Below are 72,089 nucleotides of genomic sequence, written 5' to 3'. Positions count from 1 at the left end.
ATAAGCATAATGTGAACTCATTCATAAGATATCAATTTTTATTTTTCAATTAAAGACACCTAGAATACAAAACAAAATGCAACAAATAATGTCTGACATGATGAACTAAATGAATAATATTTACAGACGGAAGATCGTGTGCCACTAACTTAATTTGGTTTTACTTGAGGCTAATAGAAATAATGCAAGAAAGGGATGAAAGGGCAGATTGTGCTTTCCTAGATCTACAAAAAGCATTTGATAAAGTATCACACAAAAAAACTACTAAGAAAAAATTAATCTAAAGGTAGTGTTCAAGGAAAGTTATCAAAATGGATGGAAGATTTCTTGACCGGGAAAAAAATGAGGGTGGTCACGGACAAATACTCGACCTGGGAAGTAATGATAAGTGGAGTCCCAAAAGATTGTGTATTGGCTCTGATAATGTTTGCCATATATATATAAATGACATGGATGAAGGTGTGGAATGTTATATGAACTTTGCAGATGATGCAAAACTACTAAAGAGAATAAGTACAGAGGAAGACTGTGAATCACTACAGAAAGACCTGGATAAAGTCTGTGAATGGAGTCAAAAGTGGGAAGTGATCTTCAACATAAAAAGATGTATTATAATGGAGTGGAACTATACAGGCACTCCTCCAGTCCTCTGGCACTCTACCCTCTCTCCAACAAACATTAAATAACCTCACCAGCCAGTCCATCATCACTGTACCTCCTTTTTTTTTTTAGACATTCTGCATGACATTCATCCAGACCAGGTGCCTTACCTGCTTTCATCATCTTAACAACTGTCTTCACTTCATCCTTCCTTATTTCTCCTTCATTTTCCTCACTCATCACAGTCATTTTCTTAGCACTTCTCACTGCATCTACCTTTCCCTCCCTATCCTCCTTCACATTTAGTAACTCCCTAAAATACTCTGCCCATCTTCCTCTTACTGCCTTCTCTGCCATTATCATCTCTCCATCTGCACCTTTTACCTTTTCTTCTCTACTTGATTCGTCTCCTCATCTTCTCTTAATTTCTTTCCAAAACATCTTTTTATTACTTTCAACATTTTCTGTCATAGTCTTACCTCATTTCACATCTGCTCTCCTCTTTGCCTCCTTTACCTTGTGCTTTACTTCTCTTTTCTTTTCTTTGTACCTCTGATATGACTCCCTCATCCTATTTTGTAACCAATCTGTGAAAGCTCGCTTCTTCTCTTCTACAACCTTCTTTGTTTCCTTATCCCACCACTCACTTCCCTTCCTTCTATTTCCTCCCATCCTTCTTGTTCCACACACCATCTTTGCACACATTGTGACTCCCTCCTTGAACTATCCTCATTCCTCCTCCACTCCTAGTTCTACTCTATCCTTCACTCCCTCCCACTCCTCTCTCAGCTTCTTCTTATACTCTTACTCTCCCTTCTCTTTTAAAGAGTTCACTCTAATCACCTCCCTACCTTTTGTCCTTTTCCTCTTTCTCCATCTATCCTCCACTCTCAACTTACCTTCCATCAAAAAATGATCTGATATTCCCCCACTCTCTCCCCTTAGAACATGTACATCCTTAACTCTTCCTATTATACTCCTATCTACCACTACATAGTCCATTAATGCTCTACCACTCTTCCATCCACCACCCTCTCCCATGTGTACTTATGCTTGACTTTCTTCTGAAACACTGTATTTGCTATCATCAACTCTCTAGACACATATCCAATCAACTCTCCACTACGATTCTTTCCTGGAACTCCACATTTCCCAACCACTCTGTCTATTGGTTCATTTCCTACACTAGCATTAAGGTCTCCTAATACTACTACATTGACATTCCTTCCTAATCCCTCCATGCACTTATTTAAATCTATCCAAAAAGCCTCCCTTTCTTCTATATTCTTCTCACTGCCAGGCCCATATGCACTTACAAAAACACACATCTCCTTTCCCAGTTTCACCTTCATCCACATTAACCTTGAAGAAACCTTCCTCCACTCCACTACACGTTCATCTATCTCTTCACTTACTAGTATAGCCACCCCTTCTCTCCCTCGCCCTCTCTTCACTCCTGATAACCTTCCAATTACACTCCCAAACTCACACTCCCTTTCCTCTCAACTTAGTTTCACTGAAAGCCAACACATCCATCTTTCTCCTCACAAACGTACTACCTATCTCTTCCCTTTTACTCTCATCTGTACCACATCCACGCACATTAAAAGACCCAAACCTTGGGGTGCTGGTTAGAAAACTCCTAGACCCTCTTATGCCTTTACTCTTTTTTAGGAATGTCCCCTGTGGGGCTACAGGGAGAAGGATGCCTGTTCCCAATCCCCGTCCCGTTTTTCTCCCCTCTTATGATTCAACTGAGAATGTCCTGGCGGCATTCTTTTCCCCCACTACAGGGTAGGCGAAACAAGGCAATGAAATTTATAGAAATTGTAGAGGACAGCAACAAGGGGTTGGGGGACAGCATAACGGATGGACAGTGGTAGTATAATAAAAGTTTAATAATTTCTTTGTGAGCAGAGTCCTCCTCTATCACAGACAAAATGATGTGTGACTCTTGTCCATAGGGACGCCCCATATAGACCCTAAAGTATCAATTACATGCTACTTTGCCATAACATTGATTTGTAACACCGTTGAATGGTGTGTGTAGTGGTCCTATGCAAAAATTTGTCAAAGATTAGTTATTTCCAACTGTGCTGATGTATGCTATGATATACACCAATCTCTTTTCTTCATGTCCTCTGCAGTATTTATTCAACCTTACTTTTGCCGTATTATGTTCCGATTAATATGTAATGATTCAATCTCTGTTTCTTTTTTCTGTGAGACTCCATCATTTTTAACCCCTTCCATACGGTGCCGCACACGTAGGCGTCATGGACTTAGATCTCGGTGGCAGCAACCAATGCCAGCCGTACGACGTGTCGTAATAATACTCGCATCATAAAATATAGTCACCGCTTATATCGATCGTTCTCTCTTCACCCGTGAATTTTGATAACCATAGAAAATGCGATTACAAAAGAATTAGAAAGAATGTCATTATGGAGGGGCGACTACAATAAATATAATCAAGACGCCGATATGGCAGCCTCGCGAATACACTCGCTCCCCATGACGCCTACGTGTGCGGCACCGTATGGAAGGGGTTAATGCTTGTTCAACCTCTTCTTCCTTTAAGCTATGTAATATGAGTTGGTTGTTCCCATCCCAACTACATTTTGGTTAATGCCCCACTATATTTGTATACGCTCGTGTCGTGTTACTCTTATTACATGTTCTTAACAAGTTAAATGTCAAAGTTATATTTTTTCTTTCAGAACGAGGGTAAATACCTACATTTCCTTGAGAAAAGTATCCGAAGATCCCGTATATTCTTCATACATTAAAGAAAATCTGGTGTGACCTGTGTGACTCAGCTTTCTCAGGAAAGAGTGCTCTTAAGTATCACGTGATGACCCTCACTGGAGAATAGCGTTTCAAGTGTAACATGTGCCATGCAGCTTACTCAACAAAGTAACACATGATGGCCAACACTGGAGAGAAGCCTTTCAATTGTGACGTATGCGATGTGGCTTTCTCACAAAAGAGTATTCTCAAACAACACATGATGACCCACACTGAAGAGAAACCTTTCAAGTGTGACCTGTGTTATGCAACTTACTCATCTAAGAATAATCTCAAATATCACATGATGACCCACACTGGAGAGAAGCCCTTCAAATGTAACCTATGTAATGCAGCTTTCATAACAAAGAGTGCTCTCAAATATCACATGATGACCCACACTGGAGAGAAGCCTTTCAAATGTAACCTATGTAATGCAGCTTTCATAGTAAATGGTGATCTCAAACGACACCTGATCACCCACACTGGAGAGAAGCCTTTCAAGTGTGGCCTGTGTGATGCGGCTTTTTCACATAACAGTGCTCTCAAATGTCACGTGATGACCCACACTGGAGAGAAGCCCATCAAATGTGACCTATGCAATGCAGCTTTCATAAATAAGGGTCACCTCAAGCAACACATGATCACCCACACTGGAGAAAGAGCTTTTAATTGTGACATTTGTGATACAGCTTTTCTAGCAAAGGGTGATCTCAAGCGACACATGATGACCCACACTGGAGAAAAACCCTTCAGTTGTGACCTGTGCGATGCAGCTTTTATAGCAACGGGGGATCTGAAACGACACATGCTGACCCACACTGGAGAGAAGCCTTTCAAATGTGATCTATGCGATGCTGCTTTTTCACGAAAGAGTGTTCTCAAATATCACAGTATGACCCACACTGGAGAGAAGCCCTTTAAGTGTGACCTATGCAATAAAGCTTTCATAAATAAGGGTAATCTGAAACAACATAAGGTGATCCACACTGGAGTAAGAGAAAAGTCGTTCAATTGTGACATATGTGATAAAGCTTTTCTAAGAAAGGGCTATCTTAAGCGACACGTGATGATCCACACTGGAGAAAAGCCCTTCAATTGTGACCTATGCGATGCAGCTTTCTCACAAATAGGTGCTCTCAAACAACACGTGATGACCCACACTGGAGAGAAGCCTTTCAAGTGTGACCTGTGTGATGCGGCTTTTTCACAAAAGAGGTCTCTCAAATATCACGTGATGACCCATACTGGAGAGAAGCCCTTTCAGTGTGACCTATGCAATGCAGCTTTCAGAGTAAAGGGTGATCTCAACCGACACGTGAAGACCCATGCTGGAGAAGGAGAATAGCCTTTTATTTGAAACCTATGTGATGCATCTTTTTCAGGTTGGTGTTCCCAAATATCACATGATGACCCACACTGGAGAAAAACCCTTCAAATGTGACCTATGGGATGCAGCTTTCATAGGAAAGGGTGTTCTCGAGAGACACGTGATGACCCACACAGGAGAAAAGCCTTTGATTTGTGACCTGTGTGATTCAGCTTTCTCTGGAAATAATGCTCTTAAATATCACGTCATGACCCACACTGGAGAAAAGCCTTTCAAGTGTGACCTGTGCGATGCATCTTTCCCAGGAAAGACTTACCAAAATGTCACATGATGACCCACACTGGAGAAAAGTCTTTCGAGTGTGATATGTGCGATGCTGCTTTCTCACGAAAGATTTGTCTAAAATGACACATGACCCACACTGGAGAGAAGCCTTTCAAGTGTGGCCTGTACTATGCAGCTTTCTCGGGAAAGAGTGATCTCAGACATCATGTAGTGACCCACACCGGAGAGAAAACTTTCCAATGTGACATGTGTAATGCAGCTTTCTACCGAATCCTCTCAGATATCACATGATGACCCACACTGGAGAGAATCCTTTCAAGTATCACATATACTGTATCTCAGGAAAGAATCATCTTAAACGACACGGGGGACCTATACTAAAGAGGTTTTTTATTTTTTTACCTGTGTTATTTAACTTTTCCACGAGTCACCGAAGATGCTGTGTGATGACTCACACTGGAGAGAAATATTTCAAGCGTGACATGTGTGATACAGCTATTTTAGATAAAGAGATATTTTATTGATTTATCATTTCTCTATGATGTTACAATTAGCTATTGAGTATTGGTCCACTGTTATAGATCTGTTTGGTTGATGAGTCGTCACATTGTCAGTTGTAAATGTTAGTTGGTTTACTCTCATTTGTGCAGTTATATGAGTGACCTTTTATTAGCCTATTGTATAATTACATTTTTGCTTGTTCCTAATTAAAGATTTTTGAGTGTTCCATCAAGTGCACAAATGTTTTTGTAATTGTGTAAAACTATTGAGAATGTGAGAGACTGGCTGGTAGATATAGATATCTGCACATCATGACGTGCAAAGGTTCTGTTGACCTTAGCATCATTTAAGGTTGTTTGGAGTATATGCCATTGTTACTTGTAATTTGTGTTCCTGTAAATATATGTCTGGTAATACGTTCACAAGTGTTTATTTTGTCTTTTAAGGCACAACTCAAATATCACATAACCCACATTGGAAAGAAGCCTTTCTGGTGTCAAATGTGTGTGGTACAGCTTTCTCTGGTTATTTTTTTTTTTTTTTTTTTTTTTTTTTTTTTTGAGCTGCACTATTCCCCTTTCTCACAAAAGGGTAATCTCAGATATGCGACGACCCACACTGGAGATAAATCTTTCCAGTTTGACATGTGTGATACAGCTTTTCTCAGAAAAGAAACGTTTTGACATAACGTGGTGACCCATGCACCAAAGGAGCCTTTCAGCTTTCTCACAAAGGATTTGTCTCATCCTCACAAAAGGTGGATCTCGGGCATTGCGCGTTGTGTAACCGTATATGTTAGTTTATGCGTAATATAATAGGGCAGTTTATAATAAAGGATTTTAATAGGTTAGTCTGGTGACATTGGGTATCTATATCTTGTTTGTCTTAAAACGTGCTGCGTTAGATGTATGTTGTGGGAAATGCAAGGTAAGCAAGAAGGGGGAGTCTCGCTATGTTGCAAGCATGTGGATCACGTGCGTGGTGGGTGATGGTTACATTGGTTACAGTTGAACCTCGCCGGTTAGAGGCCATCTCCAGTGTGACCTTGGTGATTCACCTCTTCTGTATGGTGGTACTTTTAGCTATTAAGTTTTGACCTGTTATAGACCTGTTTGGTTGATGAGTCATCACACACGTATACTGTCAGTTGCAAATGCTGGTTAGCTCTCAGTTGTGCAGTTATGTGTGATCGTACATAAGAACATAGGAATGAAGGAGACTGCAAGAGACCATAAGGCCTACACTAAGCAGCTCCGTATCCATCACCTGTCATTCCCATCCATAATGTTGTCTAATAGTTTCTTAAAACAACTGATAGTTTATGCGCTTACTACATGGTTACTAAGTCTATTCCATTCGTCGACCACCCTATCAGTAAACCATTTCTTGCCTATTTTATTTTCTTAAATCTAAATTTATCCAGTTTAAATCCATTACTGCGAGTCCTGCCCTGTTTAATATGGTGACCTTGTTTGCATCACCCTTGTTAAAGCCTTTGATCCACTTGAACACCTCTATTAGATCACCCCGCACTCTGCATCTTTCCAGAGACTGTAAGTTAAGGTGCCTAAGCCTCTCTTCGTAAGGCAAATTTCTGAGTCCATTTATCATTTTGGTCATTCTTCGCTGTGCTGATTCTAGTGAATTGATGTCCATTCTGTAGGACGGAGACCAAAATTGTACCGCATAGATGGGTCTAACTATCGCTAGATAGAGTTTGATGATTACCTCTTCACTTCTATTCGTTACCGTCCTAGCAATGAAATCTAATGCTCTGTTAGCTTTATTCCTGGGTCTAATACACTGTTTCTTGGTTTTAAGGTCCGGACTCACTAGAACTCCCAAGTCTTTCTCGCACTCAGTTTGCTCTAAGCAGTATCTATTTTCGGGATTGTGTAGCCCTACGTTTAACACGCTACACTTAGAGATATTGAAGTTCATTTGCCATTTCATCGACCACGTGAACAATTTGTTAAGATCATCCTGCAGAATCTCTGCATCGTCTCCTGACCTAATTAGGCGTCCTATTTTAGTGTCGTCCGCAAACTTACTAACATCACTATTCCATTGTCTAAGTCGTTTATGTACATAATGAACAAGGTACCCAAAACTGAGCCCTGGGGGACCCCACTAGTAACATTGCCCCACCTAGGTTTTACTCCATTTATGGTGACCCTTTTTTTTTCTGTTAGTAATCCAAGCTCTAATACATTCTAACACTTTCCCTCCTATGCCATGGGCTTTGATTTTATTTAGTAGTCTCTGGTGTGGCACCTTGTCGAACGTTTTGCTAAAGTCAAGGTAAATAATATCGTAATTATCATTGTTATCTGACGCCTTATATATTTTAGTGTAAAAGGATAGAAGATTAGTCACACATGACTTACCCTTGGATAAACCATGCTGTGTATCACGAATTGAATTATGTCTTTCGATGTGTTCTCGGAGTTTACTATTACTGATTCAAGTATTTTTCCTATAACCGATGTCAAACTGATTGCCCTGTAGTTGCATATAGACGACCTATCTCCTTTCTCAAAAACAGGAACAACGTTTGCCTGCCTCCAAGCAGTAGGCACAAAACCAGTGTCTACAGATTTATTGAATATTTTAGTTAACTGGTCGCAGATTTCAAATTTACACTTCTTAAGCATTCTTAGAAGATTTTCGTTTGGACCCGGAGATTTTGTAGCTTTAAGTCTTTCAATCTACTTGATTACTTCTTTACTAATGCTGATATTAGATAGACTACTTTTTCCATCCCCACTGAAAATCGGATCGCAGTCAGGTACTTTATCTAACCTCTCATTAGTAAACACCGAGTGGAAATATTTGTTAAACTCCTCACTCATATTTCCCTCCGATTCTATCATGACATTTTCATCGTTTTTAATTGGTCCTATTCTTTCTTTATTTTTTGTTCTATAGAGGTGAAAGAAACCCTTTGGGTTGGGTCTTGCTTGACTGGCAACATTAATTTCACAATTACGTTTCGCTGTACGTGTATTCTTTTTAACCAACTTTGCCATACGTTATATCTTGATCTAAGGTGTGTTTCCCCATTTTTAATTTTTATGTAAAGTCCTCTTTTCATTCCGATCTCATGTTTCAATCTATCCGTCATCCATTTGGGAGTATTTCTATTTTTCCGTATTGACTTCAGGGGGATAAATGTATTTTGTGTATTAATAATTAAATCAGTTCGATTGCTATACATTTCATCCAAATCTCTGACCTGTCTGTTAAGCCCTCACCCCCAAATGACCTGACCCAAGGTATGTATATTACCCTCCGTGACCCGACCTCTAGTCATGACCTGACCCCCGGTCACGAACCGAGACGTCCGCATGACATTTCATATTCAATTTCCAATAGGTTTTTATATTGTCAAAGTTTGCTCTCCTGAAGTCTGGTACTTGGACGTTATTCGTACTTTTCAATTCTTCCCAAATAATATTAAATATTATTTCTTGATCTCTAGAGCCTAGACAATCTCTTACTTTTACATTAGTCATTAGGTGCTCATTATTAGTTAAAACTAAGTCCAGAGTATTTTCCCCCTTGTAGGATCGGTAATAATGTGTTTTAGGAAATTATCCTGCACCACATCTAAGTGCCTGTATAGTTCCACTTTACAAGGGAGAAGGGGACAAGTGTAAGTGTAGTAGTTTCAGAAGGATTAGCTTGTTAAGTGTAGTTGGAAAGGCTTATGGGAGGATCTTGATTGAGAAGATTAGGGGAGGAACAGAGGGAGTAATTGGTGAGGAACAGTGTGGATTTAGGACCAGTAGAGGTTGTGTAGATCAGATTTTTGTGGTAAGACAGATATGTGAGAAAACTATAGGAAAGGGGATGTTTTTGGGGCTTTTGTGGATCTGGAAAAAGCTTATGACAGGGTAGACAGGAGGGCATTGTGGGAGGTTTAGCGGGTATACGGGATAGGAGGAAAGCTTTTGGGAGATGTCAAGAGTTTTACGAGAGTAATAGAGCATGTGTCAGGATTAGAAATGGAGAGAGTGAGTGGTTTGAGGTAAAGGTGGGACTTCGTCAAGGATGCGTTATGTCTCCCTGGCTGTTCAACTTATACATGGATGGGGTGGTGCGAGAGGTAAATGCAAGGGTGGTGGGTCAGGGATTGGAGATGGTTAAAGAAAATGGAGAAAAGTTGGAGGTGAACCAGCTGTTTGCGGATGGCACTGCGCTTGTGGCAGGATCGGAGGAGGGATTGAGGAAGTTGGTGACAGAGTTCGGGAGAGTGTGTTAAAGAAGAAAGCTGAAGATAAATGTGGGTAAAAGTAAGGTGATGAGATGTACAAGGGGTGAAAGTGGCAGCAGACTGGAAGTGAGCATTAAGGGAGAGCGACTGGAGGAAGTGGATAGTTTTAGATACTTGGGTGCAAATGTGGCAGGAATCGGTGGAGGTAGAATGTAGATTGAGAGAAGCGAGTAAATGCCTTGGTGGATTAAAAAGTGTAATGAGGAATAGACATTTGGGAATGGATGCTAAGAGGAGTGATTGTGCCAACAGCACTGTATGGGGCACAAACATGGAACATAAGAGAGGAAGAGAGAAGGAGTTTGAATGTGTTTGAGATGAGGTGTCTGAGAAGTATGATAGGGGTTACTAGGCTGGATAGAGTGAGAAATAAGGAGGTGAGGGGTAGAACGGGGGTGGAAAGGGAGCTGGGAGATAGGGTGGATGAAATAGTATTAGCATGGTTTGGACATATGGAAAGAATGAATGAAGAAAGACTAGTAAAAAAGGTATGGAAGGCAGATGTGGAGGGAGTGAACATTAGGGGACGTCCTAGGATGAGATGGATGGGGTGAAGGGGGCTTTGGAGAAGAGGGGAATGTCTGTTGAGGAAGGACGGGAGAGGACAGAAGACAGGGGTGAATGGAGAATGGTTGTATATGGATGATGTTGTGATGCATGAGGTGGAATGGGTGGGGGGATTGGGGGTGAGGAAATATGTGTGAGCAAAATTTGACGGAACCCGAAGGGATTTCTCCCCGTCTTCTCCTTTTCTGCATGGGGGACGGAGAGTGGGGGTCGCCGTTTTAATGAAGTGGCCTTGCTGTGGATGTGCTGTGTCCTGCGACACTGCCTCTGACCCAGGGCAGTGGACAGGGTGCAGAGATGACCCGTCATCCAGGAGGTGCTAAGAGGGAGGGTGGAGGGGAGTGGAGTGTATTTAGGGATGGAATGGTTGGGAATTATTTAATGCCTTTTTCTTTTTAGCTACCTCCCTTGTAAGGGGGAAAAACCTTGGTATATGTATGTATCTACATCTAAGAATTGTTTCGCTTCCTGATCTACTAAAGTTTCCCAGTTCATATTTGTATAATTAAAATCTCCCATGATCAAATCGAGTTGTTGATAATACAGTTTATTGTATTTATAACGAAAAGCGCTACTCCTCCCCCACTCCTGCCAACCTTACCCTTGTGAAAAAAAATATATCCTTCTATTTCGATTTCCGGAATGAAATGTTTATCAGCCATGCTGATCCAGGATTCAGTAATAGCTATATCAAAATTCTCTACGCATGCTTTACCTCGCAGCAAATAAATTTGATTAATTATGCTTCTCCTATTTGTATAGTAAACTTTATCTTCCCTCCACCTGCTTTGATGATTCTTTTCACAGTCACTCTCTAGGTTGTTACTATTTCCTAAACTATATTCCGATACTTCCTGACTCTCACGTAATCTACCCGAAAAAAATGTAGGATGCCTACTCGCTCAAGGGATTCAGCAAGGAACGGAAATCCTCTGGGCGACAAGTGCACCCGTCCCTTGTATATAGATGATTCTTACCGTAAAAGCGATCCCGGTTGTCGACAAATGCCCACCCATTGACCTTACAATGTTTTGCCAGCCTGCAATTCATTGCAATAGCCCTGGAATGCCACATGCCTCCAACACTACGCTTCGTAAGGATTCCACATACAACAGGAACACCTCCCATATTCCTAATCTTGTCTAGCGCATCCCGGAACCGCGCAAACAATTCCTCACTCCCTAAATTACCTATATCGTTGCCCCCAGCACATAAGCAAACGACAGGGTCCTTACCTTCCCCTACTAAATACTCTTCAATCCTATCTCTAACATCTCCTATCCCCGCGCCGGGGAAACACACCTGCGTTTTATGTTTCCCATCTTTATCAAAGAAAGCCCTGTCTAAGTACCTCACTTGACTGTCTCCTACCACCAAAAATTTTTCTGTGGGCAGGGATCCAGCATCTAGCGTTGTTTACCATAGCGTCGTGTAAATTTGTTTGGAGTATACACCATTTTTACTTGTAATTTTGTTATATATATATATATATATATGTATATATATATATATAAATATATATATATATGTGTGTGTGTGTGTGTGTCATTTCACATTTTGGAAATAGACTCATCTGCTGGGATTCGAACCCTTGCCTACGCGGCTTGCGTCTTGTAAGACAAAGAACTTACCGATCACGCAATCTCGACCCTACAAAACGAAACGACTTTGTTCACGGCCCAGTCGTTCCACCGAGGGCACTCGGACAGAACGTGATACGTAATGTATTTCATCAAATCCTTTATGCAGGCTAGTCTTCCGACAAGTGTTTGTGTCATTTGACATTTTGGAAATAGACTCATCTGCTGATGAATCTATTTCCAAAATGTCAAATGACAAATGACAAATGACACAAACACTTGTCGGAAGACTAGCCTGCATAAAGGATTTGATGAAATACATTACGTATCACGTTCTGTCCGAGTGCCCTCGGCGGAACGACTGGGCCGTGAACTAAGTCGTTTCGTTTTGTAGGGTCGAGATAGCGTGATCGGTAAGGTCTTTGTCTTACAAGACGCAAGCCGCGTAGGCAAGGGTTCGAATCCCAGCAGATGAGTCTATTTCCAATATATATATATATATATATATATATATATATATATATATATATGTGTGTGTGTGTGTGTGTGTGTGTGTGTGTGTGTGTGTGTGTGTGTGTGTGTGTGTGTGTGTGTGTGTGTGTGTGTCCGGTGATATATTCAGCAGTGTTTATCTTATCCTTTGAGACACAAATCTAAAGTTTTAGTGAAATCTGTCCAAGATTAAAAACAGAATTCGTACGATGAATTGCTCATTATTGATAAAGAATAAATACATTTTGTTTGTTGAACGGTTTTCTTTTGTTATTATTTGTGCCAAGAAGAGATTGTTCTGCATGCGCATGTACTTCTCTCATAAATCCTGAGAAAGAACCTCCTTCTTAGGAGTTGTGGTATTTTCTCGTGTTGTGTTGAATTTTATGTTTTCGCGAAGTTTATGAGAGAAGAAACAGTCCGTCAGAAAATTAAAGGTCACCCCTTAATAAAAAATTAATCTGGGTTTTCTATATTAAATTGTACATTTGTGTTTGTCCTGCCAAGAAAACACCTTCAGCCCTTGTTTGAAAGACTTATGTAAGGACTTGCAAGATTTTTTGTGGTCCCCTGGGACATATATGGTATCTAGAAGTATCATCGAATTTCGAAGTACAGTTAAGTCTTGCAGGTAATAAGCAAGCGTTATCATAACCAACGGTCAAGGGTGAACATGTAATTCATTGCTTCGTTTTTTTCCGGTTTTATCCCATTCACACGTGAAAAATGTGTGTTTTAAGTACTTTTTCCGTGTAATTCCTTTTCAATGCAATATCATCGAAGATAAGTAATAACGGCGCTCTATAATTAAAAAATATATATATTTATATATACAGCACTTGTACGTCTAAGTTCACATTCTTCAACATTATCGATGCGTTTATATATATATATATATATATATATATATATATATATATATATATATAGATAGATAGATAGATAGATAGATAGATAGATAGATACTTTCCCTGTACGGAAATTTGACTAAGATTTCTTATTACCATTTATATGTGCTATTACAAACCTACATACAGGCTTTTTTTTCGTTTACAATGGAGGTAGCCATAACACAAAGGCATAAAATGCACTCCCACCCATTCCCTCCCCACATACTCCATTCACCCACCCCGCTTCCCTCCCTTTTATCTTGGTTCCTCCTGAATGACGGGTCATCCCTGCATCTCGCCCACTACCGTAGGTCAGAAACGATGAAACAATACACAACACATCCATAGCAAGGCCGATTTAGTTCATCGGTGGTCCCCCTTCTCCATTCCCTCATGCAGAAAAAGAGAAGGGGGAGAAACCCCTTCGGGCTATTACATCAATCATATATATATATATATATATATATATAATATATATATATATATATATATATATATATATACACACATATGCATGGGGGAGGGCTTCTTTCTCTTTGTAATGTTTATTCATTAACTCCTGTGGCTTCTCATTCCTCTTATTACTTTTTATCCTACCGGTCTCTTTTGTTTCCAGTTTCCGTTCTTCTTCTTCGATTTTATATTTGTTCAATCCTTTCTTTTTCTTCCTTTATGCTTCTTTGGTGTTATTATACCTTGCTGGTTAGTGTCGGATTCGCATATTTTCTGACACTTTTAAAATATTATCAAATAATGTACTTTATATCAGAATGTTCTAGAAATCGCGTCATTCGTCATAAGAAATTATGTTGATATACGAATAAGACTGCTACAGATCATAAATATTCAAATAATTTAATTATAGTTCATTAGAAGTTGTCGTTTTCACTAAATAGATATAAATCAACGAGTTTTCCAGCCGTGAGGTTTGTTTTAGTATTTGAAATGGGGGGGGGGGTAATCTAACCTAACCTTGGTGTATGTCGGTACAGGTATGATAGATTGACTAAAGATAATTTACTTCTCACACGAGGATGTGATAAATCAACCTTTTTATATTTTTGTTTATACGGTTTTGGTGGTATTTGTGCGAAATGTTACCTTTTTCTATCAATCTCCCAAGTTAGGGGGTGTCACCGAAAAATGGAAGCGATTTGCTGTAAAAATATTTATGAGAGCCTTGATTGGTGTGTTTGTAGTTGTCCTCTGCGAAAAAAAAACTCAAAGATTACTTATTTCCAATTATGCTACTATATCCTACATTATACACCGATCTCTTTTCCTCTTGCATTATGTGTCTGCAGTATTAATTCAATCATTCTTTTGCTTTAAGATTTTTTCAACAATGCTATTTTGTCCTACATCATATACACATATATCCTCTTCTAGTTTCTTCATGTCTTTGCAGTATATATTCAACCGCTGTTTTTGCTTTAATTAATTTATACTGGTCCAGTCTTTTTTCAGTTTCCCAACAACTTATTTTTTATCAGTCTTCCATTTCTTTCCTTAAAATTTAATCTTCTTCTTTGATACGTGTTGTTCGTTCCCTTACCATACTGCATTTTGCTTAATGCGCCACTATATTTATTCTTTCAGGTCGAGAGTAAATATCAAAACTTCTTTGGAATAGAAACCCAAAGATTTTGTATTGTGGTCATATAATAGAAAGTGGTGTGGCGTGTGCGGCACACCTATCTCACGAGTCGTCTTAATATCACGTGATGACCCACACTGGAGAGAAGCCTTTCCAGTGTGACCTGTGTGATGTAGTTTTTTCACGAAAGTATAATCTCCAACGACACTTGATGACCCACACCGGAGAGAAACCTTTCCAATGCGACCTATGTGATGCAGCTTTTTCACGAAATAATCACCTCAAGCTACATTTGACGACCCACACTGGAGAGAAGCCTTTCCAATGTGATTTGTGTGATGCAGTTTTCTCACGGAAGAGTAATCTCAAACAACACGTAGTGACCCACACTGGAGAAAAGAGTTTCCAATGTAACTTCTGCAACGGAGCTTTCTCAGAAAAGAGTCATCTCAAACGACACATGCTGACCCACAGTGGTAAGAAGCCTTTCCAATGTGACCTGTGTGTTGCAGCTTTCTCGCAAAAGAGTCATCTCAAACGACATGTGGTGACCCACAGTGGCGAGAAGCCTTTCCAATGTGACCTGTGTGATGCGGCTTTTTCACGAAAGAATGATCTCAAACAACACATAACGACCCACAATGGAGAGGAGCCTTACAAGTTTGACCTGTGTGATGCGGCAATTTCACCAAAGAATGATTTCAAACAAAACATGAGGACCCACAATGGAGAGAAGCCATTCGTGTAAACATTGACGTTATGTGGTGACCCACACAGGAAAGAAGAAGTTTCAGCTTTCTCACGAAGGGTTTATTTCAAATGTCACGTAGTGACTTACTTCCTCACGAAAGTTTGATCTCATGCTGAGATGCCTCTTCAGTGTGGCCCGAGTGAATTGAATTTTCTGCACGCTTGTATTTTCAGATATTAAGTATTGACCCACTGTTGTAGACCTGTTTGGTAGATAAGTTGTCACACACGCATACTATCGGTTGTAAATGTTAATATATTTACTCTCAGTTGTGAAATTTTCTGATGTCTTTCGTTGGCCTTTTACGCAAATGCATTTTTGTTTGTTTGCAATTAAAGGTTTTAAAAAGTTTCTAATAAGTGCACGAATGTTTTTGTTATTACGAAAAACTATCGAAAATATCATAGGATGGTTGGTAGATATATATCTGTACGTCATGATATTCAGATTTTCTTATTAACTTCGTGTAAAGTTGTTTGGAGTATACGCCATTGTTACTTATAATTTGTGTAAATATATCTACGGTAATATAATTAGCAGTGTTTATTTTATCCTTTAATATATAACTGTCACATTTCAATGAGGTCTGTGAATGTTATAAGATTAATTGTTTATTGTTGACGAAGAATAAATCCAATTTGGTTGCTGAACGGTTTTGTTTTGTTTTCATGTGTGATGGATGATAACAGCTTATGATTAATGTATATACGGCATTTTGTGGAGGGCAATCATTTTTACCTGATTACTTAACTGAGTCATGAAAACTTTAGTGTCATATCATTTCTAACATATGACGATTAGTATTGTCTGTCATGTATTAAATGTAGTTGTTTGATGTTTCTGCATCTAGCATATTTTTCAAGTGAGTCTCTGGGCAATATACATTGGAGCATCCTCGACAGAGGTCTCTGAGTGTGTAGTAACTGTTTTGGAGATTGTGTATGACGACTGGTCCTGGCCAACATCTGTTGATATTAGTTGTTTATCATTTTCTCTACCAAAGCAAAAATTTGTCACGTCGTTGAATATGACATCCGCGGAAAATAACAATAATAATGGTAATAACAATATTGATGATAATAGTAATGATAAAAATCACTCGAGTAAATTTTCTGGAATAAGCTTGTGTTTAAAAGGACGGCCTCCTGCCAACCAAAACTTGTACAGCTTCAACCGCCCCCGCAGCAGCAACTCGCCTTTTCCTCCAGACCTCCTCTCTACTAGCATCGTCCGAGGACCTCCAGCCCTCCACACGCCCACACATGCTCCAGATATCGTCCAACACCGGCCCAGCAGAGGTCAGATGTCGCCCTTCGCCCCAGCTCTCTCAACCAACACCCACCAATCTTAGCCGGCCGATCGCGGCGGAGATTTTTCTCTCCTATGCTGATGACCGGTCCGGCACACGCCTGACCTCTTCGTTGACGCTGGCAAGCGGGCTTACACTTTAGACAAACACACACGTTTCCAAAGTCACGTAATTCTCTGCTTTCAGGGTTGTGCTCGGAAGAAAAGAGACTCGCACAAATCTACACTCGCTGGCTCAGCAGAGGTTGGACGTCGAGTTTCACTCCAGCTCTCTCAACTAATGCCCATTAATCTTCACCGGCCGGTGGTGTCGGAGGAGATTTATTTTGGGTTTTAGTCTCCTCTGGTGCCGACCGGTCCGGCACACGCCTGACCTCTTCGTTGACGCTGGCAAGTGGGTTTACACGTTAGACAGATGCACACGTTTCTCGAGTCACGCAATTCTATGCTTTCAGAGTTGTGCTTGGAAGAAAAGCAACCCACACAAATTAACTCTTACCCGCACTGCCATCGGATCCACTCTTTCGTCTACGCTCCAGATATTGTCCATTGCCTCGCTTGAGACCAAAGGCCCATTACCTCGCTTGGGGTTAGTCAGCAACGCGTATCACCTCGCATGGGGTTAATCAGCAACGCCAATCAATTTCCTCCGTTAGGGACAGGTTACTTTCGGGGGCCACACGCGGAGTGTGAACCCTACTCACTTCTCGTAAGATACACACACACCTCTCACGAACATAACCACGCCCCACGCACAAACACCTACACGTACCTTTTCTTAGCCTAAAATTCGCTTCCTTTCTAACTTTGATACATTTTTGTATTTCAGTTTACCTCCCACTAAAGATTTTTCCATTTTTCAACCTTTCTCTACTACTATGCCTCGAACCCTTTTCTCAGCTTTTGGTGATTCTAAATGCAGGTGTCGGCGCTGCCGTCCAAGTTCCCTGCCCGTTCCTCCTGAGCCACCACCATCAATCACCCATGAGAAAAAGCGCTTATTGGCAATAGCCCTCTTTTACACACTACTATCTTTTCATTTTCTTACAGACATTCTTCCCCTCACACACAAATCGATCCCACGCGAGCGGGTGGTCTGCCCTAGGTAGCCCATATTACAGCTTCAACCTCCTCCACAGCAACAACTCGCCTTCACCTCCAGACCTTCCCTCTCCTAGCATCGACCGGTGACCTCCAGCCCATGACTTCCTCTCTCCCACCAATGATCGGGGACCTCCAGCTCCAGACTTCCTGTATCCCTGCCACGACCAAGGCCTCCCAGGCTCACCACATACTTCTTTCTGTACTCACCTTACACTGATTGGTAGATAGAGTATACTGTGTAGTCGGAATTTGATTTCTTCCTTGGTTGCTCCGCACTGAACATTACCCGCAGAACAAAGGATTTCAAAGTAGGAGCATACCGACAGGATGCCTCTTGGTCCATAAATAGGTCGGATGCTAAAAATATATATATGTAATAATGATAAATACATAAATAAGAATTTCAATATAATAATAAATCAAATAAATGCATAGGTATAGCTAAATAATGATAAATTGACAGATAAATAATAAATGAAAATCAAGTAAATGGTAATCAACAAACTGGCAAATAACAAATAAACATAATAAAAAAAAATGGTAGGAATTATAGCATCTTGCTTAGGTATTTATCTAAAGGAATCTTAAAGCTTCGAACTGAACTATTTTGCACTGCCTCTGCATGAGGTTTATTACATTCATTAAATACACAGTTGGCGAAGTTGTTTCTACTCATTTCCAAGTTAATCTATTTCCGGACAGTTTGAGACCATTGTTTCTTGTCGGATTCACTTTTGATGTTGTAAATTCCTTTTAGAACCTTTAAGACCTGTACCAAGTCACCTCTTAAACTACGCTATCTGCCAATATCTTTAATGAGATTCGGTGACCATATGGATACAGCATATTCCAAATATGGACGAACTAACGATTTATATAGCTTCTTAATGAGAGCTGTAAAAGATCGCGCAATCTCATTTGCTTTCTCTGAGGCGGAAATACACTGCTTAGATGATTGGAGATCATTACTGATAATTACGCCGAGATCCTTTTCACTGTTCACTTTTGTTAATAAATTTCCAAATAACTTGCAATCGTACTTATTGTTATTTCTACCTATGCGCATAACCTTACATTTACTTGAGTTAGATTTAAGTAGCCACTTTTCAGACCATTGTTGTAGTTTATCTAAATATACTTAAACATCTAGATGGTTTAAGTATTCATTTGCCATTCCGCACAGTTTTGTATCATCAGCAAATTTGGAGATAATGTATTTTAATCAGTGTTCTATATAATTTATATATAGTATGAATAGAAGTGGCCCAAGAACGGAACCCTGAGAAACTCCACTCGTAGCATTTTTCCACCTAGAAGTTTTGCCATTTAGAACAACTCCCTGTTCTCGATCATTCAACCAATTACTAGCACGGGTTAATAGGCTACCACTTATTCCGTGTGAAGCTAATGTTGTAAGTAGTCTTTCGTGGGGGAACGGTATCAAAAGCTTTTGCAAAGCCTAGATATATTAAATCTATATTGTTTCTTTTGTCATAACTTGCGATGACTGTGTTGTAGAATTCAAGTTAGTCACGCAAGAACGTCTCCGACTGAATCCATGCTGGCTATCATTTACCAAACTTTCTAAATAATATTCGATGGCATCTCTGGTGATAGTTTCCATCATTTCCCTACGGTTGAATTCAAGCTTATAGGCCTGTATTTATTTGGTTTATTTATGTCCCCTTTTTTGAATATGGGAGTAACGTTAGCCAGCTTCCATTCTCTTGGGACACCTCCGGATATGAGGGATTTCTTGAAAATAACTTCCAATGGAACAACACTCTCTTTTTGTAGTATCTAAGGGAAAACTGTCGCCCATCATGGAGTTGTGGCAACATTTGACACTTGCCATATCGGTGAGAAGAATCTTTCCTACAATGTAGGTCATCCAACGCCGCTCAAATGTTACAATCAATCTTCTTTATCCTCCTTTTGAATAAGGAACCGCCCCTCTCCACTACTATCTGTACACCTCTGGGAAATAATCCAGATATAAAATCAAATGCCGTCTTTAATAAACCATGAATATAATTTTTCTATATAAAGTTGTACATTTGGGTTTGTCTGGCCAGGATTAAACACTGTGAAGCCGTATTTGAAAGATTTGTGTAGGGACTTGCAAGAATTTTTGTAGTTCCTGGGAAAACCAATGGTCAAGCATGTAGCCTACGCGTATTCATTGTGTGTGTGTGTGTGTGTGTGTGTGTGTGTGTGTGTGTGTGTGTGTGTGTGTGTGTGTGTGTGTGTGTGTGTGTGTGTGCGTGTGTGTGTGTGTGAGTGTGTGTGTGTCTGTGTGTGTGTGTGTGTGTGTGTGTGTGTGTGTGTGTGTGTGTGTGTGTGTGTGTGTGTGTGTGTGTGTGTGTGTGTGTTTGTGTATGTGTGTGTGTGTGTGTGTGTGTGTGTGTGTGTGTGTGTGTGTGTGTGTGTGTGTGTGTGTGTGTGTGTGTGTGTGTGTGTGTGTTCACCTTGGTCTTTTTGGATCACGTGTTGGACTCGTGATCGACAGCTATTTCCCTCCCAGAAGAGAGCTCAGAGCTCGTATGACCGATCTATGGGTAATGCTATGACCTGACACGCAAACACCCCCAACTCCCCGCCCACGAGAGTTGGAGTAACGACTCGAAGCGCAGCGATACTGAAATAATTTCAGCCCTGGGCAGGATTCGAACCAGGTACCGCCGTCATCCCCGTGCTGACAGTCTGAGACTCTACCAACCGTGCCACCAAGTCGTATGTGTGTATTTACCTAGTTATATTTTACGGGAAGGGGAGCTATGCTCGTGGCGTTCCGTCTTCATATCTCATTTTATCTAAACTGTGTGTGTGTGTGTGTGTGTGTGTGTGTGTGTGTGTGTGTGTGTGTGTGTGTGTGTGTGTGTGTGTGTGTGTGTGTGTGTGTGTGTGTGTGTGTGTGTGTGTGTGTGTGTGTGTTTACCTAGTTGTACCTAGTTGTATTATACGGGAAGGGAGATATGCTCGTGTAGACCGGTCTTTGTCTTTTTCAGCATCAAGTTTTTTTTCTTAAAATCTTGAATAGTGTTTGCGCACACTATTTCTTTATCTAAATTACTCCAGGTATCCAGTACTCTGTGTGGGAAGCTATTTTTTCAGACCTCTTCTGTAGTTATCCTTTTTGGGTTTCTTTTCGTGTCCTCTTGTTTTACCATTGTCCAATTTTAGTAATTCATTCCTATCTACGATTCCCATTCCTTTCATGATTATAGATAGTCAGCAGATCCTCTCTTTCTCTTCTTTGTTTCAGATTTGGTAATTCCAATTTGGACAATCTTTGTTCGTATGTTAATTTGGAAAGTGTGTGTATGTGTTTTAAGTATTTGTTTTTCCTATGTAATTCCATGTCAGTGAAATATCGCCGCAGATGAATAATAATGACACATTTTAGTACAGATAATATACGAAACTCCGGCATCCTTGTTTACGTTCTCCATTAGCGACTCTGAGAAGAGAGGCTGCATTTACCTTGTTTAAAGTTATTCCATCCATTATCGATGCAGGTGAGGTAAATCTCCACTAAGGCCACTTTAGGGACGATACATGTTCTCCAGCTTACTACGGTGGCTTAATCCTTATGTATGGTGAGAAATGCATTTTCTTTTTCGTATGTTGCAATGACTGTGGTTGTGAATTAAGTTTGAAATCAGTGTAGCTCGGTCTGCTTGTTGTGTACATGAGTTTTGGAATCTGGAGTTTGCGTCAGTATTTGTGAGAGATATAGGATAATGGCAGCAGAGAAGATGAGTACTAGATGAACATGATCTTTAGGAGAGGAGAATGAATACAATTTGTGTCACAAGAGTAAGGAATATTCGATTTACATTTATTATAAACATAGTCGAGGCCGAGATCTTTTGTTGGCGAAAAACTAAACTGTTTGTTGTATAACATCATGAAATCAGTAGAACTCAACAATGCTTTCATTCGTATCTTGATTGTATTACAGAAAGTTAATTCTTGTAATATTCTGGAATAATGGTAGAATCCACATAAACCTTGTGGACAACAAATAGCGTTACCATAGTCTTAACTAGGAAAAAAAAGACGAAATAAATATTTTCATGTCATGAAATCTGTGTCTTTATACTGCATAAGATGATGGTGATAGTCATAGTATCGACAAATAGGAGAATGTTTCTTTGGATATACTGATCAGGAATTGCCACTTTTATATAAACCCAGTTGATTTATCAAATATGTTGATCCAGTATATACATCTCTTTATATAATTATTAGAATCATGTCAAGATAAGCAAACCCAACATGTTCTAGATATTCAAAATTTAAATTTTTATCCTTCTTTAACCAAATTGGGTTAGGTTAGGAAAGTTAGCTTTATTTGCATGAGGTTATAAAAGATTTAATACAAGGATAGAATTTAGAATAATATTTTAGAAATGATGAGTTCACTACTTTTGATATGATTCAATTATTTACAGTAGTGGTTATTCTCTTACCCCTTATATACCCCCTGCAAAGTGCAAATCTACCAATCAGGGTACATCTATCCCCAGTGCTATATTTTCTGTTTTTATACAAATTATGTAGAAATATAATTTTGGCTTGTATATGACATTATTTTACCTTATTTTTTGTGAACAAATATCTATTATATATTTGTATATGTATTTTTTGTTCTTATAACAAATCTTATATTACTTCTGGTTTCTATATTTTGTTATGTAGATCTTTATATAAATGAAACTAATGTAAATGCTATTAAGGAAACAATTAGATTAAAATAGATATTTGGGATGGTGACTTAAGGGCCTTCCAATTTTCTTGATGCATATTCCACAAATTAGAGATGGGTAATATCACTTTTTTTTTATGATTTGAGTATTTTCTGTTGGAGTATCCAAGTATCAAGTGCCATTTATGTCAAACCTGCTACTCTGATCTTCATGACAGTTAATGTACTTGAAACAAAATCATATTTTACAGGAAATTCTAACAGCATAGAGTGATTTAGTGAGCATATTGGACACTGGAAAGTGGGAAATGGTTATGACAAATCTTTATTTGACCCTAGTTTAGATTACTTTTCACTAGACAATAGAAAATCTATAGATATTTCTGAAATTATATTAAAATGGCTAGAAAGTTATCTCACAAGCATAGCAATGAACATAAAATGCCAACAGAAAATCACAAACCAGAGAACTTAATGAACGAAAGTTACAAGGAAGTATTCTAGGTCCAATGTAATTCAACATTTACATGATATTGTCTCAAATACCATATAAGCTTAATGTGATACCAGGAATGAAAAAAAAATGCAGCAAATAATGACTGAAGTCATTAACTGAACAAATAAGAAACTTGAAAACACACACACACACACGACTCGGTGGCGCGGTTGGTAGAGTCCCCGACTGTCACTATGGCGGTCCGGGTTCGAATCCTGCCCAGGGCTGAAATAATTTTAGTATCGCTGCGCTTCGAGTCGTTACTCCAACTCTCGTGGGCGGGGAGTTCGGGGTGTGTGTGCATGTAAGGTCATAGCATTACCCATAGATTGGTCATACGAGCTCTGAGCTCTCTTCTGGGAGGGAAATGGCTGTCGATCACGAGTCCAACACGTGATCCAAGACCAAGGTGAATACACACACACACACAAACACACTTCACTATGAGCATAACTCTTCTCCTGTAAAATACAACTAGGTAAATACACATACATTATATACACACACACACACACACACATATATATACATACATATATATTTATATATACACATATATATATATATATATATGTATATATGTATATATATATATATATATATATATATATATATATATATACATATATGTGTGTGTGTGTGTGTGTATACACACACACAAGTATTTTCTAAATTACAATAGTGGGACCATGTCAAAACTAGGGAACCCAGTATCTCCATGTCAAGAACAGTGAACCCAATTATCCTCATGCCAAGGACAGCAAGCCCAAAGATCCTAATGTAAAGAATGGTTAACCCAAATGTTTTCATGTAAAGAAAAGCAAAGCTTTGACAGAAATATTAGAAATAATATGCTAACTTATATTGATGAATAAACAGTGAAAATTATATAGTAATATAATGTTCAATTTCCATAAAGAGTTCTGTTAAAACTAATTATTGAAAAGGATACTGCATGGCGGATGCATTACAGAACTCATAACCTGTCAACTGTATACAATAATACCTAACCTAACCTTGAGACTTCCTGGATATCTGAATACAGAAATTAAAACCAGTATATAAAAATTGTTATTAAACCAGTGATGATTCATAAAGGTTAATTAGTGAACAAAAGCTTTGAAACTTAATCAGTTATTGAAGTGTTTTTTGTGTACCAAAGTACTGAAGTGTTTAAGAACAGCAAATCCAATTATACTCATGTAAAGATTAATAAACCCGATAATCTTGTAAAGAATAGCAGATCCTGCTGTGATTGGGTTCAGTAATCTTGACATGATTCCAATACTGTAACTAAATGATATAAACAACTAAATTATATATTAATAAGACAGATGCACATTATACAAAAAAGTGTGAGAACAATACATGAAATACCTTCTTACTAAAGTCATTTTCGAAAGATTGATATTAGCAAGTAATATACATTATGGCAAAATATTTTAGAAATGGCGTCTTTCACTATAACCTTAAAGATTATACTCTTGTAAAAAAATAACAAACCCTATCATCTTTTTAATAATAGCAAATCCTCTAGTGATTGAGTTTGCTAATCTTGACATGATCTACTGTAAATGTCATAGAACAATTATATTTTAATAAGACAGATGCACCTTATACAAAACAAAAATGTGAGAATATACAAAATGTCTCCTTACTAAAGTTGTTTTTGAAAGATTGATATTAGCAAGTAATATACCTCATGTCACCATGTTGTAGAAATAGCATCTTTCACCATAACCTGAAAGATTAAATCTTGTGTTGATTTTCGACTATGAATGCTACAAGACACATATATTAATGCAGATTACTTATTTGAAGTGGCTGTTTTCACTGAATAACTATAATTTGATAAGCTACTCCAACCATGTGCCTTGTTTTATTATTTCATAGAAGGTAGTGGTGAATCTAACACAACCTAGGTGTAGATAGGTACAGGTTAGGATAGATTGAATATAAGTTTTTATTTCTCACACCCGGATGTCAAAAATCAGCATTTCATAGTTTTATTTGGCTTATGGTGGTATTTGTATTTACCTAGTAGTATTTTGCGGGAGGAGAACTATGCTTGTAGTGACCCGCTATTGTATCTTTCTGCATCCAGTTTTTTCTTAAAGTCATATATAGTTTTAGCACTCACTGTTTCCTCTTTCAGTTTGTTCCAGATATCTATCACTCTGTGTGGAAAGCTATTCTTTTTCAGATCTCTTCTGTAACTGTCTTTCTTAAGTTTCTTCTCGTGTCTTCTTGTATTTCTTCTATCCCCTTTTAGTAGGTTATCCCTATCAAGAATTTCCATCCCTTTCCTAATTCTGTAAATGCTTATCAAATCACCTCTTTCTCTTCTTTGTTCCAGAGTTGGTAAATTTTATTTGTCCAATCTTTGTTCGTATGTCAAATAGCAGTGTTGATGCCATCTTTGTCATTGCTCTTTGAATTTCTATTTTTTTTTTTTTTTTTGAGGGTGGGGGTACTAGGTGTCTATAGTGACACTGCATATTCCAATTTTGGTCTTATCAGTTAACTAGTATTTTCTTTGCCATTTCTTCATCCATGTAGTCAAAGGCCACTTTCATTGATCTTAGTAAGTTAAAATTTTCTCTGACTTATTTGTTGACATGTTTGTCTGGTGTCATGTCATTTGAGATAGTTCCTCCAAGGTCCCTTTCCAAGTTTACTTTTTTAACTTCCAATGTACCAATTTCATATTGACCCAAGATTCTATTTTTGCTTTTTCCAAATTCCATTATACTTCATTTCTTAATGTTGAAGTTCACTCCACTCTTTTGACTCCATTTCTGGATTTTGTGCAGGTCTTCTTGAAAAGAGTTGCAGTCTTCCACTATACTTACTCTCTTTAGTAGTTTCACATCATCTGCAAAGAAGTTCATATAATATTCCATGCTCTCATCCATGTCATTTATATAAATAGCACACATTATTGGAGCCAATACAGAGCCTTGTGGGACTCTGCTTATTATATCTTCCCAATTTGAGTTCTTGTCTCTTAAGTACCACCCTCATTTTCTGCCATTCAAGAAATCTTTCATCCATTCCAATAATTTTCCTTGTATTCCACCTATTATTTCAATTTTTCTTAGTAGCTTTTTGTGTGGTACTTTGTCAAAAGCTTTTTGTAAGTGTAAGAAAGGACAATCTGCCCATCCATCTCTTGTATTACTTGTATTTATCTTGAGTAAAAGTATATTAAGTTTTGTAGTACATGATCTTCCACTTCTAAGACCAAAATGTTTAGGGTTTAGTATATTTTTCTCCTCCAAGTGTTTAATTAATCCATTTATTCTAATAACTTTTTTGCATATTTTTGCTATTGTGCTTGTAAGGGATAATGGTCTAAAGTTTGTTGGATTTTCTTTATTTCCTCCTTTGTATATTGGTACAATATTTGTATTTGTCCAATCTTGTGGTGCTTTTCCCTCATTGAGTGAAAGTCAATTTTCTTGTGTATTTTGTCAGTAAGTTCAACTATACATTCTTTCAATATCCAGTTCGCAATTCCATCAGGCCCATATGACTTTATAAGGTTCTTTTTTTGGTCCCTTATTTTTTACTGTGTCACTGTTATTTCTTTCATTTTGGGGGGGATCTTTCACACTGTCCCTCATCCCAAATTTGTGAGCCTTTAATTGTAAATACAGACCTAAAATGCCTGGTCATTACTTCAGCCATTTCTACATTTTCTATGTATTCTTTATTTCCATTGTGCAGTTTCACTATTTCATGTTTGTCTTTTAGTTTGTCATTTACATATCTGTAAGATAATGTAGGTTGGTCTTTGCATTTATCTATTATATATTTTTTGTAGTTTCTTTTTTCCTCTCTATGTGTGGAATGTTACCTGTTTTCCCACCAACCATGAGGCTAGGGGAGTGTGGGGAATGACCAAAAAATGGAAGTGATTTGTTGTAGAAATAGGTATCAGATTGTAGTGAATATCTCAAATATTGATTCATGATATTATTGAATGGTGTGTGTAGTCCCATTCAAAAATTGGTCAAATATTAGTTATTTCCAACTATGCTGTTGTACCCTACATTATTCACCAATCTCTTTTTTTATGTGTTCTGTCTGCAGTATTCATTTTGCCTTATCATATCCTGATTAATACATTCTGTCCCAATCTCTTTTTTTTCCGCAAGACTCCATAATTTTTAATGTTGGTTCAACCACTTCTTCATTTAAGTGTCTTTAATACAATTTGGTTGTTCCCTCCCCCTACTGCATTTTGGTTAATATCCCATTATATTTGTATATGCTCGTGTTACCCTTATTACATACTCTCAAGAAGTTAGATGTCAAACTTATTAAACATTTTCTTTCAGGACGAAGGTAAATTTCTACATTTCCTTGGAAAAGGTATCCGAAGATCCCGTATATTCGTCATACAATAAAGATAATCTCGTGTGACCTGTGTGACACAGCTTTCTCAGGAAAGTGCATTCTTAAGTATCAAGTGATGACCCACACTGGTGAATAGCGTTCCAATTGTGACATGTGTCATGCAGTTTACTCAATAAAGACTTCTCTCAAGTAACACATGATGGTCTATTCAAGGGTGCTCTTAAATATCACGTGATGACCCACACAGGAGAGAAGCCTTTCAAGTGTGACATGTGCCAGGCAGTTTACTCAGCAAAGAGCGATCTCAAATATCACAAGATGACCCACACTGGAGAGAAGCACTTCAGATGTGACCTATGCGATGCAGCTTTTTTAGCAAAGGCAAATCTCAAGCGACACGTAATGACCCACACTGGAGAAAAGCCCCTCAATTGTGACCTATGTGATGCAGCCTTCTCAGGAAAGAGTACTCTTAAATATCACATGATGACCCACACTGGAGAGAAGCCTCTGAAGTGTGACCTGTGTGATGGGGCTTTCTGTGGAAAGAGTGCTCTCAAATATCACATGGTGACCCACACTGGAGAGAAGCATTTCAAGTGTGACCTGTGTCATGCAGTGTTCTCAGGGAAGAGTCATCTCAAAGATCACGTGATGACACACACTGGAGAAAAGCCTTTCGTGTGTGACATGTGCGATGCAGCTTTCTCACAAAAGAGTAGTCTCAAACGACACATCATGACCCACACTGGAGAGAAGCCTTTTCAGTGTGGCCTGTGTGATGCGGCCTTTTCACGAGAGAGTCATCTCAAACAACACATAATGACCCACAACGGAGAGAAACCTTACAAGTGTGACCTGTGCGATGTGACTTTTTCACGAAAGAGTCATCTCAAACAACACGTAGTGACCCACACTGGAGAAAAGCCCTTCAAGTGTGGCCTGTGTGATGCGGCCTTTTCACAAAATAATAATCTCAAACGACACATGATGACGCACAATGGAAAGAAGCCCTTCATGTAGACATTGACGTCACGTGGTGACCCATACAGGAAAGAAGTAGTTTCAGCTCTCTCGTGAAGGGTTTATTTCAAAAGTCGCGTAATAAGTCACTTCCTCACGAAAGGTTGATCTCATGTATTGCCTGATTATTCACGCTGCTGAGAGGCCTCTCCAGTGTGACCCGAGTGATTTAACTTTTCTGTATGATGGTATTTCCAGCTATTAAGTATTGATCCCCTATTATAGACCTGTTTGGTTAATGAGTCATCACACACGCATACTTACCTTACCTTACCGTCGTGCCATATCCTCTTGGACTTCGGCAACCATGGAGCGCCACCGTTCACGGTCCCTAGTTACTTGTAAACATATGTGTTGGTTTGAGTTGTTTTCCCGTCGCCCTCATCAGCCCGTCCATATACTTCTCCCTCTGCTTTCCTCTTGCTCTCCTTCCCTCCACCATTCCCGTCATCACCACCTCTTCCAACCCTTCCCTCTTCATTATATGTCCTAAGAATCGCAACTGTCTTTTCCTTATTGTTGTCATCAATTCCATATCTGTCTCCATTTCTCTCAATACTTCTTAATTTGTTTTCTTCGCTGTCCATGGTACTCTTAATGCATACTGCCGGTTGTAAATATGAGTAGGTTTACTCTCAGTTGAATTTTTTTTTCTTGATTCTTGATCCTTTAAGCGTCTTGATACGAGTTCTTCGTTCCCTTCCCATACTGCATTTTGGTTAATACGCCTCTATATTTGTATACAATCGTGTTACTCATATTACATGCTCTTAACAGGTTAGAAGTCGAACTTATATATTTCCTTTCAGGTCGAGGGTAGATATCATTGGAAGATTCCATATGTTCGTCTTACAGAATTTAGTGTGGAATCCCCGGCACACTTATTTCGCAAGTCATCTTAAATATCACGCGATGACCCACAATGGGGAGAAAACTTTCCTGTGTAACCTGTGTGATGCAGCCTTTTCACGAAAGAGTGACATCAAACGACACATAATGACCCACACTTGAGAGAAACCTTTCCAATGTGACCTGTGCGATGCAGCTTTCTCTGAAAAGGGTGGTATCATACGACACATGATGATCCACACTGGAGAGAAGCCTTTCAAGTGTAACCTGTGTGATGCAGCTTTCTCAGGAAAGAGTCATCTCAAATATCACGTGATGGCCCACTCTGGAGAAAGGCCCTTCACTTGTGACCTATGCGATACAGCTTTCTTAGTAAAATATGACCTCAAACGACACATGATGACCCACACTGGAGAGAAGCCTTTCCAGTGTGACCTGTTCGATTCCGCCTTTTCACAAAAGACTGATCTCAAACGACACGTGATGACCCACACTGGAGAGAAGCTTTTCAAGTGTGACCTGTGTGATGCAACTTTCTCACTAAAGCGTTACCTCAAACGACACGTGGTGACCCACAGTGGCGAGAAGCTTTTCAAGTGTGACCTGTGTGATGTGGCTTTCTCACGAAAGAGTCATCTCAAGCAGCATATGATGACCCACACTTGAGAGAAGCCTTTCAAGTGCGACCTGTGTGATGCGGCTTTCTCACGAAAGTTTGATCTCAAACGACACATGATGACCCACACTGGAGAATATCCCTTCGTGTAAACATTGACGTCACGTGGCAACCCATACAGGAAACAGCTATTTTCAGCTTTCGCACGAAGGGATTATTTCAAATGTCACGGTATGACCCGAGTGATTTAACTTTTCTGTATGATGGCACTTTCAAATATTGAGTATTGGTCCACTGTTGTAGACCTGTTTGGTAGATGAGTCGTCACAAACGCATACTGTCTGTTGTAAATGTTAGTTGTTATTTTTCTCGGTTGTGAAGTTATTTGAGTGGTATTTGATTGACTTATTGCGTAATTGCACTTTCCTTGTTCGTGATAAGATATTTTAAAGTGTCCCATTAAGTACACGAATGCTTTTGTAATTACGAAAAAGTGTCGAGAATGTTAGAGAATGGCTGGTGACGTTAGCGTTGTGTACAGTTCTGTGAAGTGTACGCTTTTGTTATATGTAATTTGTGGTACTGTAAATATATCTATAGTAATATATTGAGCAGTGTTTACTTCATCCTTTCAGTCACAACTCTCACATTTTAATGAAGCGTTTCCAAGAGTGATATTAGATGTCATATGATTGGTTCCTTGTTGACGGAGAATAAATCCAATTTGTTTGCCGAATGTGTTGTGAGGTCTCGTGTTGTGTTGTATTTGTTGTTTTCGTGATGTTTACGAGATAATTTGGAGACATAAGATAACAGTTTATGATTGATTTATATGCGTGCATTTGGTGGAGGGCAATCACTTCCACCTGATTATCTGAATGAATTATGAGAAATTTTGTTCATATCGTTTGTGACATATGTTATTACGCCCGTCATGTATTAAGTGTAGTTTTTGGGTGATGTTTCTGCACCTTATAAACAATTCAAGTGAGTCTCAGGGCAATATATACTGGAACATCCTTAACGGTGAGCTCTGGATGTGCAGTAACTGGAAGTATTGATTGCTGTTTATAATTTTCTCAGAATTTGCCACATTTGTATCCCGATACCAAACAAAAGTTGGTCATATCGTTGAATATGATATTCGAAGTAATGATGATAAAATCACAAAAATATAGAGTAGCTTGCGTGTCACTAGTTTTGTGAGTGCACGGTGAAACGGTTAATTAATATATGAATTTAATAATTCCATATTCTCAGCCAATTCACTCATCAACATAAAAAAGGACATGAATGAAACAGCTAAATGATGCATTAACCAGACGGAACCACATTATGCAAAACAAAGGCGCTAAAGATAAAAGGAACGGACAATATAACAACTCGCTGACATTACTGGTTGGCAGTAAATGCAAGAAAAATATAGAATGTTTTCTTACTAATAAATTGCTAACATCCACAAAATATATTTGAAAGATTAAGTATATTCATCAAATAAAGATTGAATGTCTCAACCATGGTTCAATAAAATTGTAGGAGGCAGAATATCTTAGATTTGTGCTTCAAGATTGAACCTGATTAAAATACTACAGAAACGGAACAGTTTTGTGAAAGACTAATATTTCCATCTAAAAGGTTCTACGATCTGTAACAGAACATTGGGGATGAATTTAACTTAAAACAAGATGATAAATAGTAACCAAAACATCGAAAGGGCAAGTAAGGTACTTGAAAGTCAGATTTACAGAATTAATCAAAGATGCATGTCAGTGAAAGCATAGGAGTGTGAGATAGTTCGTTGTTGTGAGTGTAGAAACGTACAGGTTAACAAACTAACTCTTCCACGTCCTAACTACTGACTATTTTGTTGATGTTAATGTCGCCCTTTTGGCAGTGAAAGATTTGGAAAGCATTTAACATTATACATATCTGCAAGCCACAAGTTAGGGAATATGTTCCAAAGGTTACTATATTCATCAAGTTCTTTTTAATGGGGAAGGATGCGAGTTACAGGAATTTGGGACTGAAAAACTTCAAATACATGTAGCGAAATGTCTTCACAAAATATTAATATGTATTTTACTTTACATCGGAAGGTTCTAGAAATAGCCTCATTCTCCATAACCGAACTAGAAAGTAGTCCTCTGTTGGGTTCTTGATTTACTGGTAAGATTGCCACGGGCACAAATAAATTTTCACGAAAAATTAAATGCAATTTATTTGAAGTGACAATTTCAACTTAATAACCAGAAGTTACTCCATCCATTTCAGTAGTTGATCAAACAGGTGTGTGAGGAAGGAAGAGTCTAACCTAACCTAACCATGGTAAGGATATGTATGGTTCGGCTGACTAGATTTTTTTCACTCTTAAGATGATCGACATAAAAAATATATAGTTTTGTTTATGGGCTTCTGGTGCTATTTATGCTAAAATTAACTCATTTACTCGCTAATCCAGTGTGTGCGTGTGTGTAGGAGGGGGTAGGTGGTGCTCACTGACAAATGGAAACAAAATTATTTGCTGTAGAAACCAATAAAGGATTCGCAAGGATCACATGTTGATTTATGGTGGTATTTGTGCGGAATGTTACTTGTTTCCCCGCACAAATACCACCATAAGTCATTAAATTAAATAAATGAATAAATAAGATATATTTTACATCCTGTCCTCACCTGTATTTTCTGCCCTCCCTTTCATCAAATACTAAAACAAGGCACATGGCTGGAGTGGCTTATTGAGTTGTACTTATTCAGTGAAAACAGCAATTTCTAATGAGTTAATGTGTGTTATGATAAGAGAGGCAGTCGCTTCTCAATCATCTAATAAATTCGTACAATAAACAAGGAACTACAGTATTCTAAATATCAAACAATACGGACAATCCCGCCTTCACTTATTCACGAAAATGTCATGGGCTCAAAATTATAATCTTATCCCAGAAAACATGGGCATCACGGGCCAATTAAGGCAAACTTTGGGCTTAGTTCGGAAGGCTGGCAAGACGGTAGCCTTATGTCGGACCAATTAATTCCTCACATCGGTAAAAGTTATCTGGATCCATTACGGCTCTGATATTGGGCCGATTTGTTTTAATAGCTTTTCCCGTTATCCGTTCTAATGCCGGGAGTTCTGTGTAGGGCCAATTTATTATAACATCATATTCCGTAATCCGTAATAATGCTGGGAGTTTTATGCAGGGCCGATTTGCCTGAAATATTGTTTCCCGTAATCCGTAATAATACTAGGAGTTCTGTGTAGGGCCAATTCACTATGACATCATATTCCATAATACGTAATGATATTGGGATTTTTATGTAGGGCCAATTTATTTAAAATGTTGTTTCCCGTAATTAATAACACAGAGTTCTGTGTAGGGCAGGTTTATTTTCATGTGTGTAAGGCCAGTTTACCTTTTAACATGACAATTTACATTTTAACATAATGTCAATTAATACCTATACTTTGGACACTGCATGAACAAGAGCTTTCATATCCTGACAGGGAACTATAGCAACTGGCATAATATCAGTTTTTTTTTCTCTCTCTCTCTTTTCTTTTCAAACATCCCACCCTGACATAGAACGTAGTGGCAAGCCATGTTTCTGTTTCTGTTTCTGGAAAACATTCATTGGAGTAACTTCTCCATGCAGGCGTTGCGTGGTTATGTGCATGACATTATATTGTCTATTTAAGTATCGTAAAAAACCGTACAAATAATCCAGTTACCCTTACCTATAGTTTTACTTTTTTGTTAATAACAGGAGAAAATCTATTCAAATAACTGGTTATCTCTCATATCTACAATTGATAACATTTGGATTTATAACACGTTACGTCTATGCCAAAAAGAAATATTGAAACCTTTGTTATGGTCGTTTGTTTTGGCGCCAAACTTTACAGGAGTTGGCGTTGGTCTATTGCGGTAGGTGGAAAGTGTTGCGCATTTTTTCCCCAAAATTTGGTGGTGACTGCCTTTACACTTTTATCATTTATACCAATTGCTGTAATGTCTTCCTCCTGGACTTTGCGTCGGAGACGGAAGCGAAAGTTTGAATCCTATTTGCAAGAAAATGTTGAGGATGTTGCCGGTAGCATTGCCAGTATGGGCAAAGAGTTAATTCAACATCAGAGAAAGGACAAATGTAGTACCAGTTTAAATGATTCTGAGGTACAAGTAGGTGCATATCTATCCTCTGATGATACCAGCCGTAATAATGTAGACAATCCTTATGAGCTGCTGGCCAGTTATAGTACCAGCGACCAATCAGAGACAGGGGAAAGTGAAATTGAAAATTATGCACAAATGGAAATGCTGTTGCCCTACAAATCTGTAGACACCGAAACATTGGTCATCAAACACCAGATTAACCCATTCAACTCCGATGACAAGATGTCTTGTCATTTGGTCAAATAAAACAAAAAATCATAAAACACCAAAATGTTTGATCAAACACCAGAAAAATATGACGTCAATCCTCGCTTCGCTCGCGAGCGAAGCGAGGACTGACGTCATATTTTTCTGGTGTTTGATCAAACATTTTGGTGTTTTATGATTTTTTGTTTTATTTGACCAAATGACAAGACATCTTGTCATCGGAGTTGAATGGGTTAAGCACTGCACTCTAAGAGAATTTGTTAAAAAATTCAATTTGCAATTTGATGCAAATTTGCCATCAGACCCTCGGACAATTTGTAAAATTGTAAAATTCTATCAGGTCTAACTGACCTGATCAAGAAAATCTGTGGGGGAGAGTATTTTCATTTTGGATTAAAGAACTTCCTCAAAGAGTTTCTTGAATCTTTTCCTGGTGCAGAGAGTAGATTCACAACAGTATCCTTGAAAATAAATTGTGATGGAATTCCACTGTAAGAGCAGTGGGAAGATAATTTGGCCAATTTCAGTTCAGTTTCGCACTGATAACGAAACGATCATTTCAGAACTAGCACCAGTGGGCATATCTTTGGGGTTTTCTAAATTATTGTATATAAAAAAAAATAGCATATGGTTGCATTATTTGACCTATTTCCTTTCAAATGTGTGATTTTCATGTAATATGATCAAAGAGAAGTTACGTTTTTATCTTCTGTAAAATGACCGACCCCAGCTACGATTCGTCCAGCCCGCCATCTATGATCACTAGTGGTATGGATCAAACTACACTCTATTAAGTTTCTTACTATTGTGTTATTAGTGTAATAGACTGCATATAGTTGAATTTTTTTTTAACTATTTTCTTTAAAATGTGTGATTTTCTTGAGATTTGATCAAAGAGAAGTTATGTTTTAGCCTCTGCAAAATGACCGACCACAATTACGAATACCGTAACAAATTAGCATATGGTTGCATTATTAGAACTATTTTCATTAAAATGTGTGATTTTTATGTAATTTGACCAAAGAGAATATACGTTTTTATCCTCTGCAAAATTACCGACTGCAGCTACGAATACCGTCTAGCCCGCCATCTATGATCACTGGTGGTATGGATCAAACTTCACTCTATTAAGTTTCTTACTATTGTGTTATAAGAGGGGAATAGCTCTTGGTACGTTTATATATATATATATACTGTATATATATATATACATGTATGTATATATATGTGTGTGTGTGTATATATATATATATATATATATATATATATATATATATATATATATATATATATATATATTGGAAGGAGGCCATTTATGATGCATGCGTTGTTGAAGTCAACAGCTGCGATAGCATTATTATGCTTGTAGAAATGCTTTTCTAAGTTGCGCACCAACGTGCGGTCGTCTGGAAGCAGGTTCTTAAGCAGATTGCTGAAGTCCATGGTGTATATCTCTCGAGACGACTTTCGGCCTTAACTGGCCATCTTCAGGAGGTGTGGGCTGGTGAAATTGATGACGGAGAATTAATCGAAGTGGCTATGGGACGGTATATATCGGTGGGGAGTGGATCACCGGGCAGCGCCCGGGGCGGTGGCGTCAGCCAATCAGCGCACGAAAGACGTCTCGAGAGTTATACACCATGGACGTCTCGAGAGATATACACCATGGACGTCTCGAGAGATATACACCATGGACTTCAGCAATCTGCTTAAGAACCTGCTTCCAGACGACCGCACGTTGGTGCGCAACTTAGAAAAGCTTTTTTTACAAGCATAATAATGCTATCGCAGCTGTTGACTTCAACAACGCATATTATATATATATAATATATATATATATATATATATATATATATATATATATATATATGAATGGTTTAGACAGATGAGAGACTTGGTGGAGGAAGAATAAGCGAAGATGGGCTGGAACTTTTTATTGCTTATACGCTTCGACCGACTCGGTCTTCTTCAGTAAGCTGTCTACAAAGAGTTGGACCACACATTTATACATCCGAGGATGGGAACAAGGGCAGGTCACCCCGCTGGCTGTCTGGGGATTCCCTTTCCCGTATCATGCATACGTTTCCCAATTGCATTTATTATTAATTTACTTGTTGCCTTTGACAAACAAACAAAAACTTCCCTGTCATTGATATTTTCATAATAATTAATGTAGGCAGCTTCAACAGTCTTCTTCATGTCTCTCCTTAATCCCGTGTGTAAAACCACTGGGATGGAGTCGAGGTTTTACACACGGGATTAAGAAGAGACATGAGGAAGACTGTTGAAGTTGCCTACATTAATAGAAAAAATAAAAATGAGAGAGATGGAAAACAAGGAGAAAAAATATGAGAAACGTAAGTGAAAGAAGGGAAGTGAAGCTAATAGCAAATGTCAATTAGAAAAATAACATGATATTATGATCACGTTTGAGTTAAAGTAATTGAAATGACGCACGGGAGGAAGAAACAAGTGGAAAAGAAGGTATAGACTATGTGTCAGAATTGGAAACGGAGAGAGCGAGTGGTTTGAGGTAAAGGTCGGGCTTTGACAGGGATGTCATGTGGCCATGGCTGTCCAATGTGTACATGGATGAGGTGGTGTGGGGGGCAAAGGCGAAGGTAATGGGCAGGGGACTGGAGATGGTTAAAGAAAATGGTAGGTAAGCTAGTTGTTGTTTACTGACGACACTGCGCTTGTGACCGGGTCAGAAGAGGGATTAAGGGAATTAGTGACGGAGATTGGTTAGGGAAAGTTGAAGGTATGTCAGTGTAAAGTGATCGGATGCAGAGCAATGTTTCACGGTTTTGACCACACCCGGGCCCTCTAGAGGTGAGGAACATGTCCTTTTGTTCGGTAGCTGCGAGATTTCAGTATCCAAAAGCAGCGTGTAAACACTGCCGGCTGGAAACGCGAGAGCTCTTCACGAAATGTGCTTACACTTTATATTATATTTGGCAGTTATACAGATTAATCCATAAAATTGAATCATCATGACTAAAGTTAGGAATATTTCTGATTTAGAATGTTATTTTGACGTCAGTTAGGTTCGCTGTGGAATGAGTGGGAAAGCTCTTTCCGATACAGAAGGTACCTCTCCCCTCCCCTCTTTTGACCCCTTTAGATGATTGGGTTTCACATTATTTTATTTTATTTTTATTTATTTATCTATTTGTTTATTTATTTATTTTTTGGCATTTGCTTGCGTGTGTTATTTGGTTGTTGTCCTTCCTTAGACCAGTAGTTCTTAACCCATTAAACTCCAATGACAAGATTCCTTGTCATTTGGTCAAATAAAACAAAAAATCATAAAACACCAAAATGTTTGATCAAACAGCACCAGAAAAATATGACGTCAGTTGTCCTCCTCGCTTCGTAAAGCGAAGCGAGGACTGACGTCATATCTTTTTGGAAGCCCCAATGGAGTTGGTGGGAGGAGGGAAGAAGGGGTTACAGGTTTGACGGGGTTTTCGTTAAAGTTGTTTATCGTTGCTAAGCAGCACATGGTATGTATGATTAAGGATTTTTAGGACAGGAAGGGAGCAGAAAACAGGACATCGCGGACCTTATAGTTTGGTATAAAATAGGTCATTGTGGATTAATTTGGAAAATAAAATCGATGCAAACATTTGGAAAAGTAGAGATCGGAGAAACACTTTAAAATTACAACTAAGTACTATGTCGTTGTGTATAATACGCTGTACACACACTATGAGTCCGGTTCTTCTTGAGTAAAAGTATCAATTTACATATGTGAAAATTTTGGCTATTCATTAATATGATTGAAACACTAAAGATTATATATAATACACCAAATCGAAATAGATTGAAACATCCTCTGAGGTAAAGATTCGTTGGTCTAAAGATATATATATATATACCCCAAAAATCCAGATTTTATCGAGCGGAATAAACTCATATTGTGGAGTTTAGGATTAAATTTCGAGGATCGGCAGGTACCCGTCATGTCAATTTACATTGTGTACTGACTGACTGAATAATCCGGTAAGTACCTGTTAGGTCAACCGGAAAAATATGTATAAATATAATAGGTACAAATTCCCAAATTTAATCAAATCTACTGTATCACACAGGCATACGCTACATGTCATCTAAACATTACCGTCGCAGGTAATAATCGTTCCTCATTAAAACTCACTAATGTCAACGTACGATATGACCTCCCTGCCAATAAATTTATGATTGATCTCTCTTTTTAATATATTTGTTAATATAATAGCCCAGAGTATCGATTATCCAATATATAATGGGTTGAAACACTTTTTCGTAAATAATCGAAATTCTCAATTATTTGTAATCAATAACGCCCACCACTACCAATCAATTGGACATAGTCTCGTTAATAATAGAAGCACAGAGTCGTGTCTGTCCGCCTCACACTTGCATACGTTTTAAATATATATTTTGTTTCTCCTATGCGGATGACTTTACTGGATATAGAAATTTAGTAAGTAGGTTTTGAAGGGTTAGTTTACACAAAAGCGTAGTAGCAAAACTCATAGTAGATTTTGTTCCCTCAAATCTATACAAAAAGTCCGGCATAGTATGATAGTAAGTCTGTTTATCACGTCGAAGCTATTACTCTTGTTTACACACAAAAAAGTGAATGTATCATGTATGAACATTTTAGAAAGTGCAAGTGTATTTAGTGAAAACTAATATACGCAACACACCACTTACAAGACAAGATGAATTTGTTGCTGTCTTATATAAAGTCGTGGTGTTGTTTGCATATTTTAAGGCAACACAACTTGAAAATCACAACAACAAAGTTTTTAAAACTTTTGCCGTCGTTATGCAGTTTTCTGAACCAGGTTAGGTATGGTATATTGAATAAGATTTATACATCATACCACAGCAATGGCAATATCGATCATGTTGTTTATATAATATATGCAACAGTCTCGACCTAACCTACCAATTATTTATTTTGTGCCAGAAACACAAATAATCACTTCAATATTTATTTTATATGTGTCTCTGTCATGTGATATATGTGCTGCATGTGTATTTACCCAAATGCAAAGTACAAGGAAGGAGCACGCTCGTGGGGTCCCATGAACTCTTCAATTGTATGTACTTAGGCTCAAATTTGTGCATTACCAAATTCCTTTATATCCTTGATTTCTAATTACCATATTTATGTTTGAATTCAGGTATTGTTCTGACATGGGCTATGTTACCTTCTAAGCTATTCCAAGTACATGCATTTATATGGAAAACTTGTTCACATCCTTTGGACATGAAGTCTTTCTTAAATTGTTCTCATGACTTCTGAAAGCCCTCCTATTCCTATTTGATATATCTCTTCTCTTAGTGTAGTCTATATCCTTAGCAACCTGAATATTATCAATTTTACCTCTTTCCCTTCACTCAGAGTTGGCAGACCCAGTGGTTTAAAGCGGCCCATACATGATCAATTATATTGCGCAATTTCATTGTCAATACTCTGAATTGACAATGAAATTGCTCAATATAATTGATTGTGTATGGGCCGCTTTAGTCTCTCATCTGGTTCATCTACCAGGCTTGAAACTAGTTTAGTTTCTGCCTTTTCTTTTCTTTTGAGCTTACTCATATCCTTCACTCTGTGTGGAGAACATACCACTGATGCATATTCTAGTCTTGTATGGATTGGGATTTCTATGAGTAGTGTGTGTGGGAAGGTGAGATTTTCCAAACAGGGACTACACCTGCTACAAGGTATTCATGCATTAGTGCACTAAAGAAACTTCATATTTTGGTCAAATTAATTTATTAATTTCACATACGATATTGTGTTTACATTTTCTATGACTAGCTATTTATTCAATTGTAGCTATTTCTTTATCTATTTTGTTATATTTTTGTTTCCTAATATTTGTAATCATTTTGCATGCAGTTCATTCCATGAGACTATGGAGTAATTTGGTTCTATTAAAACATGAAAATAGCCATGTATTTCCATAGCCAGCAGGACTAACTTTGGAATGTGGTATATATATGTATTAATATGAAAATATCAACATTGTTGTGTAATTACAAGATACATCTTTTATCTCCAAAGGTACAAGGAAACATGCAGTAATGTTGAAATCATTCAGTGGAACAGCCATGGAAGGGAATACCAGAGGAAATCCAGAGCTACTTACATGTAAAAATCTTGAAAAGGAGGCAATATCTGACACCACGGGTCTCAAAATTTCTTACGAGAGAGGAAAGAGAAGTGAAAATTCGTACCAATGTTCAGTTTGTGCTACATCATGTTCTAATTCTGGAGATTTGAAGAAACATATGAGAACTCATACAGGTGATAAGCCTTTTAAATGTACTTTATGCAAATCTTCCTTTTCTCAATCAGGACATTTGAAGAGTCACATCAGAACGCACACTGGCGATAAGCCTTACCAGTGTACTCTATGCGATTCCTCATTTTCTCAGTCCGGAAATTTGAACAGTCACATGAGAACTCACACAGGCGATAAACCTTATACTTGTACGGTATGTGAATCCTCGTTCTCGAGGTCTAGTTGTTTGAAGCGGCATATGGCCACTCACACAGGTGCTAAGCCTCACAAATGTACTTTGTGTGGTTCTTCGTTTTCTTGCTACGACAGCATGAAGAAGCACATGAGAATTCACACGGGCGATAGACCGTATAAATGTACGTTATGCGAGTCTTTGTTTTCGTGGCCTGCGGCTTTGAATAGACACATTAAAACCCACACAGGGGATAGACCTCATAAATGTAGTGTATGTGGGTCTTCCTTTGCTTGCTCTGGCAGTATGAAGAAACACATGAGGACTCACACAGGTGATAGGCCCTATAGGTGTTCTTTGTGCGAGTCTTCATTTTCTTGGTCTGGAGCTTTGAATAGACACATTAAAACGCACACAGGGGATAGACCTCATAAATGCAATGTGTGTGCATCTTCATTTTCTTGCACTGATAGTTTGAGACAACATATGAGAATTCACTCGGGTGATAAGCCATTTAAATGCACATTATGCGAGTCTTCATTCTGCTGGTCCGGCAGTTTGAAGAGACACATTAGAACCCATACAGGTGATAAGCCTTACCAATGTGTAATATGCAAGTCTTCATTTTCTGAGTCGAGCAGTATGAAGAGGCATATGAGGACTCATCTGGGTGACAAGCAACATAAATGTACTCTATGTAATTTGTCATTTTCTAGGTCTGGAGAACTGAAGATGCACATGATAGCTCACACTGACCCTACATATGATAATGTATATAAACATTCACAAGGAGTGGTCAATGGAGAGGTCTTTGAGAGTTCAATAAATATTAAGGGAAGTTCAAAGGAATTCATACTGTCTCAAGTGAAGGAGGAAATCAAAGTAGAGGAGCAAGACATAGATGATGTAACTATTCAGTAGAACAAGATTTGGTCATATGGAATACATTTTGACTACATACTGGTATTAAAAAAGGGTAATGTTTACGTTTAAAAAATAAGGTAATTTACAGTAAAATAGAAATATTACATTTTATTTTGAATTAATGTGTGAAGTAAAAGTAGCATTGTACAGTTTAATTGAATATACATATTATTTACTGCTTCTAACCATTGGTGTAAGAGGCTGGATTGCTGTCACTGAGATTGCATCTGTTTGTAGAAATTTTATTCTTCTTGATATACTGTAACTTGTGTTTCTCTCTGCCAGAAAAGAACCCTGCACCAAGAGAGACAATATTGAGGCACTGTAACACAGATGTTGGCAAATTTCTTGTGTTGCAGGTTTGATATTTTATAGCAATGGTCATAATGCATATCTGTTCATTGAAAAACTCAGGCAGGGTGTGTTAAGTGAATGTTTTGAAGTTCTGTAATAGTATTTATATGTGAGTTTTACAGTAATAAGTGCAGTACTAGAAAGGGATAGTGTCATCAATAAGCATATGCCAAAAAATTAAATCTCTTGAGAAGTACTTTTTATAGAAGATGTTTACTGCTTTATGGGCAGGTTTAACATATTGAAGTTACTATATACTTCACAATGGTTTTTGTTTATTATGTTAATATTCTTAATATAATAAAATTGTGTGATTCAAAATGTTTTAATATTGTATAATAATCAATGGACTTATTCCCTTTATGTTTTGAGTGTTGGCTTTCTCACCTTGATTGGGATTAGCAATTTTATCAAAGATCAGTGAGTCACAGTAATTTCATTTAAGTAAATGAAGTGCACTTCTTTCAGAAAGATTAAATATGTGATTAGATTGAAAGTTTCTGATGGAAGCAATGGTTGTATGGGAGCAACACCTTTGTGATGGATACAAGGAAGGAAATTAGGTTGGATTTGGTGGAAATGAGGTGCTTGAGGGCTACGAGTTGGAATGTTGGCAAGGGTAGGATGGGGAACAATGATAAAAGTATGTGAATTTATTGTCTTAGAATTTTAGAAATCCTTCCGAAAAGAATAAACATGCCCATTGGCTTTTCTTTTATTTCCTATTCATTCTGAATAACCCTCATTTTAGGTTTCATGGAGCTTTAGAAAAGGGCCATTCAGATAATGAACAGGAAATTAGAGAAAGATGGTGGAGCAAATTCATTTTGAGTCATGGGTCAAAGACATCCATAATCTCAGACAACCTATAGAAAGCATGAATGAAGATGGTCAAGAAGTCAGAAACAAAGGATGGAGTCATAATGAGGTATTGAAATGAAAAAAAATATATATAAAGAATGGCATGTAATAGATGGATGAATGGCTTCAAAGGGGCATTGAGCAAGAAGGGAATATCTGTTTAGCAAGGAAGGGGAAAGGCAGCACATAGGGGTGAATGGAGAATAGATTTGTCTAGATAATTTTCACACTGAGAATCCGACAAGAAACAATGGTCCCAAACTGTCCGGAAATAGATTTAATTTGGAAGTGGGTAGAAACAACTTTGCCAACTGTGTAATCAATGAATGGAAAAAAGTTCCTGCAGAGGCAGTGCAATGTAGTTCAGTTCAGAGCTTTAATAATCATTTAAATAAACACCTAAGCAAGATGCTGTAATGACTATCATTTATTTCATTTCATTTGTTTTGTTATCATTTGTCCGTTTGTTTATTATTGATTCTCATTTATTGTCAATTTATTATTATTTACTATTTACCTGTTTATTATCTAACTATACCTATGCATATGTTTATGTATTTTACTTATCATTTACATTATCATAGTTTTTATTTATTCATATGTTTATCATTATTATGTTTATTTTTTTTTTTTTTTTTTTTTTTTTTTCATCCGACCTAGATATGAACCAAAAGGTGTCCTGTCGGCATGCTCCACCCTTGTAATTCTTTGATACAAGGAAGGGAGGGGATGGGATGTAGGGAGTAGTTATGCATGAATGATATTTTGATACAGCTCAGATTTCTCCCCATCTCTTTTTCTGCATTAGGGGATGGAGAGGGGGGTCATTAATTAAGCGAAGCAGCCTTGTTGTGGATGTTCTGTGTCTTGCTACTGACCCAGAGCAGTGGGCTAGATACAGGGATGACCTGTCATCCATGAGGAGCTAAGATCAGAGGGAAGAAAGTGTGTGGGTACTTGCCTGTTGACTTTGTTATATCCCTTGTAAGGGGGGAAAGCCCTTAGTATATAGTTAGATGTAGTGGATGCAAAAATGTGTACATACAAAGGTTATGTGAAAAGTGAAAGTCAAAGTCACAGAAATATTTAGATGAAATATTTGCCTGGAGCCAAGGCTGGTAAGTAAATTTCAACCCCAGAGAGTACAATGTATTGGAAATGGGTAACAACTCAAAAATAATACTGTTGTATTAAAATTACTTAATGAGAAGTTGATCAATTACAAAGATGAAGGAGAAATTCATTTATGTTTTATGGTTCTGCAACATCTAGGTCATATGGCACTATGAAAGAGAAAAGATATCTTGGGAGTGTTGGGACAGCTTGGAAACCATATCACCAGACAAAATATTAGCAAGATTGTGGAGGAGACATACATAAAACAGTTTCACTGTATGGATGAAGAAATAGAAAAGAAAAGCTCAAAGAGCCCCTAACTTATCAAAGATTGGAATATGCAGCAGAGGTATGGTCCCTGCACAAAATTAGATATTTAAAAAAGATCTAGAGAATACAAGAAAACAACAACAAAAAATTATTTCCAGGTTTGCAGGTAAGTCATACAAAGAGACTAGAAGAAGCATCAGGCCCACCATCATTAAAAGGTTGAAAAGACAGAGTTTTTGCTAGTTTTGAAATCATTAAGTGGACAAAACTAACAAAATATCTTGTTTTAGAACAAGAGAGCATAATGAAATCATGGACAGAAGCCAGAAAAGATACAACCCACATATATCAAGAGTTTTTTTCCGCCTTACGAGGGAGATAGCCAGTCAAAAAGCATAATTCCTCTCTCATTCACCCCCCCTCCCTCTCATCTTGGCTCCACTGATCTGTATAACACCTGGATAGCGTATACGGGCTGTGGGCTGCCCCAGGAGTGAGGCGGGCAGGCGGGACATGGCCGCCATATTGGTAGTACCAAAACATTAGCACGTGTGAACCGCTCCGCCGGTCATGGGAGCTGTCGTGTTACTCTCGTGGCCTATGTGGCTGATATAGGCTGCGTGATAGTGATGCGATCTGTAAATAAGTTTTCCTGTGGTTTATGAAACAGTACATGTCTACATGTACCGGTATTTGACCATAAAAGTAATCAAACAAGTACGCTAAAACTGACATAAACAAGAGAACATGTAGATCAGTGGTTGTATCCTATGCACATTATTTTGTGCGGAGCATAAATTAGGCCTTCACATATGTGTGTGTGAGTGTGACCACATGTTATAATCTCAATCTCTCGAATCTTGAAAAGCAGTCATCTTCGGCGTTTTTCGAAATCTAGTCATCTGGTCATTGAAATGCACACAGTTAATTACTGGATTACAGTTACTTTATTTACACAACTAACTACACATGTATTTCAACAAACAAATTCCACCTGTCACTAAACATACACGTATCCACAATATTCCAAGAAACCTCCAGTGAATCTTTACAGAACAAAACCTACATTAGTATTTATTGTGAATATTGCTATTGTATCGTGTACAGTACATTACAGGTGCCTTAAATATTGGACGATAGTGATATACATGGATATGCATCGGTGCTTTTGAAACTATATTTCACATCGATCCTGAAACAGAAACTTTGACACGGAAATCGTTCAGTAAAAAGCATGTACATACATCAGTTACAATAGTACTAGTAGTTCATATTCATTAAATAGAAACAAAGACACATACCCGCTATGTTTGGTCCTGAAAAATCATACTCTTCCGTAACAGTAGTTGAGACTGGTAGAAGGATAAATTTTTACGAGTTGAAACATAATAGTACATGGGGTGGGGGGTGTTGAATTTCACCAGAAAAAATGTTACATAATTTTTGAATGGGCCCCAAATAGTAATTCAGCCCATCTAATATGAATTTCTCACACTTCACAATATAGAAAAAGCCTACACATGTAATCAGGAAGAACAACTGGTTCTATACAGCTACAGCTCTGGACAGCGTTTGAGCCTTATAAGATATTTTTAAATGATAGATATTTATCCTGCTATTGCCACGATTACATTCGTAACAAATGGGTTGCTGCCAGATCTATTTCTTACAGATAATATATGCAAAGCATTAACATGACAACACCTAACAAAACAGTTGGTGTGCAACATTTTATGGCTCCTGATGGCCGCATCATTTGTTGATGGGTATCGGGATGTTTTGGGTAATAAAACATTTACTTACGTGTGGAAGGACTGCTCACATCCACCTTTTCTCCGGTTGGTGCAGTTGATTGCAGCACAAGTTGGCATTGCAAAATAATTGTTAAATATGTAAAACAGACCAGTATATAGGAGCGAAAGCTATCAGTGAATCGCGTGGCGTGGGTTTGTTTTGGTCCTACCAACATGGCTGCCGCCGACCTCATAATCAGGACACCGATCCGTGATCCAGTTATTTTTAGATCAGTGGGGTCACTACGTGTTGTCTGAGAATACTGTTTCGTGAGAAAGTTGCACGACACAGGTCACATTAGAAAGGTTTCTCTTCAGTGTGAGTCATCACGTGATGTCTGAGATCACTCTTTCCCGAGAAAGCTGCATAGCACAGGCCACACTTGAAAGGCTTCTCTCCAGTGTGGGTCATGTGTCATTTTAGAAAACTTTTTCGTGAGAAAGCTGCATCGCACATATTACACTCAAAAGACTTTTCTCCAATGTGGATCATCATGTGATATTTCAGAGCACTCTTTCCCAAGAAAACTGCATTACACAAGTCAAACTTGAAACGTTTCTCTCCAGCGTGGCGTTTGAGAGCATGCTTTCCAGAGAAAGCTGCATCAAACAGGTTTCAAATAAAAGGCTATTCTCCTCCAGCGTGGGTCTTCATGTGTCGGTTGAGATCACCCTTTACTCTGAAAGCTGAATCGCATAGGTCACACTTAAATGTCTTCTCTCCAGTGTGAGTCATAATGTGATATTTGAGAACACTCTTATGTGAAAAAGCTGCATCACACAGGTCACACTTGAAAGGCTTCTCTCCAGTGTGAGTCATAATGTGAGATTTGAGATGACCCTTTCGTGGAAAAGCCGCATCACACAGGTCACACTTGAAAGGCTTCTCTCCTGTGTGGGTCGTCACGTGTTGTTTGAGGGCACTTATTTGTGAGAAAGCTGCATCGCACAGGTCACAATTGAAGGGCTTTTCCCCAGTGTGGGTCATCATGTGTCGCTTGAGATCATTCTTTCTTGTAAAAGCTTTATCACATATGTCACAATTGAAAGACTTTTCTCTTACTCCAGTGTGGATCATCACGTGTTGCTTGAGATTACCCTTATCTAAAAAAGCTGCAGTGCATAGGTCACACTTAAAGGGCTTCTCTCCAGTGTGGGTCATCACGTGAGATTTGAGAACATTCTTTCGTGAAAAAGCAGCATCACATAGATCACACTTGAAAGGCTTCTCTCCAGTGTGGGTGATCATGTGTTGCTTGAGAGTACCCCTGTTTATGAAAGCCGCATCGCATAGGTCACAACTGAAGGGTTTTTCTCCAGTGTGGGTCATCATGTGATATTTGAGAGCACCCTTTGTTATGAAAGCTGCAATACATAGGTTACATTTGAAGGGCTTCTCTCCAGTGTGGGTCAACATATGATCTTTGAGATTATTCTTAGATGAGTAGGCTGCATCACACAGGTCACACTTGAAAGGCTTCTCTCCAGTGTGGGTCATCACGTGAGATTTGAGAGTACTCTTTCGTGAGAAAGCCGCATCGCATATGTCACAATTGAAAGGCTTCTTTCCAGTGTTGGCCATCATGTGTTACTTTGTTGAGTAAGCTGCATGGCACATGTTACACTTGAAACGCTATTCTCCAGTGAGGGTCATCATGTGATACTTAAGAGCACTCTTTCCTGAGAAAGCTGAGTCACACAGGTCACACCAGATTTTCTTTAATGTATGAAGAATATACGGGATCTTCGGATACTTTTTTCAAGGAAATGTAGATATCTACCCTCGTCCTGAAAGAAAAAATATATAACTTTGACATTTAACTTGTTAAGAACATGTAATAAGAGTAACACGGCACGAGTGTATACAAATATAGTGGGGCATTAACCAAAATGCAGTTGGGATGGGAACAACCAACTCATATTACATAGCTTAAAGGAAGAAGAGGTAGAACAAGCATTAAAAATTATGGAGTCTCACAGAAAAAAGAAACGGAAGTTGAATCATTACAGAACATAATACGGAAAAAGTGTGGTTGAATAAATACTGCAGAGGACAGGAAGAAAAGAGATTGGTGTATATTATAGCATACATCAGCACAGTTGGAAATAACTAATCTTTGACAAATTTTTGCATAGGACCACTACACACACCATTCAACGGTGTTACAAATCAACGTTATGGCAAAGTAGCATGTAGTTGATACTTTAGGGTCTATATGGGGCGCCCCTACGGATCAGAGACACACATCATTTTGTCTGTTATAGAGGAGGACTCTGTTCATAGAGAAATAATGAAACTTTTATTATGCTACTACTGTCCCTCCGTTATGCTGTCCCCCAACCCCTTGTTGCTGTCTAGTACCATTTCTCTAAATTTCATTTCCTTGTTTCGCCTACCCTGTGGTGGGGGAAAAGAATGCCTCCACTAATTATTCTCACTTGAATCGTAAGAGGCGAGAAAAACGGGACGGGGATTGGGGCCAGGCATCCTTCTCCCTGTAGTCCCACAGAGGACATAACTAAAAAAAGTAAAGGCATAAGAGGGTCTAGGAGTTTTCTAACCAGCACCCTATGGTTTGGGTCTTTTAATGTGCGTGGATGTGGTACAGATGAAAGTAAAAGGGAAGAGATAGGTAGTATGTTTGTGAGAAGAAAGATGGATGTGTTGGCTTTGAGTGAATCTAAGATGAGAGGGAAGGGCGAGTATGAATTTGGGAGTGTAATTGGGAGGTTCTCAGGAGTGAAGAGAGGGCGAGGGAGAGAAGGGGTGGCTATACTAGTAAGTGAAGAGATAGATAAACGTGTGGTGGAGTGTAGGGAGGTTTCTTCAAGGTTAATGTGGATGAAGATGAAACTAGGAAAGGAGATGTGTGTTTTTGTAAGTGCATATGGGCCTGGTAGTGAGAAGAGTATAGAAGAAAGAGAGGCTTTTTGGATAGATTCAAATGAGTGCATGAAGGGATTAGGGAAGAATGTCAATGTAGTGGAGGCGGAATGAGGATAGTTCAAGGAGGGAGTCACAATGTGTACAAAGATGGTGTGTGGAACAAGAAGGACAGGAGGAAATAGAAGGAAGGGAAGTGAGTGGTGGGATAAGGAAACAAAGAAGGTTGTAGAAGAGAAGAAGCGAGCTTTCACAGATTGGTTACAAAATAGGATGAGGGAGTCATATCAGAGGTACAAAGAAAAGAGAAGAGAAGTAAAGCAAAAGGTAAAGGAGGCAAAGAGGAGAGCAGATGTGAAGTGGGGTAAGAGTATGGCAGAAAATGTTGAAAGTAATAAAAAGATGTTTTGGAAAGAAATTAAGAGAGGAAGAGGAGGCGAATCAAGTAGAGAAGAAAAGGTAAAAGGTGCACATGGAGAGATGATGATGGAAGAGAAGGCAGTAAGAGGAAGATGGGCAGAGTATTTTAGGGAGTTGCTAAATGTGAAGGAGGGTAGGGAGGGAAAGATAGTTGCAGTGGAAAGTGCTAAGAAAATGACTGATGAGTGAGGAAAATGGAGGAGAAATAAGGAAGGATAAAGTGAAGGAAGTTATCAAGATAATGAGAGCAGGTAAGGCACATGGTCTGGATGGATGTCATGCAGAATGTCTAAAAAAAGGAGGTACAGTGATGGTGGACTGGCTGGTTAGGTTATTTAATGTTTGTTGGAGAGAGGGTAGAGTGCCAGAAGACTGGAGGAGTGCCTGTATAGTTCCACTCTACAAGGGAAAAGGGGACAAGTGTGAATGCAGTAGTTTCAGTGGGATTAGCTTGTTAAGTGTAGTTGCAAAGGCTTATGGGAGGATTTTGATTGAGAGGATTAGGAGAGGAACAGAGGGAGTAATTGGTGAGGAACAGTGTGGATTTAGGACAGGTACAGGTTGCATAGATCAGATTTTTGTGGTAAGACAAATATGTGAGAAACCTATAGGAAAAGGTAAGGATGTTTTGGGGGCTTTTATGGATCTGGAAAAGGCTTACAACAGGGTAGACAGGAAGGCACTGTGGGAGGTTTTGCAGATATATGGGATAGGAGGAAAGCTTTTAGCTGTCAAGAGCTTTTACGAGAGCAGTAGAGCATGTGTTAGGATTAGAAATGGAGAGAGTGAGTGGTTCGAAGTAAAGGTTTGACTTCGTCAGGGATATGTTATGTTGCCCTAGCTGTTCAACTTATACATGGATGGGGTGGTGCGAGAGGTAAATGCAAGGGTGGTGGGTCAGGGATTGGAGATGGTTAAAGAAAATGGAGAAAAGTGGGAGGTGAGCCAGCTGTTGTTTGTGGACAACACTGTGCTTGTAGCAGGATCAGAAGAGGGATTGAGGAAGTTGGTGACAGAGTTTAGGAGAGTGTGTGAAAGAAGAAAGTTGAAGATAAATGTGGGTAAAAGTAAGGTGATGAGATGTACAAGGGGTGAAAGTGGCCGCAGACTGGAAGTGAGCATTAAGGGAGAGTGACTGGAGGAAGCAGATAGTTTTAGATACCTGGGTGCGAATGTGGCAGGAAAGGGAGGAGTGAAGGTGGAGGTAGAATCTAGATTGAGAGAAGCAAGTAAATGCCTTGGTGGATTAAAAAGTGTAATGATAAATAGACATTTGGGAATGGATGCTAAGAGGAGATTGTCTGAAGGAGTGATTGTGCCAACAGCACTGTATGGAGCAGAAACATGGAACATAAGAGAGGAAGAGGGAAGGAGTTTGAATGTGTTTGAGATGAGGTGTCTGAGAAGTATGACGGGGGTTACTAGGCTGGATAGAGTGAGAAATGAGGTGAGGATGAGAACAGGATGGTAAGGGAGTTGGGAGATAGGGTGGATGAAAGAGTATTGGGATGGTATGGACACATGGAAAGAATGAGTGAAGAAAGACTAGTAAAAGAGGTATGGATGGCAGATGTGGAGGAAGTGAACATGAGGGGGCGACCTAGTATGAGATGGATGGATGGGGTGAAAGGGGCTTTGGGGAAGAGGGGAATGTCTGTTGAGGAAGGATGGGAAAGGACAAAAGACAGGGGTGAATGGAAAATGGTACTATATGGATGATGTTGTGATGTATGAGGTGGAATGGATGGGGGTAGAGGTAGTATGTGTGAGAAAAATTTGATGCAGCCTGAAGGGATTTCCCCCACTCTTCTCCTTTTCTGCATGAAAGGACGGAGAGGAGGGTGGGTCACCGATTTAATGAAGCGGCCTTGCTGTGGATGTGCTGTGTCTTGTGACACTGCTTCTGACCCAGGGCAGTGGACAAGATGCAGGGATGACCCGTCATCCAGGAGGTGCTAAGATATGAGGGAGGGTGGAGGGGAGTGGAGTGTATTAGGGATGGAATGGGTGGGGGATAGTTTTTATGCCTTTGTTTTTTGACTACCTCCCTTGTAAGTGGGAAAAATCCTTTGATATATATATGTATGTACTTCTACAGCAAACAATTTTGTTTTGTTTTTCGGTAACACCTCCCCCACTCCTCTAACCTCATGGTTGGCAGGAAAACAAGTAACATTCCACATAATTTAATTTGTTTCTATTCAAGATTGATGGATATATTGCAGAAAAGAGATGGCCGGGTAGACTGTGCATTCCTAGACCTACAAAAGGCATTTGATAAGGTACATCACAGAAAATTACTATATAAACTGGAAGCAATAGGAGGCATACAAGGAAAACTATCGGATTGGATGGAGGACTTCCTACATGGATGAAAAATGAGTGGTGCTCATAGACAAATATTCAAAATGGGAAGAAATGAGTAGTGGCGTCCCACAGGGGTCAGTATTAGCTCTGATAATGTTTGCTATATATGTAAATGACATGGATGAGGGCATTGACAGTTACATGAACTGCTTTGCAGATGACGCAAAATTATTAAAGAGAATAAACTCTGAAATAGATTGTGACTCATTGCAGAAGGATCTGAACAAAGTGTCAGAGTGGAGCAAGAGATGAGAAGTACAATTCAACATCAAGAAGTGCAGTATAATTGAATTTGGAAAAGGCAAGAGAATAACAGGACAGTATAGAATTGAAGTAAAGAAAGTGAATTCTGAAAGGGACCTAGGAGTAATCATCACCAAAGACATGTTGCCAGATGAACATATAAATAAAATAGTCGGAGAAACATACAATTTGTTGAGATCAATGAAGGTGGCCTTCAAGTACCTGGGTAAGGAAATGATCAAAAAAATATTAGTGGCACACGATCTTCTGTGTCTAAATCTTATTTGTTCATTTCATCATGTCGGACATTATTTGTTCCATTTTGTTTTGTATTCTTGGTGTCTTTAATTGGAAAATAAAAATTGATATCATCTTATGAACGAGTTCACATTATGCTTATATTCTATTTGAGACAAGTCTATCATTTTGAATTATGTTGAACCTAGCATACTTTCTTGTATACTTCCTCTTTAGTTAAGTTTTCTGGTTTGTGACTTTCTGTTGGCATTTTATGTCCACTATTCTGATCGTGAGATCATTTTTCAGCCATTTGAACATAATTTCTCAAAATATCTGTACATTTTAGATTGTCTAGTGAAAAGTAATCTAAACTAGGGTCATATGATGCATTAAGATTTAACATAATAATTATTCCACTTTCTAGTGTCCAATATGCTCACTAAATCACTCTGTGCTGTTAAAACTTCCTGTAAAATATGATTTTGTTTCCATTACATTATTTGTCAAGAAGATCGAAGTAGCAAGTCAGATATCAAGGTACTTGATACCTTGAAACTAGAGCAGGAAAAAAAAAAAAAAAATCTGTGATATCGCCAGTCTCTAAACTGAGGAAAATGTGTCAAGAAATGTTGGTAGACCCTTAAGTCATCATCCCAAATATCTATTTCAATCTGATTATTTCCTTAGTTTCATTTATACAAAGATACAACATAACAAAATATAGAAACTAGATGTAATATAATTTAAGATTTGCTATAAAATCCAAAAATACAAATACATAACAAATATCTATTAACAAAAAAATAAAGCAAAATAATGTCACATACAAGCCAAAATGATATTTCTACAGAATTTGTGATAAAATTGAAAATGTAGCACTGGGGGTACATGTACCCCAAGTGGTACATTTACCATCTGCAGGGAATAGATATGGTGTACAATAATTGGATCATGTTAATATTTGCAAACCCAACATTTTTAAAATATTATTCTAAATTCTATCCTTATATTAAATCTTTCATAACCTTCTGCAAATAAATCTAAATTACCTAACATAACCTTACCTAATTTAGTTAAAGGGTAAAATTTAGAATAACATTTTAAAAATGTTGGGTTTGTTAATCTTGACATAATCCCAATAATTATAAAAAAGGATGTATGTAATGGGTCAACCTACTTGATAGATTAATTTGGTTTATATGAAAGTGGCAGTTGCTGACAAGTCTTTCTAAAGAAACATTATGTGAGGACAGTGCCTTTATTGTACTAGTAAATGCCCTGTCCTCACATGCTGATTATTTCCAAATGGGTTCAGTGTATTGAAGTTATCACCATATTTCATGAAGCACCTCATATTTATTTATATTATCACCATTATCTTATGCAGTCTAACACATATTTCATCACATGAAAATATATATTTAATCTATTTTCCTATTTTAGACTATAGTAATTAAAATTGTTGTCCACAAGGGTTCTGACTTCTGTGGATTCTACCATTATTCCAGAATACTAAAAGTATAAGAATTAATTTTCAATAATACAATCAAGATACGAATGAAAACAATGTTGAGTTCCTCTGATTACATAATGCTAGACAACAAACAAATAGTTTTTCGCCATCAGTACATCTCTGTATCGATTTATACCAAGTACAAATCGTATATTATTCCTTGCTCGCGTGACAAAGACTGTATTCATTCTCCTGTCCCAAGGATCATGCTCGTTCAGTCTTTGTCTTCTCTGTTGCCATTATCCTACATCCCTCACATATACTGACGCATACTTCGGATTCCAATTCTACAGTATATGGTAAACCGGACCGAGCTGACTACATTGATAATTTGATTGCAGACTTAATCCACAACTACAGCCATTCTAACACAGGAAAAAATGCATTTCTCACCATACATACAACCTTATGAAGCAGGATTAAGCCACTGTTGTAAGGTACAGGAGCTGTATCGTCCCTAAAGAGGCCTCAGCAGAGATCCATCTGACCTGCAACAATAATGGGACGGAATAACTTTGAACGAGGTGAAAACAGCCTCTCCTCCCAGGGTCATTAATGGAGAATGTAAACAAAGATGACGGAGACACAAAGAAAACGAGTGTCGTATATTATTTTGTAAACTAAAGATTGTCATTATCATTTATCTGTAGCGATATATCATTGATATGGAATTACATAGGAAAATAAAATACTTAGAACACAAAATAAAAATTAAAAAGCTCTTGTTATTGGGAAAGAACAGAAAAATACCTGCCAAACAGTGAATACATGTAGGCTATACGCTTGACCATTGGTTATCCCAAGAACCACAAAAAAAGGGGTACGGACAAAAATCCAACGGACAAAAACCCAATGGACAAAAACCCAGCTCAAAACTTCCATAATAAGCGAAGCTGACAAAAAAAACAGGAAATATTTTCCCCTGCGAGCTCCCCTATGAGTGGTTCGACAGACGTGTTTAAAGTGATGATGTGTGAACGGGGTATTTGGTTGTCGAACACACTGTTCGACAACCAAATACCCCGTTCACACATTCACACATCACTTTAAACGCGTGCCTGTCGAACCGCGTTAGACCGTTAGACCGTGTAAATCCCCTCTATGGCAGCGATCAAATGTTGTTGTGTCACTGGATCATCATGTAGATCATACGCAACAACAAGGTTGGACAAAAGTTATGCTACCTTGGCCCTATGTATACCAAGAAGGCTACCAGCTCCAAGACTATACGATGGGAATGTTCTAAAAGAACATCGGAGTCATGCCAAGGAAAAGCCACCACTGACTTGGAAATCCAAACAATGATTTCATCAACTGATCATTGCCATCCACCTAGTGATTCTGATGTAGGAGCTGCTTGTGTCCGGCAGACCATCCTGGCCAATTCAGCAACCAACAGGGCAAGTACTAGTCAGGTGCTGATTGACCACATGAATGGAATAAGTGTTGGGGGAAGACAGGCTCTTGGTCAGTTAGACACCGTTGAAAGAAGTATCCGTCAGAAATGACAAGCTGCGCGCCCACGGGCACCATCGGCCTTAGAAGACGACCGGTGGAACAAATCCTAAACCTTTCCTCATCTACGACAATGGAAACAAAGCACAGAACCGCAGCATTGTGTTTGCATCTAATGATGGACCGCGTCATCTAGCCAAATCCGACACATGGTATGTGGACGGCACTTTTGAAGCTGCACCAACTCTCTTCCAGCAGATGTATGCAATCCGTGCCCCACTTGGAGATTCTGCCGTTAGTTGCGTGTATGCCTTCATGACAAGCAAATCCCAATAAACCTGTGAAGAAGTGCTAGCTGCTATTTTGGACAAGGCTGAATAACTCAACATCGCCATGGACCCAACGACGATTGTTACCGGCTTTGAACATGCAGCAATGAATGCCGTCTACACATTTGGCAAATGATGTAGCTGGACAGAGACTGAAGAAGCAAGTGCGACGGACAACAAAAGGCATGCAAGAGAGACTACCCAATCTTTGTGTAGACTTAGACAGCGGTCGGAAGACACTAGAAGAAACAATGAGAGGCCTTGGATACAACATCAGGCTCTACTAAAGTATAGAGAACAATACAGTAGAAAATGTATGTGACAAAACAACTGCTGTGAACATTTGTTCCGAAGAATACAAACTCTTCGGTACTCCTTACAATAGGATACTTTCGCGTAGCGCAAGTTTTCTACCGCTAAACACTGTGTGTTGTTTTAAATTCAATCCTACACCTATTACCTTACACGTTAGGAAAAATATGTTTGTCACCATACCCTAATCAAACCCAACCAGGCCTGACTTGAGAACTTAAACTAATCTAAGATGCATGTCACTAAGTAGTAATGCATCTTCCTGGCCCTATTCGGGTGTGTATTACCTAGTCTTTACATGAGTTCATTTCCTGGGTGAAGTTGTTTAAGAGGTACTATGACAACTCATGCAGGTGCTAAGGGTCATAAATGCACTTTGTGTATTTCTTCATTTTCTTGTTTTAACAGTATGAAACAACATATGACTACTCACATAGGTGATGAATTTTGTAAATGTACTTGATGTGACGCATTATTTTCTTGGCCTTCAACTTTAAACAGACACATAAGAACACATACAGATGATAAGCCAAGCAAATACTTTATGTGAGTCTTCATTTTCTTGATCTGGAATTCTGAACAGATATATTAGAACACACTTGGGTGATAAACTTCATAAATGTACACTCAGTTTTTTTTTTTGTGCCTTGTTCAATTTGTGTGAGTTCTTTTCCTTGTCTTGGCAGTTTGAAGTGACATATAAGAATACATACAACATACATAAATGTTCTTTTTGCATTTTTTTTCTGAGTCAAGCAGTATGAAAAGGATGAGAACTTATGTAGATAATAAGTATAACATGTATTCTCAATAAGTTATCATTTGATCAAGCTAATTTTTTTAAAATGCATACACATACTAACGGATATAGTTGTTCTCAAGGGGAGGTCATGGAATATGTAGTGAACATAAAGGAGAGTTCAAAATAATTCACAATAAAGGAAGAATTCAAAGTAGAGGAGCAGAACATTGATGTTTAATATAATATGACTTGGCTGTATGGTATGTACTTAGTATGAGATACGGAAATAATGCATACATACCAAGCTATATTGTCGTAACTCCAATGCATACTAACCAGAACCATGAATAATATCACCCCTAACAAAGCAACTAACACTTATATTACTATCACAGACACATTTCCAATGTGACAACCTACACCAAACATGCTTAGCTAGGCTTAATACTGTATATAACGAGGCGACTGCGTTCGCCACAGAGAGGAGCCAGGGGAGACACTCTCCCTAGACTCTCCTTGGGAGGTTACATTCCAACCTGAAGACATACCCACAAGTACCTGCCAATAAACCAAAAAAAGCGAAGAAGGTTTATCTGACCCCGCTAGGCCCGTTGTGTAGCCCCAACCTGGTACACATGGGCGGCAGCGGTGGGATCACCTGCCAAGCCGCTTGTCCACTACCACACCCGTCTGCTGTCCACGACAAGCCACGCCAGCCCAATTGCCGTTAGCTGCCATCTGCCAGCTCGCCGACCCGACTGCCAGAACGTCTACCGTCTGCCAGCTCAACCCCAGCAGCTCGACTGCCGTCATCGCCTGACCAAGTCTGCCGACTGCGAGAAACGTCTGCCGACCTCACAGGTGAAACCTGCCTCTGTAGCCATCTTGGAGAGAGTCGGTGGTGAAATCGATAAGGCATTCTATTTCAAACCACCTGGTGGCAGTTTGCTACCAATCAGATGAGTGACCACTGACTAATTAGAAGAGACATGTCCTCGACTCCCCACATTACCCCCTCCGTAGCGTGTCTGAGTAGGAGCGACCGCCCGGTTTCTCGACCAGAATCGTCAACCTAGAGCAGTGATCCCCAGCAATACAACATTCAGTACTTCAATCAACTCAACGTATCATCGCATCAAACGCCAATCAAGTCATAATAACTCCCAGTGCAACGCATCAATCCTAACACATCGACTTCAAGACTTCAATGAAGCCCTCGGAATCGAGGCAGCTAGCCACAGGACTTCAACCTACGCGCACCTACTTCAAACCAACCAACCACCTCCAACCGCTCGACCACTTCCCTCCGCCCGAAGCAGGGACAAGTACCCACACACACCGCCCATCTACACCGTTCCCTTCAAAAAAAGAAAAAAAAAATACACTTCTACCTACTCCACCCCCAACCAACCTCGCCAGACAATCAACGTAATCACGCGCATTCCGAAACACCCTCACAATAACTCTTCCCACTCCAACAAAACCAACCCACCCCACTCCCGTGAGTGTCAAGCATAACCACCTGCTAATTTCCCTTAATCTTTTTAGACCTTCATGTACGGAACCTGCCAGGAACTTCTCGTCAGCCAGAGGCAGACAAACCCTCCACGCTATCGCGTCGGTTGAGCGTAGCCGCCATGAGTGACCTGAACACTCTAACCACTTCTACCCTCCACCTCGACCCTCCACGCTATCGCGTCGGTCGAGCGTAGACGCCTTGGGTGACCTCAACACTATCCACCTCGACCATCCACCCACACACTCCACGGCATGCATCACAACAGGGACCACCCCAACCACCTCCACCCGCTCCACCCCCTCCATCCACCCGTGACACAAGTCATCAAGTCAGACACCCAGCTACCGCCACCTTGGAAGCACCGTCAGTCTCCAACTCTCCACAGCGTTATACAAACTATCCAAGCAGCACTACTCTCCAGCCATCATCATGCAAAATACTCAAATACCAGTTTTTACACATAATCTCACTCCTAAGATATCCAAAGACTAATAGATACTGTAAGAATAAATACAAATATGTACCAGTAGGTATATACAAATATATCAATAAAAATACAAGCAAGCTAATAAATACATATACAAGAGAAACAATTATTAACTAATACATTAAACAGAATCCAAATACTAAGGCATAAGATTATAAATACTGACATAATTCACTGCCAATTCTTCAAATCAACATGACTGAAACAACAATTCGACATTAATAAGACGTAAATGCTACACAACCAAATCTTGAAATCCACATAGATCCGCCAAAATAATTGTTCACCCAGCCAACAACTAGATACAGTGTACCTGCTATTCTGTGGGGGTAGACATCTTATTTCAATAGCCCTCACATGGGGTATTGATTAAGGTTTACATAGTCATTATTTTAGGAATTTCAGTGACATCTCATCTCTACAGATTAGAGTTACAACATTCATTCATAATTGAAGACTCTCCAATTAATATACATGTACACACACACACACGCACGCACACACACACACACACACACATATATATATATATGTATATATATGTATGTATATGTATATATATATATGTATATATATATGTATATATATATGTATATATATGTAAATATATATGTATATATATATGTATATATACATATATATAATATATATATATAATACTGATGACCCACTTTCGGAGAAGAATAAGCAAAGATATAGAGATCTGTATATTTCGATCACTTACTGTGATCCTCTTCAGCATATCTGCTGAAGAGGATCACAGTAAGTGATCGAAATATACAGATCTCTATATCTTCGCTTATTCTTCTCCGAAAGTGGGTCATCAGTATTATTTTACAAATGTGCTACGACATATCTTTGTTGTCATATATGTATGTATATATATATATATATATATATATATATATAGATAGATATATATATATATATATAAGTCTAAATAAAAATATTCTTCTAAAATACGCTGTGGAAGTCGGGGACAGGTGGTATTACGGTGACACTTTGTCCTAAAAATATTCTTGAAAAAGCGCTTGGGTAAGTCGGGGTTAGGTGGTATTCTTCTTCTTCTTCTTCTTCTTCTTCTTCTTCTTCTTCTTCTTCTTCTTCTTCTTCTTCTTCTTCTTCTTCTTCTTCTTCTTCTTCTTCGCGTTCCTCTTCTTCTTCTTCTTCTTCTTCTTCTTCTTCTTCTTCTTCTTCTTCTTCTTCTTCTTCTTCTTCTTCTTCTTCTTCTTCTTCTTCTTCTTCCTCGCGTTCTTCTTCGCGTTTTTCTTTGCGTTTTTCTTCTTCGCGTTCTTCTTCCTCGCGTTCTTCTTCGCGTTCTTCTTCGCATTCTTCTTCGCGTTCTTCTTCGTGTTCTTCTTCGCGTTCTTCTTCACGTTCTTCTTCCTCGCGTTCTTCTTCCTCGCGTTCTTCGCGTTCTTCTCTGTACTGGGGATCCCGTGTTGGGGTTCCACCCCGAGGCCGAGGCCGAAGGGGAAAACGAGGGATTAGAGCGCGGAAAGCTGTGGCCGTAGGCCGCTGTTTGCGCAGCCAAGCTCCCGGCGAAGCCCGCGGCTTGTATATATATATATATAAACAGAACTTCCATCTTTCCATTCTATCATCCTTCTTAAATCCATCTTGTACCTGTATGACTCCATTACTTCATTGTGATCAAATGTCAACATGAATAGTTGTGGTAATTTCTTATCAAATAATCCTTGGGTGCGTCACTTGAAGTGGGCAAGGGTTTGTGAGGGTCCAAGGCGAAAGGAGTGTGGGAGTGAAGTTGAATGGATTCGAATATAAGAGCTAGATTTAGATATAGTGGATACAATTAGCGTGCAAAAGAGAAGCCGCCAACGAAAGCACGGGGAAGAAAAACGCTCAAATTAAGGAGAGTATGAATATTTCTATTGCCGCCACAAGCTATTTAGGCGTGTACCCTGCGTTATGTCGGAGACCGCGAATGCCGGCGGGGAATCTCTCCAGCTTGGATCTATAAGCATCGAGCCTTTCAAGAAGAATGGAGACGTGGTGGAGTGGCTAAAGAAAGCCGAGTCGGTGATTGAATTGTCAAGTGTTGGGAAGATGGCGAACTTTGTAACCCTCAACTTGGAAGAGGATGCTTTAGCAATATATCTCGAAATGAAGGATGGTGATCAAAAGGCCAAGACGCATATACGAACCAGGCTAAAGGAGGCTTTCGTGCGGGGCATGTTCAATGCATATGGTCAGTTATCCAAATTACGCTGGGCGGTGAGCAAGTTAATGTGTTTGCTAATGAAATACAGCTGCTGGCAGAATTATCTGGGTGAAAGGGTGAAGTTTTGGAGTAGGTGCTTAAGTTAGCGTTTGTGCAATGGGCATCCAGATAGCATATCCGCTGAGTTACAGCAGGTAGCAGATATAAAGACTGCAAGCGTGGATACCTTAATAGCACGTGCTGGAAATTTGACGAGTGCAGGAAAAAACAAGCATCTAGTCGCAGCTACAGTAGAATGACCGCTAGGCTTATTCGAACAGGCGTACCGTTGGCACGAGTCATCTGGCGGCAGAAATTTGGAACCGCTTGGGTTCAGGAGTGACTATAGTAGATGCGGGGAGATGACCATAGTGATGAAATGTTACCAATGTGGAATGGCTGGGCACATGAAAAAGGGACTGTGGAGAGATGCCGGGGAAAACCATATTCTATCAATGTGGCGAGCCAGGGCACATTGCCAATCACTGTGACCAGGGAAACATGCGGGGAGGATGTTGCGCCGGCGGCCGACCCAGTGATGTAGAAAGGGCGTTCCCTGATATGCCAAATGTGGAAATCTGGATGGGAGGAAGACGTACAAAAGGACTAGCAGTCACCGGCTGTTCGGCCACAATTGTAATGGTCGAGTTAGTTAAAGGGTTTAGATGGAACGAGATTAGTTTGGTGACGGTCGATGGAAAGAAAGCTAAATGAGGTTTCCAGGAAGTCGAACTGGTTGTGGAGGCCATCCCGTTATGACTGAGGATAGTTGTCCTCAGAGCGATAATGGAAGGGAGTGAAGTGATAGGAATTAATGTAATTAAACAACATGGTGAAATTGAGTTTGTTGATGGCCAAATGAAGCTTGGAGCAACGCGTGATCGGGATAATAAACAGGGCGCCACAGAGTGCCGACTGGGGACACAGGAATGACGGTGAGGACAGATGAGAGCAGCATCGCTGCAGAGTGTGACTTTGACGCGAGGTGACTACGCTGGAGGCTCGCGGCGAACAGTGGATAAAACTGTACCTTATATGATTAAGGATGAAGACTTCCTCGCAAAATTAGATGGTGAAAAATGGGAAGTGGAATGGTTCCTAAAGGGAGGAGTACCTACGTTACGCAATAGAGTCGGTTGCTATAAACATACTCTTAGGGAGGGGAGTACGAGAAGACTTCGATAAAGAAGTGTAGCGGTGGGTTGACGAATGTATCCTAAGGCGCTAACCAGAGTGAGGAAAGGTTGGTTGGAAGTGCCGGACGAACGGGCAGAGGAGGCGGTCAAGGTATATGCAGCAGGACTCCTAGGCGCGGAGGAATTACAAGGGGCACACTACCTAGGGGTTGACAGGTCATTGTTCTTAGCTGGGAAAGTTAACCACAATATCACGAGGAAGTCCAGCGATCGGTTAGAGCTTGTATTCGATAACAATTGATAGATCCTGTGCCGAAACCATATGCAACTGGGGAAATTAGCTTGGAGGAAAATTGGCGGAGATTGGTGGTTGAAGTAACCCATTACCAAGGAGTCATATACCTGTCAATGGTAGATTGTGGCCCGGACGATTCACCATCTGAAAGGAACTAAAAATGGAGACGTGTCTTATGAATGAGATATTTCTGGAGAGGGAGGGAGCCAGTTGATGAAGTTTTAATGGGAATAGGATAGTGGAGCGACACCATCGTACTATCAAGTCCATCGCTGAGAGGGTACAAATATCGCCTGTGAAGGCAGTTTCCTGTTATAACATGTCCCTTCGGTCAGGACAAGACGAAGAGTTGGTCCCACAGAAAGCTACATTCAAGTATAAATGGCAACATACTAGCATAGCGCCGACACTACCGACTAACGTCGAGGGTGGAACTGCGTCAGCGCGAGTTGGGGAGGATGTGTGGGTGAAACCAGCTAGTGAATGTACCTCGCAGTGGGCGAGGGGCGTTGTGACAGAAGTGAAATCGCAGAGTAATATTTCCGTTGATGGAATACCACGATATATCTTGGACCTACGTCGGGTAGTGGCAGGCGGAGGAAGCGACGAAGAGAGCAATAAGGCGGCTGCAGAAATAGGATTGACGCAACGGCGACCACAGCGTAACAGACTTCCCCCGGGATGGTTAGAGGATTGTAACGTTGGAGATGGAGGAGATGAAGAAAAGGATGATCGTGAGACCAGTGGTGGTGTTTTGTGTAACTGCACGGGCACTTGGTACCACTGACCCAAGGGACGCGAATCACGAGCAACGACCAGCGTGGGTCACTTGAAGTGGTTAGTGCTTTGTGAGGGTCTGAGCGTGGGGGTGAAGTTGAATGGATGCCAATATAGGAGATAGATAGATTTAGATATAGTAGACAGGATTAGATAACTTGCAAGAGTGAAGCTGGTAACGGAGCCACGAATAAGACGCTCAACGTAAGGTGAGTAGGCGAGATCATTTCTATTGCCGCCTCAGAAATACATAACTCCGAAAATACACCACTTTGAAGTTTTCCTTTTTTTTCCAATTTTCCTCAATTGTAAAATTCTTAGTCATTACCTAGCCTTCTCATCACATAATCCACTTTTTCTGTCATCCTTTAATTTTTCCCTCTTCCGTTCCTTCACTATATGTTGTATTTTCATTCTTCAATGACGACATTTCTCTTTGACTTAGTCTCTATATAACTATTGCGTTAAAGTCGATCCATCTGAGTGTACACTTTCTATATATTTTTTCGTTGTTTTTTCTTTCGATACCGCTTTCTCTCTTTCGTGCCTCACTCGCCACTCTTCTGATCTGTCTTCGTGTGGGTTACTTTATTACATAATGTTGCCAACATGGACTTCAAATTTCCTGTCTTTGAAGGCTCGTTAACTAGTCAGTTTTGTTACATTTACCAAGACTCGTAACTAAATAGTGCACGGAAGTCATGGATTGTTGACGCCATCCTGGATGCTCTAAAAGTGCAACTGTCAAATCGATTACTTGCGCTAGCATAGGCAAGTGATATTACTGTAGTTAAAATTATTTATTCCACTGACTATATGGCAGGTACATGACAGTCTACGGAAATGTATTGTGGAGAGATTTGTTATGATTTGTTTACTTCAAGGTACCGAGGTTCGATTTACTGCTCCATTGAAGGGAAAAAGTATTCCCTCTCCCACTTTGGCAGTGACTCATCTTAAGAGATTATTCGGTTCTATTTCAATGTCATAAACACATTTTTCTTTTCTTTTTTCACGTGAAGTAAATAATCATTCCATCAAATAGATGGAATGATTATTTTAGGATAGGTTAGGAGCTTCTTGAATTTTACTGTAGATTTTTTTTCATTGTATGGAAATCATTGATTACCAGAGGGCATTAGGTGTTTATTAATTTCGAAATGGAGAGGGGCAGAATTGAATTGTAAGCTCAGCACTTGAGCACCATAAGCAGTCCCCCTGGGGGGGGTTAGGGATTAAAATACAAAAAACTGTACCCTCTTATCATTAACATTAACATGAGAGTAGAAGAATTCAGTCCCACCTCTGTGGAAACCCATGATAGATTTCACAAAAAATTCAACTAGTAATAGTTTGTGTAATCAAGTGTAGAGTAAATTAAAATGTATTTTCCTCTGTGAAGCACAGAAGGGATGAAAGAAGAAATATTGCTAGACAGGGCTACTAAAACAGTACAAAGATGACAGCCACATATGTCTCCCCTTTTGAAATCCTTCAATACAATGCACACCAGTTTTTTACCAAGGTCGGAAAAACCTAGATGCACCACATACTCTTGATATACTGCTTAAGAATTAAACCATTGAATTATGAAATTTTAATAATAAAGAGGGTGCACCAAATATTCTTAAAAATTGCTCTAAAGTGATGAAGTTTTAATAATAAAGAGGGTACTGATTAAGATTGGTGGTAGGAGGGATTAAGGAAGTCAGTCACGGAATTTGGGAAGGTGCGCAAGTGGAGAAAGTTGAAGTTAAATGTGGGTAACAGTACAAAGGGAGAGTTTTAATATTGTATTTGTATTATCATCTCCACATGTTTTAATGAGTGGAGAAAAGGAATAGATATGGCTAGAAGACTGATACCCAGGGGCAGGACCTGTTTCTATGTATATTTTGGTTATGTGACATGTGGGAGAGGAATTTGATAATAGAAAAATAGAGGTTTTGAAATTCACTTCTGTATGGAGTCATAATTGAACACTTGTCAGTAGCCCAAAGAAAAGTAGAGTATCACCAAAAACAATGGGGGCCTGACCTATATTTTATCAAAGAGGTCCCACACAACAAAATAAAAGTTGTTGGTGAAAGCTGAGATAGATTAAGAAGAATGTTGCCATGAGCATTACTATCATTATGTAGTTTTCTGAAGCCATTGGTTAGGATAGGTATAATGGGTATAAATGTAGGCAGGAATATACATGTTATTGTCACACCAGTGGTATCCGTCAATCAATCCAATGCCCCAAATCTCTTTTGCAGGACACCTAGAATCATGGTAACTGGTATCAGCCACTGGGTAGGCCCACAGGTCATTCATGGAAGACATATTGTGTTGCTGTTTAGAGATTGGTAATACCAGGTATTGTATGATGAAGTGGTCACTCACTTCTGTATGGTGGTTGCATCTTGAGCACTTTGATTCTGTGGCCAAGCCTATCCTGTACTGATGCAGTCTTGTAGCTGGATGGTGTCCAAAATTCAAATGTACAAGTGTGGTTCTTCCTTCTTTTGGAAGGGATTATTCTGTGGAACTGATGTCTGTGAGGTATTGGTGAAGTATTGTGTTTGATGGCTTGTCTAAGAGCTTGAGAATTGATCTGGATGAGAAAGGTTAGTTACATATTTATGTTTTTTTTTTTTTTTTTTTTTTTTTAATTCTGCAGGTTGTGCGTGTGATGAGATGGGTGAGTTTGGTTGAAGATTATAACAAAAAACTATGTATCTATAATTTTCATATATGGAAAGGATTTAAGTTTCTATGTCTTATTGGCTTTTTTTAATGCATTCTGTTAATGTTCTCAACAGTCTATATTGTATTCATTTTAAAGTATCTATTTCCTATTTCTGATCATTGGGAAGTGTGCTGCAGAATTGTAGTCAAGGTTACTTCTTATGAATTGTTTGAAGATTAGATTCTGTCATCCAAAGCCTGTGTTTTCAATTTAATTTAGTAGGTTTGTTTTCCTGTTGATTCCATTATCAGATTTTTTATGTGATGGCTAAAGGTCATACACGTTTCATAAGGTAGCCCTTGTTTTTTTTTTTTTTTTTTTTTTTTTTTTTTTTCTTCTTCTTCTTCTTCTGAATGGAAGGATTCAACAATACTATTTCATTGTAGGGTGGTTTTGGGATTCATGGGGTTGTTTGGAGTGAGCAGTGATTTCTGGGGTGAGGCTTCATTATTATTATTATTTATTTATTTTCTGAGCCATTGCTCTAGTTATTTTCAGTAGGCTTATAAATATTTTGGTATAAAAACATGTGCTGCAAGTATGAGTAACACTAGCAATACTAATTCATAATTTATGTTATAAGTTAGATATTCACAACAGAATAGATTCAAATTATCATCTCTTTCTTGTTCATTGATATTCACAAGTGCACCAATAAAGTATCAAAATTAACATATAATTATAATTCTTATCATTTCTAAAGGAGAAAGACGACGTGCATCAATGCTGGAATCTTCCAGTGGGAGAAAGAAAGCGATGAAGAGGATCACCAGGAGAAGATCAGATTTGGTTAAAGTAGTATATCCTGAAGAAGAATCAATAAGTGCCACTGCCCCATGCCCCAGTATTCCTGACGAGAAAGAAGAAACCTGTGAGAAATACAAATGCATGGTATGTGATGCTTCATTCTTGAAGCCCAGCGATTTGAAAAAGCATATGGGAACCCACAGAGGTATGAAACTTTACAAATGTACTTTTTGTGAAACGTCATTTTCTACTTCTTCAAACCTGAAGGCCCATATCAGAATTCATACAGGAGATAAGCCTTATAAATGTACTCTATGTGAATCTTCCTTCACCGAATCCGGTCATTTGAACCGACATATCAAAATCCACACAGGAGAGAAGCCTTTTAAATGTTCTTTGTGTGATTCTTCGTTTTCTGCATCTTGCACTTTGAAGAGACATATTAAAACTCACACTGGTGTTAAGCCATATAGGTGTTCTGTATGCGAATCGTCATTTACCGAGGCTAGTTGTCTGAAGAGGCATATGAGGATTCACACTGGCGACAAGCCATATAGATGTGCTTTATGTGAATCGTCATTTGCAGTGTCGAGTCACTTGAAAAGACACATCAGGACCCACACCGGCGAGAAGCCATACAGATGCGACTTATGCGAGTCTTCATTCTCCCAGTCGGGTCACTTGAAGTTTCATATGAGAACTCACTCAAATAAAAATGCTCAAGGAGAGGGCAGTGGGGAAGTTTTCAAGAATTTTGTGAATGTGAATTGGAGCCCAAATGAAGTGATATTGCCAGAAGTAAAGGAGGAGATCAAAGTAGAGGAGCATGACATTGGTGATATAAACTTTCAATAGAAAAACAGTGTTTTGAGGTGTTCTTAAGGCTCTATGTAAAAGTAATGAATGATGTGTATGTGGTGAATAGACTACAAGTATAGGATTTAATATAGCTACTTGCAAAGAGAGTAGGCTTATTTGTTAATGGATCCAGTAAATGTCTTATGCATCATATATTTTTTTCACTCAAAACAATAATTATTGCATTAGCAATAGGTTTAAAATGTCGTTTTTGGGGTTTTCATGTAAATTCTGAATGTTGTGTATATATTATCTGTTACTGTTTTTAATCTAATAAAATACTGTCACATCAAAGCATTGTTTGGTTCATAGTTTGAAGTGTCCATCTGTGTGTTTTTAATGTGAGAATTTCCCTATGGTGCTTTGCAATTGTCATGGGTAAGGACTACCAATATTTCTAGAAAACACATGCTATTCTTCAGAAATTAATTTCAAAGTTGATGAAGAGACCATTGATACTGTTGCAGGAAACGTATGTTTGGAGAAAGACTCGCCATACTACCACGTACTGGGTGCATGTTAGTATAATTTAACTACTGTACCTCCTAAATAGTATTGCACAAAATCTTCAAAAGACCTTATGTCACAGTTCCACAATCAAGTTAGACAGGAAAACTTGTCAATAGCCTGTGGTCACCCAGAGTCCAGTGAATGCACAAGTAGAATATGATTAGCAAGTACATAAGAATGAAGGAGACTGCAAAAGACCATAAGGCCTACACTAGGCAGCTCCGTATCCATCACCACCTGTCATCCCCATCCATAAAGTTGTCTAACCGTTTCTTTAAACAACTGATAGTTTCAGCGCTTACTACATGGTTACTAAGTTTATTCCATTCGTCGACCACCCTAGTAGTAAACCAATTCTTGCCTATTTCCTTTTTAAATCTAAAGTAGAGTGTTAGATGGAGGAATGTCAGTATTAGTTTTGCATGACTGAGGTGTGAATGCACATGCAAACAACATGTTTAGAGATATTTCACTCAACATCCTAATAAAGAATAGTTGGGAAGAGCAACCACAGAAGTGGGTATTAAGGGCAACAACCATATTTTGCTTATACCTAGAACTGTGACACTAAAGTCATTCAACAAAGAAAATAATGTTGTTGTCGTTCCCTAGACTGTCTGTCCGAGCAGTCCCGTCTCCCCAAGGAATGCCACAGCCGAAACTGGGTTTTCCCACAAATCCTTTATAGAGTGTATGTTGTGTTGTTTGCGTGCATGATTGTGTATAATGCAGTCTTCCATTATGTGTTGTATGGTATGGGGTGAAGTGTTACATCCTGGGCAGCTGTTCACAATGCGGTCATCAAAAAATAAATAAATAAATAAAAAATAATATAGTTGATCTTATTGGTTAAAGAATTGACGTTTGCATGTACCAAGAATACAATGCCCATTCTTGAGGACTGACATGGTGATCTAAAAAGACCGTCCGTGGGACTGGCGACACAGTAGTGCCCTAAGCACAATCCACACCTGACCCATGACCAGGATCTACTGCTATGGAGGATGATACATCAATATTGATATAAGCAAGGGTAGCACCATGACTAGATTGATTGACTTGATTTTTATTGAGACATCTGCAACACCACCACATCTCTCTGAAACAGTTCTCTTCATTGCTGATAAGTCAAGACCCTAGATATATAGACCTTGCTAGTCAGATTTTTTTTTTAATAGTCTTACCTTATTTAGGAGCAATCTCCTATAAGGCTCCTCTATATCACTATATTTAGTACCTCTTTCCTAAGAAGAAAGATATTTTGTTGAATTTAACAGTCACAATGTCAAGAGTGAGGTTAAGTAGTCCTCTGATTAGAACTGAATCCTGCCTATGGTTCCTCATCTCCTTTACCTCCTCTCTTATTGTCATACTGAGATTGTCACAGCTTGGGATGGGAGGAGGAGCAGAGGCAGGTTTATTGGTTGACTGGACCAGGGTATTAACAGAATTAGAAAGATTTTCCATTCTAAGCGTAAGGATTTTAACTTTGTTGCACAATGCAAACATCATCTCAGACACTCCGCCACTGGGATTCGAACTCTTGCATTTGCGACTGCTTACCATAAAACAAGAATGTTACCACTGTTCTAAATTTGAAGTGAATGAAAAATCGGTTAAACTAAGATTACATATCATACTTAGCTGAGCGCTGTCGGGGAATGACCTGGTTTAGTTCCAGATCGTTCCTTTTGGTAACATTTTTGTTTGAGTGCCAGTGCCGGAGCCTCGCAGTCTTATTTGTCGAAACTTCACAACCATCTCACATATTTGTATGAGAGCCTCAGGTAGGTCTGGGTTACTTTGAGCCTTATTGCTGTCATTTCGTTCATTTATACGAGGCTGCAAATAAACAGTATACATTTGCCGTCTAGTCGTATAATACCAACAATGATTCGTGCAGGTGAAATTGAAAAAAAAATTCGGTGGGACGAAGGCAAACGAAAAGTGTTTAGGTTTACCTGCACAAATCATTGCTGATATTGTACGACTAGAAGACAAGTGTATATAGTTTGTTTATTTGCAGTGTCTGTTAAATGAACGAAATGACAACAGTGAAATAAAAAAAAAAAAACGTTGGTCCTGTGATAATTGAGGAATTAGATGGTTCAGACATAGGCATAACAATAGCCGTCTCAAGAGCAGTGATAGCAGCTAAGGAAGTGAAACCATAGCCATAGTGTTTCGTAGCTCGCGTCGAGCTCCGAGTTGTCGGTATCATAAATCTTGATTATTTCGATGTTGATGCGATAAAATGCTTTAAATCTTGTGCGTACGATAATATATGGTACAAATAATTTATTTGTGCCAATATTAACTAAAAACAATTAAAGGTCAACTAAGAGGGTTTTAGATTTTTTTTATTTATTTCATGTATGAAAATATAACTTAAAAGAAGTTAGAACGTTGTTCCTGAAAGCAGACGAAGTTTTCAACGTCGTAATTACATTTTCCACCGCTAGGGCATACTGATAACATAAAAGTTGCTGTTTACATTCTTCAACATAGCCGGCACGCAATACGAAAGTGACTTCATATCGAGCGAGGAAGATTTATCGGATTTGGATGCTCTTTCGTGTTCCAATGTGGGTACGGTACAAGGACACATGTACGAACCAATTCGGATATCCAAGCAAGACTTAACTGACGAAGAACATGTCGAGAGTGAGGAGTCCTCAGAGGGTGAACGCCCAGAACGCGCGGGAAATAAGGACTGGTGAGTTCGTCGGAATGCATTACTGCGTGCACGCTTTACATACATAAATGCACACCATCAACCACACACTACACCAGATCAGACACATGCAGCGGCGGCGCCAAGGGGGGACTTGGGAGGGTTTTAGCCTCCCCAAAAAAGTGGTCAGCCCCCATTAGCCCCCCCCCCCAACTGAAATGATCAAATTGAAAATTTAAAACACTGATTAAAATAATTTTATTAGGTGGAATTTTTAATGGCCAGGTCTAAAAAATTGTCAGCCATCAGCGCTAGCCCTGCCATTAACCCCCTCCCCATCTGAAATGAGGACAATATATGTGTATTGTAGCGGCGTTATGCAAGTTCAACTGCTTTCATTATACATGACCCACGACTCAAATCACCTGTAACCCGTTGTAGAAATGTCACACATTACAGATAACCTATCTGTAATGTGTGACATTTCTACAACATATATATGCATAGCCTATCTGAGATAGACTATGCAACGAATCAGGGCGTGGCCAGGCGACAATAGTATTACCAAAGTATATAGACCAGGGGTTCTCAAAGTCAATGAATAGGGGTCAATGAATAGCCAAGGGGTCGATGAATAATCAGAGGGTCGGTGAACGTTTACTGCTGGAGTAGAAGAGACCATTTAAGAATAATTTCAAAATACAAAATTACACTATTAATGATTATGCTAATAAACATTTTTAGTTAATACCAGTCATCGCTTTAATACCGATAATATAAAAATACTTTATAATAGGTTACAATACATTATTGTAGTGAAATATATATATACAGGTAGTCGTCGACTTACGACCGAGTTCGGTTCCGACAGATAGGTCATAAGTCGATCTGGACGCAAGTCGGTATATATATATATATATTGGTGAAGCGTGGCAGGAGATTCTCTCTGAGGCATATTCTGTTAAAAACGACAGCAAAAGAATTATTGATTAGTTTTTTCCGTGAGCTCTCAAGCTTGCGAAAAGTAGATTTCTGGTAGGGGGAAAGGGAGTAAATCAGATTTCCAAAATTCATAGGAAACACAAAAGTTATAATAGACACAAAAGTATAGTACACAATACAAGAAATTAATACAAGAAATACAGCAAAAAACAAAATACAAGCACAACAAAATAGTTATCAAGACGTTTCGCAGATCTTTCTGCATCCTCAGTTGAAGTGAAAAGAAAGGGAAAGGGAGCATATTTTAAATGAAATGGGAAGCACGGGGAGAAGTGACTTCTCCCCGTGCTTCCCCGTGCTTCCCCGTGCTTCCCATTTCATT

General features: G+C 38.9%; 6 protein-coding genes across 10 annotated transcripts in view; 5 read left to right on the top strand and 1 right to left on the bottom strand.

The window, feature by feature from the left end:
* Positions 1-4,746, top strand: part of LOC143030657 (uncharacterized) — a 6,777-nt gene extending 2,031 nt beyond the window's left edge. The window contains exon 2 of the mRNA XM_076193833.1: positions 3,321-4,746. Within this exon, the coding sequence (XP_076049948.1) occupies positions 3,524-4,735 (1,212 nt within the window). The 5' untranslated portion in view covers positions 3,321-3,523 and the 3' untranslated portion in view covers positions 4,736-4,746. The remainder of the gene's footprint in view (positions 1-3,320) is intronic.
* Positions 4,747-12,904: 8,158 nt separating this feature from the next.
* Positions 12,905-16,170, top strand: LOC143030656 (uncharacterized). The gene is made up of 2 exons (XM_076193832.1): positions 12,905-12,958; positions 14,908-16,170. Exon 2 carries the CDS (start codon positions 15,033-15,035, stop codon positions 15,651-15,653), a length of 621 nt encoding a protein of 206 aa, XP_076049947.1. The 5' UTR covers positions 12,905-12,958; positions 14,908-15,032; the 3' UTR covers positions 15,654-16,170.
* On the top strand, positions 15,774-43,548 carry LOC143030320 (uncharacterized). Its single transcript, XM_076193473.1, has 5 exons — positions 15,774-15,795; positions 16,793-16,954; positions 21,524-21,586; positions 40,569-40,727; positions 40,863-43,548. Exons 1-5 carry the CDS (start codon positions 15,774-15,776, stop codon positions 41,900-41,902), a joined length of 1,446 nt encoding a protein of 481 aa, XP_076049588.1. The 3' UTR covers positions 41,903-43,548.
* On the top strand, positions 27,624-28,661 carry LOC143030655 (uncharacterized). The gene has a single exon (XM_076193831.1). The coding sequence runs from the start codon at positions 27,872-27,874 to the stop codon at positions 28,658-28,660; it is 789 nt and encodes a 262-aa protein (XP_076049946.1). The 5' UTR covers positions 27,624-27,871; the 3' UTR covers position 28,661.
* Positions 43,549-45,460: 1,912 nt separating the features above from the next.
* LOC143031292 (uncharacterized) lies at positions 45,461-54,513 on the bottom strand. Of its 2 annotated transcripts, none has more exons than XM_076194946.1 (2): positions 54,360-54,513; positions 45,461-48,087 (listed from the first exon to the last, which is right to left on the bottom strand). In XM_076194946.1, the coding sequence occupies exon 2, from the start codon at positions 47,882-47,884 to the stop codon at positions 46,928-46,930; it is 957 nt and encodes a 318-aa protein (XP_076051061.1). In that variant the 5' UTR covers positions 47,885-48,087; positions 54,360-54,513; the 3' UTR covers positions 45,461-46,927. The 2 variants fall into 2 exon arrangements, with proteins under 2 accessions (XP_076051061.1, XP_076051062.1); XM_076194947.1 differs by having other exon boundaries at positions 54,369-54,513.
* A 9,282-nt stretch (positions 54,514-63,795) lies between these two features.
* Positions 63,796-67,869, top strand: LOC143030654 (uncharacterized). Of its 4 annotated transcripts, XM_076193830.1 has the most exons (3): positions 63,798-64,013; positions 65,504-65,519; positions 66,680-67,869. In XM_076193830.1, the coding sequence occupies exon 3, from the start codon at positions 66,700-66,702 to the stop codon at positions 67,576-67,578; it is 879 nt and encodes a 292-aa protein (XP_076049945.1). In that variant the 5' UTR covers positions 63,798-64,013; positions 65,504-65,519; positions 66,680-66,699; the 3' UTR covers positions 67,579-67,869. The 4 variants fall into 4 exon arrangements, with proteins under 4 accessions (XP_076049942.1, XP_076049945.1, XP_076049943.1 ...); XM_076193827.1 differs by lacking the exon at positions 65,504-65,519 and having other exon boundaries at positions 63,796-64,065; XM_076193828.1 differs by lacking the exon at positions 65,504-65,519 and having other exon boundaries at positions 63,799-64,013.
* The last annotated feature ends 4,220 nt before the right edge of the window (positions 67,870-72,089 follow it).

The sequence above is a fragment of the Oratosquilla oratoria genome, chromosome 12, assembly GCF_046742065.1.
Source record: "Oratosquilla oratoria isolate Oo_2021 chromosome 12, ASM4674206v1, whole genome shotgun sequence".
In the NCBI taxonomy this organism is placed as follows: Eukaryota; Metazoa; Arthropoda; class Malacostraca; order Stomatopoda; family Squillidae; genus Oratosquilla; species Oratosquilla oratoria.
Note: the sequence above shows the minus strand (reverse complement) of the source record. Positions and strands in the feature narration are given on the sequence as shown.

Excerpts from the sequence above, each read along its gene's own strand:
- LOC143030656 (XM_076193832.1), top strand. The coding sequence starts at position 15,033 with ATGACCCACACTGGAGAGAAGCCTTTCCAGTGTGACCTGTGTGATGTA.
- LOC143030320 (XM_076193473.1), top strand. The coding sequence starts at position 15,774 with ATGCCTCTTCAGTGTGGCCCGA. Across the intron at positions 16,955-21,523 it reads CCAACACCGGCCCAGCAGAG|CGACTCTGAGAAGAGAGGCT; the intron begins GTCAGATGTCGC and ends GTTCTCCATTAG. Across the intron at positions 21,587-40,568 it reads TCCATCCATTATCGATGCAG|GTACAAGGAAACATGCAGTA; the intron begins GTGAGGTAAATC and ends TTATCTCCAAAG.
- LOC143030655 (XM_076193831.1), top strand. The coding sequence starts at position 27,872 with ATGACCCACACAGGAGAGAAGCCTTTCAAGTGTGACATGTGCCAGGCA.
- LOC143031292 (XM_076194946.1), bottom strand. The coding sequence starts at position 47,884 with ATGATGGCCAACACTGGAAAGAAGCCTTTCAATTGTGACATATGCGAT.